Genomic DNA, 72,089 nt, shown 5'->3' with positions numbered 1-72,089 from the left:
ATTTGGAGCATAGTATAAGGTAACCAGTCCATCCAGCATGCATAAGAATACATTCCACGCACAAAGGTGATTACTAGAATGTTGGAGTACAGGCTAGCTAGACCGCTAATTTACCAAATACATCTTACATCAGTTTTTAAAATGTTTTTCTGCCATGTCTAATATGGTTTCATTTTTTTCCGGCTTGGGCTCATATATAGGCTCATATATACGTAGGCTTGGGGAGTGAACGTTAAAGGAGTGTCACGCCCTGATCTGTTTCACCTGTCCTTGTGCTCGTCTCCACCCCCGCCCAGGTGTCACTATTTATCCGTGTGTTTCCTGTGCCTTTGTGCCAGATCGTCTTGTTTTGCCAAGTCAACCAGCATTTTTCCTAGCTCCTTTGTCCCAGTCTCTGTTTTTTCCTTACCCACATGGTTTTGGCCCTTGCCTGTCCTGATGCCGAACCCACCTGCCTGACCACTCTGTGGTTTTGGCCCTTGCCTGTTCTGACCTCGTGCCTGCCTATCCCCTTGTACAGTTTAGACTCGGACCTGATCACTGAACCCCTGCCTGTCCTGACCTCGAGCCTGCCTATCGCCTGGTACTGTTTGGACTCTGACCTGGTTTATGAACTCTCGCCTGTCTCCGACCTGTCTTTTGCCTACCCCCTTTGTTATAATAAATATTGGAGCTCAATCATCTGCCTCCTGTGTCTGCATTTGGGTCTCGCCTTCTGCCCTTATAGGGAGGGCTACATGGAGAAAGTTGGGCCTTTCTGAAATGAAAATGGAGGACCCTCACTTAATCTAAATCTATATTTTACCTAAACCCTTTCTGAATGTAAAAATATATATATATAAAAGTGACCCTCTCCTATACCCAAAATAATAATTAAACCAAAGTGGATAACAGACAACAAGTCTACCGTTTACCCTCACTTCTTGTTCTTCGTCCTATTAGCATTACATGGCAGTGCAGAAACTTTTATAGCGCACAGGGCTGTGGGCCAGAAGGTTGTGGGTTCGCAGACCACCGTGGACAAGAGTAGCAGTGGAAAGATCTAATTTCTAGTGAAAGCATTGTATGAATCTATTGTCGTATTTGCTGTTCAGATTTTAAAAAATGTATTTTATAAACATTTCATGCAATTCCCCATGTAATTTTACATATTAGCAGATTATTTTTTTAATATCACACACATTACTGAAATCGCAGCCTAAGAACGGACAGAAAGATAGGCCTATTATCTTATCATATTTCTCCAATGACAAATCAGTGTGTCTTGTTTGCAATGAAACTGTCCCTGTTTGCAAATAATTAAATCTGGGGACATTATTAGGAATCTGAGCAGGGAACTTTTAAAAGTTTGTTCTGCGTAGGTAGGCCTATTCTGTCTGAGGTGGAATAGGACTACCTACGCAGAACAATGTAAACTTTAACTGCTGGCTACTTTTCTTGTGTGGCATAACCCAACGGGAGAAGGTCACAAGTGTTTACCTAAAAGCTGTCTGGGTTTAAACATCTTCTATTGTACAGAAAGTGAATATAGCATTTTTACCTCCAATAGAATTATACTGAACAAAAATATAAATGCAACATGAAACAATTTCAAAGATTTTACTGAGTTACAGTTCATATAAGGAAATCCGCTAATTGAAATGAATTCATTAGGCCCTAATCTATGGCTTTCACATGACTGGGAATGGGCGCAGCCCACCAACTTGAGAGCCAGGCCCACCCACTGGGGAACCAGGCCCAACCAATCAGATTGTGTTTTTCCCCACGAAAGGGCTTTATTACTTTAGATTAACTGTCTTCAAAGTAATGACTCGGGACGTCAGGTTTGATGTGAAAGCTTCTTTTAGTAATAATACTTGTTCACGTTACATTTAACAACTTTAGATTCTACAGAGCAATGCAGGTAAGATGCTAAAAATCAGCTTAATTACTTTGCACCTGCACATAACTGGCTCGTTATCTCTCTCATTCCTGTCGCAAGGCATTCTGGAACTTGCAGTCAAAAGCGTAATTCAATACCTACCAATACAATTACATATGTAAATAACTGTAAAGAAATTATTTTAGATAATCCTCAATGAATTAACTTAAACATTAACTCTGTAACACATTAAAGTTACAACAATTACAGACATAAATACTCCTCAGATTCATCAGCTGTCTGGGTGGCTGGTCTCAGACGATCCCACAGGTGAAGAAGATGGATGTGGAGGTCCTGGGCTGGCATGGTTATACGTGGTTGGCGGTTGTGTGGCCCGGTTGGACATACTGCCAAATTTTCTAAAACAATGGAGGTTGGCTTATGGTAGAGAAATTACATTCAATTCTCTGGCAACAGCTCTGGTGGACATTCCTGCAGTCAGCAGGCCAATTGCATGCTCCCTCAAAACTAGACACATCTGTGGCATTCTGTTTTGTGACAATGCTGCACATTTTAGAGTGGATTTGTATTGTCCCCCGCACAAGGGGCACCTGTATAATGATCATGCTGTTTAATCAGCTTGATATGCCACACCTGTAAAGTGGATGGATTATCTTGGCAAAGGAGAAATGCTCACTAACATAGATGTAAACAAATTTGTGCACAAAATTTGAGATAAATAAGCTTTTTGTGCTTATGGAAACTTTCTGTGATCTTTTATTTCAGCTAAAGAAACACTTTACAGGTTGCGTTTATATTTTGTAGATTACTTCCCAAGCAAAGTCAGCTTCTGAATGTTAAAGAAACGAAACAATGATATCCCCATATGCATCGGAGTCACGTCTTTCCCGGGTATTTAAAACATAATGCATCACAGACCAAAGTGCTGTTATAAATCACTTTAGATAATCGGATCTGTTTTGCCTGAAATTGTACAATTTCTTTTCCTCATCACCCATGCATGCTATTTCAATATTTCATAATAAATGATTTGATTTTTTCATTGTGTCAGTGATGGCGGATTGACTGACTTACACATTTTTAGTATACGATTTTTCTAAATGAGTAATGAGAAAAGAATCATCCAGCCCACTGGGTATCTCACTACACCTCCCCATATGCCATGTGTGGAAATATTCAGACAGATGGATTAAAAGTATGTTTACATTGTAATACTTCTGACAGCAAACTTTCTAGCTCCACCCACAACTTCCGGACTTTAAAGCATACACAGAAAGCATGGATTATTGAGTCATTATTGGTTTTACACTTGAGACATGAATCTGCCGTTGTGCTGTAGAATTTGTGTACTTTGTCTCTCGTATAATATATTCTGTATATTAGTTTATACTGGATTAAGCATGCATTTTTTTAACTTTAACATTAATTATGCTCCAACTTTCCCTCCATTTTGTTCCAACATCTGTTCTTTTAAAATCTTGGTTCCAATAGTTTATATTTTTTTCTAAGAGATTGTCAGTTGGATGTGCTCTCTGAAAGGTTTTGTATATCTTCCCTATCTTCCCATCATATGAACATCATTTTCTGACTCAAATAAGATTCCCTCGTGGTTCTGATTTCAAATGTTGTGATCTAACTTTTAAGTTGCATGTATTTGAAACTATCTATATTGGTCAGTCCAAAATGACTTCAAGTTCAAAATGACTCCAAATTATGTCACTAAATGCATTTTTTTTATGTAATTAAGCATGATGCAGGAAAATTATCCAATATCACAATATCATTTTTTTTATCTAGTAAATCATTGAGTGCATTTTTGCAAATAAAAATGTAGTCAATTATTCAATAACTTTTCTTACTTTGAATTTTTTTTTTTAGTTTGGAATAGTAATCTCCAGGTGTCCTTTAAATTATTTGCAGAGAGGAAAATGTTCATCGTCTTTGGAGGCTCCCTGAATGTTCCTTTTTTATTACTATGTCTGTCAATCTTATCAAATGTATTTTTTATTTTATTTTTTATTTATTTCACCTTTATTTAACCAGGTAGGCAAGTTGAGAACAAGTTCTCATTTACAATTGCGACCTGGCCAAGATAAAGCAAAGCAGTTCGACACATACAACGACACAGAGTTACACATGGAGTAAAACAAACATACAGTCAATAATACAGTATAAACAAGTCTATATACGATGTGAGCAAATGAGGTGAGATAAGGGAGATAAAGGCAAAAAAAGGCTATGGTGGCAAAGTAAATACAATATAGCAAGTAAAACACTGGAATGGTAGATGCAGTGGAAGAATGTGCAAAGTAGAAATAAAAATAATGGGGTGCAAAGGAGCAAAATAAATAAATAAATAAAATAAATACAGTCGGGAAAGAGGTAGTTGTTTGGGCTAAATTATAGGTGGGCTATGTACAGGTGCAGTAATCTGTGAGCTGCTCTGACAGTTGGTGCTTAAAGCTAGTGAGGGATATAAGTGTTTCCAGTTTCAGAGATTTCAGTCATTGGCAGCAGCCAAAGAAAGAATTGGTTTTGGGGGTGACCAGAGAGATATACCTGCTGGAGCGCGTGCTACAGGTGGGTGATGCTATGGTGACCAGCGAGCTGAGATAAGGGAGGACTTTACCTAGCAGGGTCTTGTAGATGACATGGAGCCAGTGGGTTTGGCGACGAGTATGAAGCGAGGGCCAGCCAAAAAGAGCCTACAGGTCGCAATGGTGGGTAGTATATGGGGTGACAAAATGGATTGCACTGTGATAGACTGCATCCAATTTGTTGAGTAGGGTATTGGAGGCTATTTTGTAAATGACATCGCCAAAGTCGAGGATTGGTAGGATGGTCAGTTTTACAAGGGTATGTTTGGCAGCATGAGTGAAGGATGCTTTGTTGCAAAATAGGAAGCCAATTCTAGATTTAACTTTGGATTGGAGATTTATTTAAGAGCAATTGATGTATGAATTAGGTCACCTGCTAAAATAATTGTTCCTGTCTGGATTGATCTAGTATAGATATAATTCAATCTAGAAACATTCAGATTTGGCCCTGGTGGGATATCCAATCAAATCAGTGTGTATTTTTCACAATGTAAGACACAATTCAATATTTGAAAATGGCCTTCTTGGTCCATATGCTGGGATATTAGGGACATTTTTTTTATTGTTACTTTTACCCCTTTTTCTCCCCAATTTCATGGTATCCAATTGGTAGTTACAGTCTTGTCTCATCGCTGCAACTCCCGTACGGACTCGGGAGAGGCAAATGTCGAGAGCCATGCCACAGAGCTGCCACAGAGCCTGGACGAACCCAGAATCTCTAGCGGCACATATAACACGACTATAACACGATCAAACAATCTCTGGGGAGACCTGAAAATAGCTATGCAGCGACGCGCTCCATCCTACCTGACAGAGCTTGAGAGGTTCTGCAGAGAAGAATTGGAGAAACTCCCCAAATACAGGTGTGCCCAGCTTGTAGTGTCACACCAAGAAGACCAGAGTATTTAATTGCTGCCAAAGGTGCTTCAAGAAAGTACTGAGTAAAAGGTCTGAATACTTTTAATAATATTTATTTTTCAATCCGCAAAGATTTCTAAAAACCTGTTTTTGCTTTGTCATTATGGGGTATAATGTGTAGATTGATGAAGGAAATAAACAACTTCATCAATATTAGAACAAGGCTATACCGTAACAAAATATGGAAAAAGTGAAGGGGTCTGACTACTTTCCCAATGTTCTCTATATAGAGCATGTAGGCATGTGGGCTGAGCAGACACTTAATAAAAAGCACAAACTGAACAGAGCATTGCGTATAGACTAGTCCCGCGTAATCCAAAATTATTTTCGGAAGAAACCTTTGACTCTCCTCCTGAACTTTCACCTTAGCCCTACACAAGACCGGCATTGATTAAGTAGCACACAAAACGTTTCTTTGATCAGCAAGAGCAGAGCAGGCCAGGGCTCATGGTTGGAATATCCATTACATTGTGTATTGAAGCTTAGTTTTATTTACCCCATCCTAGCAGCTACCTTAGAAATATAACTTTGCTCTGTGCTTCTCTGAGCATGCACTTCATAGCCTAAAGGCAATGGATCATGTGATTGAGACCACAATAAATAGCCTAAAGGCAATGGATCATGTGATTGAGACCACAATAAATAGCCTATAGGTGCACTTGATATTGCAGGCCCAGAGGAGAATCAGAGACGAGGGTCAGCATTGGGCACTCATACTAACCCCTCCCATTGTCTGAAATTGAAAAAGCATGACCATCCCCCATTTTCCTCCAGGTAAACATTCTGTACATTTCAATCCGTCCCTTATGCGTTTGCATAAGCTCTAATATACGTATGAGTGTTTTGAATTAACCTTAGAAAGCGCTGTCCATTTCGTTGTGTCAGGCCTTTGAAACAACATCCACAATGACAATGTTTTCCACTGCGTTTCAACCTGTTGTTGAACTTCTTTCTTTAAATTGATCAATCACAGTGAGGAGAGTTTTAAAAGCACTGTCTTAATGCTAAGTGTTTTATGTGAATTTTGATTGCGTTGATGTCAGAGTGGTTAGAGGGACAATAGAACCCTGAGTACCAGGCCATTAGTGACCTGATGGTTGTTAGTGAGTTGTATACTACCAACACATCTCCAGAGTGCATAAAAGGAGATTACCATGACTCAACGGTCAAATGGAATTTTACTGTGTTCATGACTCATGATTATCCGTAACAGCCCTAATCCAAGGTCTGAATCAGTCCCTGAATATAACTGTTGTCTAGACACTAGAGTGACGTAAACCGTGACCAACGTTATTCTAGACAGATACACTGTACTGTGGATGGTTTACCCTGTTGAAACTGATGTGTGTCTTGTTTTTCTATGATCGATTTTCTTGCTCAGTATAGGTCCTGGTTATTCTCAACTAATTCCAGCAAGATCACACCAGATAGAGTTCAGTATTGAACGTTTGTCCAGGTCCCCAGGATGTCGGGAGATGCCTTCAATACTGTCCACTAGTGTGCGCACGCATTACCATTTAGTAGGCTCACAGCTTGCTAGGGCGTTGTGGATGGGGATAGAGGATGCCTTTAAACCGCACGCCTCAGTCCCAGTGCAAGGCACTCATTTGATTTTTTTTCTGTTTTAACCATTATCACAAACCTTAACCCTTACCGTAACCAGTCGAAGTGAATGCACAAACCTTCAAGTATTTTCTGTTTTATATTTTGGGGATATACAGTACCAGTCAAAAGTTCAGACAAACCTACTCATTAAGACACATCTACTCATTCAAGGGTTTTTCTTTATTTTTACTAGTTTCTACATTGTATAATAATGGTGAACACATGAAAACTATGAAATAACACATATGGAATCATGTAGTAACCAAAAAAGTGTTAAACAAGTTAATATTCTTCAAAGTAGCCACCCTTTGCCTTGAAGACAGCTTTGCACACTCTTGGAATTATCTCAACAAGCTTCATGAGGTAGTCACCTGGAATGCATTTCAATTAACAGATGAGTCTTGTTAAAAGTTCATTTGTGGAATTTCTTTCCTTCTCAATGTCTTTGAGCCAATCAGTTGTGTTGTGACAAGGTAGGGGGGTATACAAAATATATATCAAGTCTGTATTATGGCAGGAACATCTCAAATAAGCAAAGAAAAACAACAGTTTATCATTTCTTTAAGACATGAAGGTCAGTCAATGCGGAACATTTCAAGAACTTTGAAAGTTTCTTCAAGTGAAGTCGCAAAAACCATCAAGCGTTGTGATGAAACTGACTCTCATGAGGACCGCCACAGGAATGGAAAACCAATAGCTTCCTCTGCTGCAGGGGATAAGTTCATTAGAGTTACCTGCACCTCAGATTACAGCTCAAATAAATGCTTCACAGAGTTCAAGTAACAGACTTCTCAACATCAACTGTTCAGAGGAGATTGAACGAATCAGGCCTTCATTGTCGAATTGCTGCAAAGAAACCACTACTAAAGGACACCAATAAGAATAATAGATTTGCTTGGGTCAAGAAACACGAGCAATGGACATTAGACCAGTGGAAATCTGTCCTTTGGTCTGATGAGTCCAAATTTGAGATGTTTGGTTCCAACCACTGTGTCTTTAAGAGACGCAGAGTAGCTGAATGGATGATCTCTGCATGTGTGGTTACCACCATGAAGCATGAAGGAGGAGGTGTGATGGTGTGGGTGACGTGGTAAGGTTGGACACAGGTGCAGAGAAGAGACCAGACAATGAATCAGTTGTTAAGGATAAACATAATACTTTACTGAGAAACGGTAGCTGCAGGTTCGCAGTACACTTGAAAAACACTAAGTCTCAAAAACTCACTCTGGAAATGACCGAAAACTGTAAACAATTCAATCTTCTGCAAAGGACAACAGAAAACACACCTCTTTCAACAGGGAAATCATAATGAGTAAATTGAACACACCTGAGTGTCGTTAATAATGTCTTTAGGACGGTCTCTGCCACCACCATGGCAGTGTGGGTGATTAGCTGATGACACTGTCTGTGATTTATTTAGATTGCAAGGCACACTTAACCAGCACGGCTACCACAGAATTCTACAGCGATAAACTATACCATCTAGTTTGCGCGTAATGGGACTATCATTTGTTTTTCAACAGGACAATGACCCAAAACACACCTCCAGGCTGTGTACGGGCTATTTGACCAATAAGGAGAGTGATGGAGTGCTGCATCAGATGACCTGGCTTCCACAATCATCTGAACTGAGTCAAATTGAGATGGTTTGGGATGAATTGGACTGCAACGTGATGAAAAAGTAGCCAACAAGTGCTCAGCATATGTGGGAACTCCTTCAAGACTGTTGGAAAAGCATTCCAGGTGAAGCTGGTTGAGAGAATTCCAAGAGTGTGCAAAGCTGTCATCAGGGCAATGAGTGGCTACTTTGAAGAATCTCAAATATAAAACATGTTTTGATGTGTTTAACACTTTTTTGGTTACTACATGAGGTGTTATTATTCTACAATGTAGAAAATAGTAAACAATAAAGAAAAACCCTTGAATGAGTAGATGTGTCTTAACTTGTGACTGGTACTGTATATATATTTTTTATGTGTTTATGTGTCAGGCAATTAGGACAACAATCGGTTGGTTGTACCTGACAGATAAAGCTGTCCTTAGAACAGAAAACACAAACCACAATTTCCATCTCCCTGGTGTTTTTCTCTGATTTCTCTAACTCATTATCCATAGCCAAAGGATACTTCAACCCTGCAATTATTTCCGCATAAGTTTAACGGAGGGATTGGAGACGAGAAGCATTTACGAACATTTACTTAAATAAATAATTCACAACAATTCAATCACATTAATCCTTTGGATCTCTGTAGCCGGTTTTCCATGCTGTGTTCATGACAGCTCTGTAATACTTTATCAGGTTGAAAAGTGACCCATGAAAGGTAGAAAGACTATTATTGTACTGTACATGTGTCCGGGTGCATGTGTGTGAGGGAGATTAAGGTATGAAACCATGCAGGATCCTATTACTTCTCCCCGGGTATGGATCTGTATTTTCTTCTTATCTCTTTTTTGGCTATATAACGTACACCAGTGTGTATGGTGGTGGTGTGTGTGCACTCATAAGTCTGGTGTGTGTGTGTGTTGGGGGGGGAGAGAGAAAGGGAGAAAGGTAGAGAAAGAGAGAGCGAAAGCGATAGTCTAGAGACTATTTCTGTGGTGGAGCAGTGTGTTATTATGGTTGTCACATGTACTGTAAAATTAACCCTGAGAACGGTGCTTGCTTTCCTGTGGCCATAAGGGCTCTGCTTCTATTGAACTGGGGTTGAGACAGGCTTCACTTGGGTTAAGTAGAAAGGCTGAGGAGGGTTAAAGAAATCCGGAGCCCAAAATACTTGCCTCACGGCTCCTTCCTCTGGCTAGCTTCATGCCGATGAGCAGCCTAAATGTCCAACAGAACTGGGCATCATCATTACATTTATCTCTTCTGTGACAGCACTGAATGTGGTCTGCATGTTATTTGGGGAATGAGTAGCTGCATAAACCATTATAAAAATAAACTGCATCTCCATATGTGCTGCTGTAAAAGTTAGACCATTCATTAGTCTGTTTATTTTTCATTGATATATCACTAACAGCCACAAACCATTGCACAGCTCTAAATAGTGCTGCCAAAGGTCATCAAATCAATCGTCCGTGCCCTCCTAGGGGTTCCATATTTACTGGGATGTTTATGGGTGGATGGAATGAGGCAGAGAACACCAGGACGGGAGGGGGAATGAAGACTTATGGAGCTGCCTGGGCCTGGTGCTCTGCCTGATGCTCTGCTAGTTGGGCCTAGCCCTAGTGCTGGGCTGGCTACCACCCAGCTACAGGAGCCAGACCATGGATATGTTTGGACTACTGGGTTGGATTACTAATGACATTAAATGTTTGGGCTATATATGGATGCTTTCTCAATTGATCCGCTCTTGGTTCGTGTGGGCCTTGTTCTCGGCTGGCTGTGTGAGAAATACAGTGCATTCAGAAAGTATTTAGACCCCTTCCCTTTTTCCACATTTTGTTACGTTACAACCTTATTCTAAAATGGATTACATTCTGTAATATATATATTTTTTTATCTTACCAAAACATTACATTTACATAAGTACTCAGAACCTATGCTCAGTACTTTTTTTAAGCAACTTTGACAGTGATTACAGCCTTGACTCTTTTTGGATATAACGCTACAAGCTTGGCACATGTACATTTGTGGAGTTTCTCCCATTCTTCTCTCAAGCTCTGTTAGGTTGGATGGGGAGCGTCGCTGCACAGCTATTTTCAGGTCTCTGCAGAGATGTTCGATTGGGTTAAAGTACGGGCTCTGGCTGGGCCACTCAAGGTGGTGCCAGGTTTTGATGAAATTTCATCAATTACAAATTACATGACCCTCCCCTGGACTAGATACAAAAAATACTAACCCCTCCCCTTGTCTGAAATGTAAAAAGCATGACCATCCCCCATTTTCCTCCAGGTAACCATTCTGTACATTTCAATCCGTCCCGTATGCGTTTGCATAAGCTCTAATATACGTATGAGTGTTTTGAATTAACCTTAGAAAGCGCTGTCCATTTCGTTGTGTCAGGCCTTTGAAACAACATCCACAATGACCATGTTTTCCACTGCGTTTCAACCTGTTGTTGAACTTCTTTCTTTAAATTGATCCATCACAGTGAGGAGAGTTTTAAAAGCACTGTCTTAATGCTAAGTGTTTTATGTGAATTTTGATTGCGTTGATGTCAGAGTGGTTAGACGGACAATAGAACCCTGAGTTCCAGGCCATTAGTGAGTTGTATACTACCAACGCATCTCCAGAGTGCATAAGAGGAGATTACCATGACTCAACGGTCAAATGGAATTTTACTGTGTTCATGACTCATGATTATCCGTAACAGCCCTAATCCAAGGTCTGAATCAGCCCCTGAACATAACTGTTGTCTAGACACTAGAGTGACGTAAACCGTAACCAACGTTATTCTAGACAGATACACTGTACTGTGGATGGTTTACCCTGTTGAAACTGATGTGTGTCTTGTTTTTCTATGATCGATTTTCTTGCTCAGTATAGGTCCTGGTTATTCTCAACTAATTCCAGAAAGATCACACCAGATAGAGTCCAGTATTGAACGTTTGTCCAGGTCCCCAGGATGTCGGGAGATGCCTTCAATACCGTCCACTAGTGTGCACACGCATTACCATTTAGTAGGCTCACAGCTTGCTAGGGCGTTGTGGATGGGGATAGAGGATGCCTTTAAACCGCACGCTTCAGTCCCGGTGCTAGGCACTCGTTTGATTTTTTTATGTTTTAACCATTATCACAAACCTTAACCCTTACCGTAACCAGTCGAAGTGAATGCATAAACCTTCAAGTTTTTTCTGTTTTAAGAATCTCACCAGAGAGATTATATTTGGGGGATATACAGTGCCTTGCGAAAGTATTCGGCCCCCTTGAACTTTGCGACCTTTTGCCACATTTCAGGCTTCAAACATAAAGATATAAAACTGTATTTTTTTGTGAAGAATCAACAACAAGTGGGACACAATCATGAAGTGGAACGACATTTATTGGATATTTCAAACTTTTTTAACAAATCAAAAACTGAAAAAATGGGCGTGCAAAATTATTCAGCCCCCTTAAGTTAATACTTTGTAGCGCCACCTTTTGCTGCGATTACAGCTGTAAGTCGCTTGGGGTATGTCTCTGTCAGTTTTGCACATCAAGAGACAGACATTTTTTCCCATTCCTCTTTGCAAAACAGCTCGAGCTCAGTGAGGTTGGATGGAGAGCATTTGTGAACAGCAGTTTTCAGTTCTTTCCACAGATTCTCGATTGGATTCAGGTCTGGACTTTGACTTGGCCATTCTAACACCTGGATATGTTTATTTTTGAACCATTCTATTGTAGATTTTGCTTTATGTTTTGGTTCATTGTCTTGTTGGAAGACAAATCTCCGTCCCAGTCTCAGGTCTTTTGCAGACTCCATCAGGTTTTCTTCCAGAATGGTCCTATATTTGGCTCCATCCATCTTCCCATCAATTTTAACCATCTTCCCTGTCCCTGCTGAAGAAAAGCAGGCCCAAACCATGATGCTGCCACCACCATGTTTGACAGTGGGGATGGTGTGTTCAGCTGTGTTGCTTTTACGCCAAACATAACGTTTTGCATTGTTGCCAAAAAGTTAAATTTTGGTTTCATCTGACCAGAGCACCTTCTTCCACATGTTTGGTGTGTCTCCCAGGTGGCTTGTGGCAAACTTTAAACAACACTTTTTATGGATATCTTTAAGAAATGGCTTTCTTCTTGCCACTCTTCCATAAATGCCAGATTTGTGCAATATACGACTGATTGTTGTCCTATGGACAAAGTCTCCCACCTCAGCTGTAGATCTCTGCAGTTCATCCAGAGTGATCATGGGCCTCTTGGCTGCATCTCTGATCAGTCTTCTCCTTGTATGAGCTGAAAGTTTAGAGGGACGGCCAGGTCTTGGTAGATTTGCAGTGGTCTGATACTCCTTCCATTTCAATATTATGCACAGTGTTCCTTGGGATGTTTAAAGCTTGGGAAATCTTTTTGTATGCAAATCCGGCTTTAAACTTCTTTACAATAGTATCTCGGACCTGCCTGGTGTGTTCCTTGTTCTTCATGATGCTCTCTGCGCTTTTGACGGACCTCTGAGACTATCACAGTGCAGGTGCATTTATACGGAGACTTGATTACACACAGGTGGATTGTATTTATCATCATTAGTCATTTAGGTCAACATTGGATCATTCAGAGATCCTCACTGAACTTCTGGAGAGAGTTTGCTGCACTGAAAGTAAAGGGGCTGAATAATTTTGCACGCCCAATTTTTCAGTTTTTGATTTGTTAAAAAAGTTTGAAATATCCAATAAATGTCGTTCCACTTCATGATTGTGTCCCACTTGTTGTTGATTCTTCACAAAAAAATACAGTTTTATATCTTTATGTTTGAAGCCTGAAATGTGGCAAAAGGTCGCAAAGTTCAAGGGGGCCGGATACTTTCGCAAGGCACTGTATATACATACACATTCGCAAACACTTCTAAAAACCTGTTTTTGTTTCGTCATTATGGGGTGTTGTGTGAAGATTGATGAGGGAATAATTTAATACATTTTAGAAAAAGACTGTAACGTAACAATGTGCAAAAAGTCAAGGGGTCTCAAATCAAATGACACCATATCTTTTAGAAGGCTCTCTCCAGAGGAGGGAGGGAGGGAGGGAGGGAGGGAGAGAGGGAGGGAGGCTGTCTGTCTGTCTGTCTGTCTGTCTGTCTGTCTGTCTGTCTGTCTGTCTGTGCTCACGGAAGGGGTAAGAACACATCAAAGCTTGTTCAGGAGAAAGTAGGCTGAGTTATGGTGTGTTTGATGTTCACTAATGGCTGATGCTAATCACTGAGAGAGGGAAAAAATGAATGAATGAATGAAATGTATGATTTAGCTCAAATAATTTTCCAGCTTCTGAAATGATTTGAATTGAATTTCAGAAATAAACCAGGCATTAACCTCACATCAATGTGGCGTGATACGACACATAATACGGCAGGTAGCCTAGTGGTTAGAGTGTTGGGCCAGTAACTGGAAGGTTGCTGGATTGAATCCCCGAGCTGACAAGGTAAATATCTCTTGTTCTCCCACTGAGCAAGGCAGTTAACCCACTGTTCCCTGGGTGCTGAAAATGTGGATGTTGATTAAGGCAGCCCCCTGCACCTCTCTGATTCGGAGGTTTGGGTTAAATGTGGAAGACACATTTCAGTTGAATACATTCAGTTGGTATCCCCCTTTCCCTAAGTATGACTTCAATACATTGTTGACAGAAACTCCAATACATCAACAGATACAATGGCACTGGAGATTATTTTCTGTACACTGTAGTCAGTTACACTGTACCTACTTGGGTGTGACACACATGGAGACTACCAATGTTATTCCTGCAGTATAAGGTAAAATATATCCACCTAACATTCAACTCTGGACCTGAAGCCAGTTCCACTGCTTTTTTTTCATTATTCCCCTCTAATCAGGGTCTGATTTAGACCTGGGACACCAGGTGGGTGCAATTAATTATCAGGTAGAACAGAAACCATCAGGCTCCGGACCTCATAGGGTAAGAGTTGAATAACCCTGGAATATGCATTGTTACCAATGATTTGCACTTTAACACTGATGATGTGAGACAGCCAAAATAGACACTTCCCAGGCCATAACTGGTGTAACTGTTTTTGGTATGGTTGCAGAGGTAAGAGAAACACAAACATGGGCGATTCCATGCCAAGGACAGACCAAAAATGTAATCTCAGATTGTTCTGGCAATTCTCACATAGAAACTTTATTCAAAGGAAGATTATTGACATGTTTTTTACATTTGTATCACCATATATAGTGTATGTTATATGTTTTAGGCCCTTTTTACACTTACACTTATACGTGCCTCCTATAAGACCCCTATGATCCGTGAACCTTAATGGGGTCATTTTACTTATAGTGTGCTGCAACATGTGGAGTATGTCCAGATTTTGAAATGAAATGTTTCACATTAATTGATTCAACATAAAAAAGATGACTGTTAATATATCAAAAGTTATGTTTTTTTATTTAGTTTATTTTGATACATATAATTTGAAACAATATAATCTAAAAGTACGTCAAATTTTCCGAGTGGGTTCTCTGCAAGTTCTGAAGTTATGATCAATTTAATGAGTACCACCACTCTGCTGGTGATTTTCTGAATGTTCAACTCTAAAGGAGGGCTGTGGTTGGTTGATGACCTATAATGTACATTTCTATGTATAAAATGTCTCACATCTTCAAAGGTACCAGAGATCCCACTGGAAATGTGATATGTTGAAAGAGTATGTTTGCCACTTTCATTATGATTTTCTCACACAATTGTCAAAAATCATTCATTCCTCCCAATGAAATTTCTATGTCAGAATTGCCAGAACAATCGGAGATACCAAAAATATTTTTGGGCTATCCTGGCGTGGAATCGCCCACAGAAACCGGAGAAGAGGGATGCTGATCTGACAGGTCAATCAAACTGCTGGTAATAGTTCATGAGAATCCACTTTATCTGTGTTTCTGTTCTTGAGGCTGTATCGTTGGCAGACACCTGCAACCCCAGAGAAAATGAGAGCGGAGCGAGAGGGCATGCAACTTCAAATAGGCGCTGGGATTTATGTCAAGGATTCCAATCGGTAGTGGCATTATCAAAGCCCCCAGGCCACCATCTTTGGAACTGCTTATCAAGTGGACAGGCTACGGGCTCAGCACTACATGGGATATTTCCCTTTGAGGATATGGCTATGGAGTCAGAAATATTCCGAAAATTCAGGCAAAAGTACCATTGTAAAAAAAATAATAATAATTGTTAAGGTGAATGTGAAATCATACAAAAATACACTTGTCTAGAATACTGGTTTTGGAATAGAGATGATTTAACTAGAGATGATACTGGCTCTTTCACAACTTCACAGAAAGATAGATATTCAAATGATCAGTCCTTACATTTTTCATTCTCAAAGGAGTCACTGTAATAATGAATGAGGATCCAGAATTAATCATTATATCATGGCAAATGAGAAATAGTGTGATGCCATGGTCAGAATAATTATGAATCTGAAACTCCTCAGGGCATTGAATCAATGGCAGACAGAGTATAGAAGTAGGGGGTGATGAGTCACTGAACCTTAACTCTGAATTCATATCAGAACTGCTCCCAAATTACAATGGCCTCATTTGTACTGTAATTTATCTCATATCATACCTACTTACTGTAATATGGTCAAATTGTCACTACCCAAACTACAATGACGTGTAGTCAGGGTGGGAGGTGCAGGTAATGCTTCCCCTGTGATAATATCATAAAAATATTTAATGAAAAGCCTATTTGTATTTATTTTTTGTTATCGAATGTTTTTTTCTCAATGATTCTGGTGTTTTCATGCTCGAAAATGTTTGTTGTTGTTGCTAAAACTGCATCAAAACCTCAGGAAAGGTGCCAGGGTATCCATGCCTTTCTTTCCATCCATTCGAATCCATTAAAATCCTTGACGTGCACAGCCTTTCCTGACTCCAGTCATTGTAATGGACAGGGTCAGCATTCTCTCCTTTGCCTAACTTGAAGTAGCTTAAGCCGACTTAATATTTTGAGAATCCGTATTGCCTAAATGTGTTGTGTGGTAATGCCTGGAGTAAGCTGTGCACATTTGAGCATTACTACATCATTTGGTGCTCGCAGCTCTGAACTGAAGAAAGCTAGCTAGCAAAATTAACCTGACATATTGATACTACTACTACAATGTAAACCCCAAAGCCCACAGGTGGGTCTATTGGGTTGGGTCAATCTAAGTAACATAATAAAAAAAATCTCCATCAAAATCTGTCCATTTAAAGCTAGCGATATCAGTTTGTTTTTTTATCCACCACATCTGTCTATGTCGGCCTTCCACATATGGAAGATGGCCAAACTATAGCAGTTTTTGTCAGACCATGAGACATCCTGAAAACGGGTCTTTCCACAAAAACGCCTATTATAACCACTCCCACAAGTGTCACAGGACTGACCTGAAGTCGGTAACACTGATATGCCAACCTCTGTCTGAAAAATACAGTGTTCACTGTTCTTTTCCCTGAGGGATCGAGATGCACCGATGGGAGTGGACACATTGGCGCACGAGTGGCCACGCATCGTCCTGTATGCATTCCCCCCACTGACATTGATTTCCCCCACCCTAGCCAGGGTACAGGATAAGGGTATATCTCTCATACCAATAACATCACATTGAGAAACACTGGCTAGTGGAGATCACACAACTACTATGCGGTCAACCGTGGCCCCTCCCTCCGATTCAGGACCTACTGTGCCAGGCGGGAGGTGAGATTTTCCATCCTCACCCAGAACGGCTGGCACTCTGGCTCTGGCCCGGTAACGGTTCAATCTGAACACTGCTGGGCTTCCCCAAAATGTAATTATGACTACCCAGAGTGCTAGAGACTCGTCTACCATGTCCCTTTGTGATTGTAAATTGTGCGTGTTTGAGGAATGGTGCTATAAACCACAGAGTGCCTTTCCAGTGCTCTGTCACAGTAATCCTGTCATTTCTACATTTCTATTATTAGACAAAGGAAAGGCTTTTTCTACTATTAAGGTATATCTGGCATATATTTCAGCTTGTCATGTGGGTTTTGGGAGCACGACAGTGGGGCAGCAGCCCCTTGTCGCCCGTTTCATGAAGCGTGCACATCGTTTGCGTCCGGTGTCCTAACAGCCCCGTCATGAGACGCCAACAACCTTTTGAACCCCTGGATTAGGTGGATCTGAAGATGCTTTCATTTAAGATAGCGCTATTACCAGCACTGGCCTCCTCCAAGCGTGTAAGTGACATTCACGCACTCTCAATGAACCCGTCATGTGCTCAATTTGCACCCGGTGACAATAAAGTATCATTGTAGCCTAACCGGGCCTTTATCCCTAAGATTATTAACCATCTTTGATGTGTCTTCCCCTTGAGCTGGTAGCTTTTTATCCCCCACCGTTTTCCTCTCCGGAACATCAACGGTTTACATATGTTGTGCCCAGTACGCGCTCTGCACATCTACATGGACGGGACTAAGGGATTTAGAAAATGTGATCAGCTGTTTGTTTCCTAGGCGAAACCTTACACAGGTATAGCGCTCACTAAACAGTGCCTCTCCCACTGGATAGTGGGGGCTATTGCTTTGGTATACACAAGTAAGGCACTTCAGTCTCCTGCTGGCCTACTAGCTCGTTCTACTAGAGCACATATGTCAGAGTCAAGGCCCGCGGGCCACATCCGGCCCGCAAGAAGGTTTTTTACGGCCCCTGGGATGATCTTGATTTATTATTAGAACCGGCCCGCAGCAAGCCGGCAGCCCGCAGATCTTTTACACGCACCAATACTACATTTCCCACAATGCAAAGGTGACGCACCGAGCAGTAGGCTGCTTCATTTCAATATTTATTGGCACAGCAGTCGTCAGCATCACAGTAAAATTAACTTTCAGATACCCATCAAAAATGGCAAAACGGAAGGTGGATACTGAGAACCTGGGGTTTCAAACAAGGTGGGAGTCGGAGTATATGTTCACGAAGGTAGCTGGAAAACCTGTGTGTCTTCTGTGTGGAGAAAGTGTGGCGGTACTGAAAGAGTATAATCTGAGACGGACATTATGAAACGAAACACGCGGACAAAAACAAGAATATGGACATGGAACAAAGGCTACAAAAGGCAGAGGAATTAAAACGAGGCCTCAAATCTCGACAGGCTCTGTTCAAAAAAGCCAAATCACAAGGCCAGGCTGCTGTCAAGGCCAGTTTTATTTTGGCAGAAGAGATCGCTAAATCAGCCCGGCCATTTACGGAGGGGGATTTCATCAAAAACTGCATGATTAAAGTTTGTGACGAAGTTTGCCCAGAAAAAAGGCAACTCTTTTTAAATGTGAGTCTGAGCAGAAACACCATTGCCGAGAGAGTAGACCAGTTGTCCATCAATCTAAAAGAGCAGCTTGTGAAAAAGGGAAAAGATTTTATTGCATATTCCTTGGCTGTGGATGAGAGCACCGACATTTCTGACATTGCCCAGTTGTCAATTTTCATCCGCGGAGTGGACTCCAACCTAAGCGTGACAGAGGAGTTTTTGGCTTTACGTCCTATGCATGGCACAACTACGGGGCATGATTTGTATGAAGAGGTGTCAAGATGTGTAAATGAGATGGAGCTGCCTTGGGAAAAACTCGTGGGTTTGACAACCGACGGAGCACCTGCGATGTGTGGACACAGGAGCGGACTGGTGGCGAAGATACGGGAAAAGATGCAAGAGGAAAACGCGACAGGTGAGCTGACAGCTTATCATTGTATCATACACCAGGAAGCGTTGTGCGGTAAAGCCTTGAAAATGGAGCATGTAATGAGCATCATCACGCGCACAGTTAACTTTATCAGAGCCAAAGGTTTGAATCACCGCCAGTTCAAGGCATTTCTGACGGAGTTAGAAACGGAGCATGGTGATTTGCCTTATCACACAGAGGTGCGATGGCTAAGCCAGGGAAAGGTGCTTCAAAGATGTTTCGAGCTTCGTGAGGAGATTTGTCTGTTCTTGGACAGCAAAGGGAAAGACACAACACAACTCCGAGACGAAATGTTTCTGTGTGAAATGGCTTTTCTGTGTGACATTACGAGTCATCTGAATGCAATAAACTTGCAGCTGCAGGGTCGGGATTGTGTCATCTCTGATATGTACAGTACAGTGAAGGCATTTAAAACCAAACTGACTCTGTGGGAGACGCAGATGCGGAAAGAAAATTTGAGCCACTTTCCCAGCTGCCAGACCATGAAAGAGAAGCTCTCTACCAGTGCGTTCCCGAGCACACAGTTGGCTGATAAAATAGGTATGCTTGCCGCTGACTTTCGACGCCGATTTGCTGACTTTGAAGCACAAAAAAGCAGGTTGGAACTGCTCGGTAACCCATTTGCTGTTGACGTGGAAAGCTCACCACCAAACCTCCAAATGGAGTTGATTGACCTCCAATGCAATGATGCACTGAGGGCAAAATATGCGGCAGTGGGTGCTGCGGAGTTCGCCCGTTTCCTCCCCGGCACAATGCCCCAGCTGCGCATCCAGGCTGCTCAAACGTTGTCTATGTTTGGCAGCACATACCTGTGTGAACAACTGTTTTCTTTGATGAACCTGAACAAAACATCACACAGAAGTCGACTTACTGCTGAACACCTCCACTCAATTCTGAGGATTTCTTCAGCTCAGAGCCTTACCCCGAACATTGATGAACTTGTGGAAAAGATGGGACACCACCAAGTATCACCCTCAACCTCAAACAAGTGAACATTACTGTGCAATCACATATTTAGAGTTTTTACTCAGTTCAAGTTTAAAAGTTAAAATTTAATATTTGTTTTCACTGCATGTTACTTCTCCTTAAACAAAGTGTTGTTTTTGATTAATAGATTTTTGCACTTTATTTTTTTGTATTTCAATCCAATTATATTTTAAAAATATTTCAGTTGAGTGGATGATAGAAAATTGCTATTATTGTTTTTTCTTTGAAGTAAATTTAGCCCACTTTTGCTAAAATAGAAAATATAGTCTACTGATGGTGCCTTGAATACCGGTTTCTTTCATTTAATGTTCATGTTATGGGGATATTTATATAAAGGAAATTTGTCTTTTGTGTCTGTTGAAAATTAAAGATTACTGACAGAGCCATAAGAAAATATTGCTTTATTTATCTGATCATATTGTAATATATTTGTTAGGTTTTCAGTAGGTTCAATTAGGTTCACTAGACTATATGCGTCATTTAAAAATTTTTCAATGAACATTCGAACAGTCCGGCCCTCGTCTTGTAGCTGATTTTTTTATTTGGCCCTCCGTCCATTTGACTTTGACACCCCTGTACTAGAGGAATGGCTACATCCTGGGCCTTATTTAATGGCATATCTATCCAAGATATTTGCTCAGCAGCAATTTGGGCTTCGCCTCATACATTTGCAAAGTTTTACAGGCTCGATATCACTGCACCAATGTTGGTGCATACCGTTTTACATGTAGGATCTTTTGAGGGGCATGGGCAATTTGTGTGATATACACAGGTGCAGTCGGTCGTCATGATACGCTTGTCTGGCAATGCGGGAGTCAGTATATCCCAAAGTGAAATACCAAAACTAATACTTGAAAGACAACTTTAGGTTACGACCATAACCCCGGTTCTCTGATAGTATGAGTGAGGTATTTCATCAGACCACCCTCCTTGCATGAGCGAGGAAGAGGTGTTGCTTATTTTTGAAGGACTCTGATGCTGCGTCTGACCTTTTATAGTGTAGGAGTGACACGCTTCCCCAACCAACACGTCTCGATATCCAGCCAATCACGGCTGGCGTAGTGTAATAAAGGCTTCTGACGAATACGCTGGGGACGTATCCCATAAGTGAAATACCTCACTCATACTATCAGAGAACCGGGGTTACGGTCGTAACCTAAAGTTTTGTGCCTACCCAAAAACGGGTTAAAAACCTTGTTTCTTATTATTTTTTTTTAATTGGACTGTCCATTTTGCCATTCATTAATGTGTTAAATGCATTTCTATGGGCTTTAGTGGTAAAGGAGAAAATATATATTTAACAAATAATTGCAAAAAAATACATATACCTAAAGGGGTCCAAAAATTCTAAATCAAATAGCTAAATGATATATAGTGTTACCATCCTAAAACAATTATATATGTCAGTTTAGTTCGACCCAACGTCTTGGGTCGAACTATTGTTACCATTTTCTTTGATGTTTTCTTTTGTTATCTTATCACTCCCTGGGCCAATCTCTTTCACTCCAAATGACCATTTCACTAATTTTTGGTTCAAGTGCCTGAAAGACTCATGGTATCATGTGACATAACCGATAATTTGACCTCCACTCTCCCAGTTCATTCAGCCTCATTTACTGCCTTAAAAAAAACATTGCTGATATGGCTGATTTGCTTAAACAAACTATGGCATAAGGGGGCAATCTGTCATTTCGATTAAGACATTAATGAGCGAGCTAGGATGGACGTTGTCAATATATCTATTTGTTTAGCACTTTTGAAAAGTACATCGACAGAATTCAGAATATGGGCCATTTTTACAGTATTCTCCCTGTACACAAAGTCAGAACTGTAGGATAAATAAAGAGGGCATATAAGCAGACAATGAAAGCTCTTACAACATTTGATGATGATATCTCTCAAACAGGCTATAGGAAACATGTGCACCAAGTCAGAACAGTAGCTAAGTTATTAGAGGAAAGGGTACTAAATTAGGATGTGGCATATGGGCTACTAACAACTTACTGCACAACATACACCTAGTAGTACTTTCTTAGCTACAGTGTACATATCTCCCTGACACATTACATAATTTATGCACCATTTTTTGACTCACCTTGTTGTGCTGTGCTCACTTGAACAGGAAGGTGAAGTGACTGTCCTTCGTGGGCAAATTTTGTAATCAAACTTTATCAAAATCTGGAATTCTCTGGATTTATGGTGCTTTAAAGACAACTGGGATCAAAAAAAAAACAAGGTTGAATCAGGATGTCAGTGATCTTCAGGTCAGAGCTCTAGAAAGAGGCTGGAGTTCCCGGCTTGGAAATCCGAGTTGGATGATCATTCAAAATGTATTTTCCCAGTGAGAGCTTGTTTATTTCCCCCAGAGTTCCCAGCTGTCTTGAATTCGCTGAAGTCTGAGATTTCCCATTCTGAGTTTCCAGTTATTTTGAACGTGACAGAAGTCATGCTGGATTGACAGCATGGCCAATGTTTAATGTTTATCCTTTTAAACTTGGAAAAGATACCCTTAATCCCAGACTTGGACCACACACACCCCAACTCCACTTCAAGAGGGCCACCATTGTTCCTGTTCCCAAGAAAGCTAAGGTAACTGAGCTAAACGACTACCGCCCCGTAGCACTCACTTCCGTCATCATGAAGTGCTTTGAGAGACTAATCAAGGACCATATCACCGACACCCTACCCGACACCCTAGACCCACTCCAATTTGCTTACCGCCCAAATAGGTCCACAGACAATGCAATCTCAACCACACTGCACACTGCCCTAACCCATCTGGACAAGAGGAATACCTATGTGAGAATGCTGTTCATCGACTACAGCTCGGCATTCAACACCATAGTACCCTCCAAGCTCGTCATCAAGCTCGAGACCCTGGGTCTCGACCCCGCCCTGTGCAACTGGGTACTGGACTTCCTGACGGGCCGCCCCCAGGTGGTGAGGGTAGGCAACAACATCTCCACCCCGCTGATCCTCAACACTGGGGCCCCACAAGGGTGCGTTCTGAGCCCTCTCCTGTACTCCCTGTTCACCCACGACTGCGTGGCCATGCACGCCTCCAACTCAATCATCAAGTTTGCGGGCGACACAAAAGTAGTAGGCTTGATTACCAACAGCGACGAGACGGCCTACAGGGAGGAGGTGAGGGCCCTAGGAATGTGTGGTGTCAGGAAAATAACCTCACACTCAACGTCAACAAAACTAAGGAGATGATTGTGGACTTCAGGAAACAGCAGAGGGAACACCCCCCTATCCACATCGATGGAACAGTAATGGAGAGGGTAGCAAGTTTTAAGTTCCTCGGCATACACAGCACAGACAAACTGAATTGGTCCACTCACACAGACAGCATCGTGAAGAAGGCGCAGCAGCGCCTCTTCAACCTCAGGAGGCTGAAGAAATTTGGTTTGTCACCAAAAGCACTCACAAACTTCTACAGATGCACAATCGAGAGCATCCTGGCGGGCTGTATCACCGCCTGGTACGGCAACTGCTCCGCCCACAATCGTAAGGCTCTCCAGAAGGTAGTGAGGTCTGCACAACGCATCACCGTGGGCAAACTACCTGCCGTCCAGGACACCTACACCACCCGATGTTACAGGAAGGCCATAAAGATCATCAAGGACATCAACCACCCGAGCCACTGCCTGTTCACCCCGCTATCATCCAGAAGGCGAGGTCAGTACAGGTGCATCAAAGCTGGGACCGAGAGACTGAAAAACAGCTTCTTTCTCAAGGCCATCAGACTGTTAAACATCCACCACTAACATTGAGTGGCTGCTGCCAACACACTGACACTGACTCAACTCCAGCCACTTTAATAATGGGAATTGATGGGAAATGATGTAAATATATCACTAGCCACTTTAAACAATGCTACCTTATATAATGTTACTTACCCTACATTATTCATCTCATATGCATACGTATATACTGTACTCTATATCATCGACTGCATCCTTATGTAATACATGTATCACTAGCCACTTTAACTATGCCACTTTGTTTACATACTCACCTCATGTATATGCTGTACTCGATACCATCTACTGTATCCTGCCTATGCTGCTCTGTACCATCACTCATTCATATATCCTTATGTGCATATTCTTTATCCCCTTACACTGTGTATAAGACAGTAGTTTTGGAATTGTTAGTTAGATTACTTGTTGGTTATTACTGCATTGTCGGAACTAGAAGCACAAGCATTTCGCTACACTTGCATTAACATCTGCTAACCATGTGTATGTGACAAATAAAATTTGATTTGATTTGATTTGAATAGCAGGCTAGTGATTGCTTTGTAATGCTTGCAGTTAGCCACTGATTCTTTCCAAACCACCAATTGTTAAATTTGCAATTTCCAACTTGTTGTTTATGTCCAATGGCCAATGAGCACGGACACATTTTATCTATAATTTATCTTTTTATAACAAGGATTGAAAAGGATTTGCGAGTAGATTGTCGACTTGATTCTTGATGATGACAGCTACTAGCTTGCTGGCTAAGAATGAGAAAATATGATGTTGACATGATCAGTTCAATCAAAGCTACGGTAGATATAACGTGATTTGTCGTCATTTTATCTGTGGCGAATGACCTTGAGTCTTGTTAGATGGGCACTTCTAATTATCAACCCCTACGCTCCGTATTTTCCCCACCACCACAGAAAGCACTGAGCTAGGCTGAAACACCTGCATGTTGGAGATGCCTTCCTCAAGAAAGCAAAAAAGAGACCATGTTTGTATGCGGCTTAATTAGCTCAATGATAAAACATTTTTTTACATAGTTTGCAAACTGATATGTGACACGTATTAATGCCAAAATAACATGCAAAACAGGCACACAAAAAAATATTATATATACAGTGCCTAGTTAAATAAAAGGTTAAATAAATAAACAAATATATAAATAAAACCAGTCAAAAGTTTGGACACACCTAGTCATTCAAGGGTTTTTCTTTATTTTTACTATTTTCTATCATATTGTATAAATGATTGGAGACAAGCGCAGGAATACGTAATAGGGGTTTTTAATACTGCACCCAAAATACACAACATGCCATGAAAGGCACAGGGACAAACCCCGAAACAAACACGTACACAAAACACACAGGGATATAACCCAAACCAAAGAGCGAGTTTAAACCTCTAATAAATGCACGGGACGAGACCCGTAATAACAATGCATGGGACGAGACCCGTAATAACAATGCACGGGACGAGACCCGTAATAACAATGCACGGGACGAGGCGCGTAATAACAGTGCATGGGACGTGACACGTAATAACAATGCACGGGATGAGACCTGTAATAACAATGCACGAGACGAGACCCGTAATAACAATGCACGAGATGAGACGCGTAATAACAATGCATGAGACGAGACTCGTAATAACAATGCACGAGACGAGACCCGTAATAACAATGCACGAGACGAGACCCATAATAACAATGCACGAGACGAGACCCGTAATAACAATGCACGAGACGAGACCCTTAATAACAATGCACGGGACGAGACCCGTAATAACAATGCACGGGACGAGGCGCGTAATAACAGTGCATGGGACGTGACACGTAATAACAATGCACGGGATGAGACCTGTAATAACAATGCACGAGACGAGACCCGTAATAACAATGCACGGGACCCATAATAACAATGCACGGGACGAGACCCGTAATAACAATGCACGAGACAAGACCCGTAATAACAATGCACGGGACGAGACCCGTAATAACAATTGCACAAAACATACAGCACAAAAAACGAAAAAACAACAACAGGTACTCACAGGACCAACGGACATGGCAACAATAACCGACAACACAGTGGTGAACAGAGGGCACATACTGTACATACAATTACTAATCAGGGGAAAATAGGAACCAGGTGTGAGTATTAGACAAGACAGTCCGGGGTTGGTGGTACTGAACCAGTTCAGTGACACCTAGAAGCCGGTGACGTAGAACTCGGGAACTGGTGCACGGAATGAGCAGCAGTACCGGAGAGATCCGTGACAATTTTCTACATTGTAGAATAATAGTGAAGACATCAAAACTATGAAATAACACATATGGAATCCTGTAGTAACCAAAAAAAAGTGTTCAACAAATCAAAATATATTTTATATTTGAGATTCATCAAAGTAGCCACCCTTTGCCTTGATGACAGCTTTGCGTACGGTAAATATTTTATTAGCCAAACAGACGGGGCTCAAAACAATTGGGGCTCTGAATGACGGGCCACCACTGCTTAAGATAGGGGGGATTTTCAAACTCTCTTTCTTTTAATTGTCATTTTTCTCCTCCTCCTCTACCTCCTCCCTTATTCACTCTCATGATAATGGTTCATCATTAATTACTCTCCCCATTAACGCAGTGCTAAGTTGTGTTCAGGCATGCTGCTTCACAGTCTGGACTCTATTTCAATACTCATGAAGAGTTTTTGAGAATGGTTCTTTCACCACAGCTGGCACCTTGCTCATTCACCTGGGTGACTACAGTACTACTAATGTTGTTCTTCATTGGTGCTTATAGGGACAGCCAACACAGGTGATGCACAGCCCTAGCTACAATTTAGCACCCTGACAGTGTTGTTTGTTTCAGTGTGAGTCCCCCTCTACTTTAGGCCAATAAACACCCAGTGATACAGATGATGATACCCTTCTGTCAGGACAAGCTGCTGTGAGTGGGTCATTTAGGAGATGGTAAAGAGGAAATGATGAACAGGCAGGTCTGTAAATTCACTCTCAATGTGTGCTCACACAACCACGACAACCCTCCACCCTGTCATTGCATTCAAATCAACATACAATTACTGGATGAATAGAATATTCAGTTTTACTTTCCGGGTTTGGTCTATATCATTTTCCATTCCCCACAAAGAAATAATAAAAGCTAGCTATGGATATTTCATTCTGTTTTGCTAGAATGGCCACAGTCCATTGAGCTGTAACTTTTTCTCAATTTCCCTCTGCATCTCTGCCAACATCACAGCTCTTTACTAATGGAAAGATTTGTATTCTCTATCATAACCTGTCAAATTGAATGTTTTTCCAAAACAAAAGGAAATCTAAAATGTCAAGTCAAGGTCCAATAGAGATCACAAGACATGAACATTTACTCTTTACCCATAAAACCTTAACAGTTTTACTGTGATGTAAGAGAGGAAAGCTAATGATTAGAGATAGATATATGGCTCATCAAGTCTGTGAGACTTTTCGACTCCTGTTCGGGCCTACCCTGTCCAAAATAGGAGCTGTGGGAAGTCTCCTGCTAGATAAAGCTCCTGGCTCTAGTCCCTGTGTTTTCGCATGGCCTATAAACCCAATTGAGGCCATATGCCCATCAGCGATAGCCATTCTATCCAGTCTATGAGTACAAATTGAAATGGGCTTCCTCTGTCAATCATTGAACTAATGAAACCCCCAAACATTCTTTATTTTGTCTATTCATGAAACTTGCATTGTTCATTTATGAAAGGACAATTATATTTGACAGCTGCAACATGTATTATTTAGTGAAATATGGCACAATTGCATCCGAGGAGAAAGATGGCTGTAACCAAATGAATACCTAGAGGGAAATGTGCTATAATTCAGCAAACATCCACTGCATTTTTTAAACTTTTGAATGCATGTTTCCATCTACATTTTTTTTTACATAATTGGGATAATTATATTAAACCATTTTATGGTCAGTGCTTTCTTGTATTGCACAATTATAATGCTGTTCCATTTCTATTGGTTGCACAGGTGTTGACCCGGAAAAGAGTAGATTGGTTTCCACATACAATACTCTTTGTCAATTGAACTAGTAATGGATGCCAAATGCAGCACCACAACTATGTTTAGCATGGAATCGCACGACTACATGCTGTTTGTTTGAAATCTGGATGTTGTCTTTCACACTATGTCTGTAGGGAACTCTGCAGGACAGTATACCCCTGTCTTTGAACCAGCAGCCCTGTGTGTATTGGTGCATACCAGGGACATGCAGGATGAGAGAACTTTGCCTGCCTTGCCTGTGAAATCCGTTTTTACACTTGTGTTGAATGTCATGCTGCCATAATTAATTATGGTCACCAGCAAGACTGACATGACATGCCTTTAACCGTTCCCTCCCATTCCATCGCAATCTCTCCCCACCCTCAGCAGGGGCAGCCAACTGGATGCACTCCATCTTAACTCCTCCTCCACATTTACTTGATTGCTTGAAAGGTGCATAAGAGAACCTTCGCCAACATTTTTTCGCTCTCATCATTACCAGAAAGAAAGAAACACCGCTCAGGTGTTAGGCTAGTGTAACGGTTTTCTTCCTGGGAAGGAGAGGAGGACCAAAATGCAGCGTGGTTATTTATAAACATCTTTAATGAAAGATGAAAACGTGAACACTATACAAAATAAGAAACCGTAGAAAAACCGAAACAGTCCTAACTGGTGCAAAACACAGAGACAGGAAGAATCACCCACAAAATACCTAAAGAATATGGCTGCCTAAATATGGTTCCCAATCAGAGAACGATAACCACCTGCCTCTGATTGAGAACCACTCCAGGCAACCATAGACTTACCTAGAACACTCAACTGAACACAACCCCATAGACTACAAAACCCCTAGACAAAACAAGACACATAAATCACCCATGTCACACCCTGGCCTAGCCAATATAATAAAGAAAACACAGAATACTAAGGCCAGGGCGTGACAGTTAGTCTCTCTCAATCACTCCCATAGAGTTATATAGGGGACTATATGGGCCGTTTTAGCATGGGCAACACCATTGAGGACTTTCACAATTTTTAAGTAGTCAACTGGACGGGACTTCCTATGGGTTAAGGAAGGATCACATAATTCCATCCAGGTCATCAGGAGGGATCAGCCAATGAATTATACTTGTGAGCATCCATTCCATAACGGCAGGTGGCAGTAAATCGCCAACATTGCCTTCATACCTGTTCAAACAACACACTCCAGGTGGGAGTATGCACCCTTTCAGTTTGTTTACCAACTCATGGAAGTAGAAAAATAAGAAAATGGAGATGGCCTCAATGGTGCTGCCCATGCTCTCACAGATGCTGTAATGGGAAAGATACAACAATGTGATCTCTATGCAACTATATGGTCCTCCCTGAGCTCCACAGAGCTCCATCTCCACCCAGAGGAGGAGTGACGAGGGGGTCGGACTCCATCTCTTAATGATTTGTTACCTGTGGATTGGCTCTCTTGTCTATTTACATCAACTCTCCCCTAATTTACACAACCTGTCTCCTCCCCCTTGACATCAGACCCCTGCAGTGAGACACTTGTTCAGTAAGCTTCACATGCTAAGATCAGACAGGCTGAGTATCCTGGGGAGAATACCCTCTGAAGCCTCCACCTCATCCAGCATCCTGCAGCCTGTTCACCCTGTGACGTCTCTGAACTTTCCCATCGCATGCCTGCCAGTGATGCTCCATAGAGGGGATTAATGAATAAGACCCCCTCCTTCCCTCCACCACTCCATTGGAGCCCCCCTCAGGAGGCTGTGTAGCCCAAAAAACTGCTCAGCAGGTGAAGCCCAGCAGGGGCACGGCTCTGTTCATACCCTTCAAACCCCTCAGGTGCATCGGCTAGGAGACAAAGCTGTAATCAATAGAATAAAAGCTGATCAAATGCCACACACCACAAGGAACCAAGTAAATTACCTTCCAGAAGATGTTCATTTTCCCCCCCTAATAGTCCAAAATGTAATTGATATGCACTATTTGTTGTAGTAAAATAATACAATTTGTGAGCAAAAAATATAGACTTTTCTTATTGCCATTTGAATCTGTAACGTTTGTTGTTTCCTGGTATGGTCACTCACAGTGTAGGCTACACTCCAAACTGCAGTCTTCCTTTTTAATGACTGGTTCTTATTCTGGAAGATTCAATCAATCAATCAAATGTATTTATAAAGACCTGTTTACATCAGCAGATGTCACAAAGTGCTTGTACAGAAACCCAGCCTAAAACCCCAAAGAGCAAGCAATGCATATGTAGCAGCACGGTGGCTAGGAAAAACTCCCTAGAAAGCCAGGAACCGAGGAAGAAACCTAGACAGGAAGCAGGCTTAACACTAACTCTATGTCCCTATTTCAGGTATTTCTCAGCTGTATTCTTCAAAAACCATTAGGAACTGTACAAATATTATGGGTTTATTGAGGTTATTGCTTTGAAACTTTGATGAATACCCAGCAACAAGTTTCAAACGTGTTTTGGTCTTGCAATGTTCCACTGTCTCGTAAATATGAGTAGACTCTGTTATTGTGCATATTGAACTATATAAACAATACTGAATTTTCTTCGACAAAACTATGGCCCTGGCATTTATTGCTGAATAGCTCCAGACTGTTGCACTGCTGTGTACTTGAGAAGATATAAGTACTTAACCAAGCTATTTTGCATTTTGTTTTCAAAAGCCTTTTAAAACAGAGAAATGCCATTTGGCCTATTTATTTTCATCCCCCTTTTTGTGTATACGAGTCTATAGCGCTTTACAACAGCAAGCTTAATAAATTAAGAAAAAGATTGGCATATTGTTTGAACTCCTGTATTCTCCAAGCCACATGAATTGATTGCCCCCCATCTATCTTCAGAGTTCTTTCTGATAGGTGACCTTAACTGGGATATGCTTAACACTGAGGCAGTCCTACAATTTAAACTAGATGCCCTCAATCTCAGACAAATTATCAAGGAACCCACCAGGTACAACCCTAAATCAGTAAACATAGGCACCCTCATAGATATTATCCTGACCAACTTGCCCTCCAAATACACCTCTGCTGTTTTCAATCACGACCACCCCTCATCACTGTCAAACGCTTCCTAAAACACTTCTGCGAGCAGGCCTTTCTAATCGACCTGGCCCGGGTATCCTGGAAGGATATTGCTCTCAACCCGTCAGTTGAGGATGCCTGGTCGTTCTTTAAAAATAATTTCTTCACCATCTTAAATAAGCATGCCCCTTTAAAAAAAATTAGAACTAAGAACAGATGTAGCCCATGGTTCACTTCAGACCTGACTGCCCTCGACCAGCACAAAAACATTCTGTGGCAGACTGCACTAGCATCTAATAGTCCCCGTGATATGTAACTTTTCAGGGAAGTCAGGAACCAATACACACAGTCAGGAAAGAAAAAGCTAGCTTTTTCAAACAGAAATTCGCATCCTGCAGCTCTAACTCCAAAAAGTTTTGGGACACTGTAAAGTCCATGGAGAATAAGAGCACCCCCTCCCAGCTGCCCACTGCACTGAGGCTCGGTAACACTGTCACCACCGATAAATCCACGATAATCTAGAATTTCAAGAAGCATTTCTCTGCGGCTGGCCATACTTTCCTCCTGGCTACCCCAACCCCGGCCAACAGCTCCGCACCCCCCGCAGCTACTTGCCCAAGCTTCCCCAGCTTCTCCTTCACACAAATCCAGATTGCAGATGTTCTGAAAGAGCTGCAAAACCTGGACCCGTAAAAATCAGCTGGGCTAGACAATCTGGACCCTCTCTTTCATTGTTGCAACCCCTATTACCAGTCTGTTCAACCTCTCTTTCGTATCGTCCGAGATCCCTAAAGTTTGGAAAGCTGCCGCGGTCATCCCCGTCTTCAAAGGGGGTGAAACTCTAGACACAAACTGTTACAGACCCATATCCATCCTGCCCTGCCTTTCTAAAGTCTTCGAAAGCTGAGTTGATACACAGATCACTGACCATTTCGAATCCCACCGTACCTTCTCCGCTGTGCAATCTGGTTTCTGAGCTGATCACGGGTGCACCTCAGCCACGCTCAAGGTACTAAACGATATCATATCCATCATCAATAAAAGACAGTACTGTGCAGCAGTCTTCATCGACCGGGCCAAGGCTTTCGACTCTGTCAATCATCGTATTCTTATCGGCAGACTCAACAGCCTCGGATTCTCAAATGACTGCCTCGCCTGGTTCACCAACTACTTCTCTGTTAAGAGTTCAGTGTGTCAAATCGGAGGGCCTTTTGTCCAGACCTCTGGAGGTAACTATGGGGGTACCACAGGGTTAATTTCTCCGGCCGACTCTTTTCTCTGTATATATCAACGATGTCACTCTTGCTGCCGGTGATTCCCTGATCCACCTCTACGCAGACGATACCATTCTGTATACATTTGGCCTTTCTTTGTACAGTGTGTTAACAAACCTCCAAACGAGCTTCAATGCCATACAACACTCCTTCCATGGACTCCAACTGCTCTTAAACGCTAGAAAAACTAAATGCATGCTTTTCAACTGTTCGCTGCCCTCACCCGCCCACCCGAATAGCATCACTACTCTGGACAGTTCCGACTTAGAATATGTGGACAACTACAAATACCTAAGTGTCTGGCTAGACTGTAAACTCTCCTTCCAGACTCATATTAAAACTTACATTTTGACTCTTTTTCCTATTTTGCAACACAGCCTCCTTAACTCACGCCACCAAACATATCCTTATAAAATTGACTATCCTACCGATTCTCAACTTCGGCAATGTCATTTACAAAATAGCCTCCAACACTATACTCAGCAAACTGGATGCAGTCTATCACAGTGCCATCCGTTTTGTCACCAAAGACGCTGCGACCTGTATGCTCTCGTCGGCTGGCCCTCTCTACATATTCGTCGCCAGACCCACTGGCTCCAGGTCATCTAAGTCTTTGCTAGGTAAAGCTCCGCCTTATCTCAGCTCATTGGTCACGATAACAACACCCACCTGTAGCACATGCTCCAGCAGGTATATCTCACTGGTCATCCCAAAGCCAATTCCTCCTTTGGCCGCCTTTCCTTCCAGTTTTCTGCTGCCAATGACTGGAACGAATTGCAAAAATCAATGAAGCTGGAGACCCATATCTCCCTCACTAACTTTAAGCACCAGCTGTCAGAGCAGCTCACAGATCACTGTACCTGTACATAGCCCATCAGTAAATAGCCCATCCAACTACCTCATCCCCATACTGTTATTTTTTTTTAAATGTTTTGCTCCTTTGCACCCCAGTATCTCTATTTGCACTTTCATCTTTTGCACATCTATCACTCCAGTGTTTAATTGCTAAATTGTAATTACTTCGCTACTATGGCCTATTTATTGCCTACCTCCATTATCTTACCTCATTTGCACACACCGTATATAGACTTTGTCTCTATTGTATTATTGAATGCATGTTTGTTTATTCTATGTGTAACTCTGTGTTGTTGTTTGTGTCGCACTGCTTTGCTTTATCTTGGCCATGTCGCAATTGTAAATAAGAACTTGTTCTCAACTAGCCTACCTGGTTAAATAAAGGTGAAATAAAATAATAAACAAAAAATGTATAATTACACAATGCATTCTGAAGCCACTTTATTTTATTTATTTTATTTTATTTATTTTATTTCATTACATTGCCAGTAAATTATCAAATATGGCTCACCAGGTAAAATGTAAGATTTCATCATAACGATTTTTAAGGGCTTGCTTAGTCGAGAGGGATTGTATGTTGAGAAACATTATGCATGCATTTTCTCAGTGAAGTGTCCCTTTTTAAACTTAAATACTTCATGAAACATCATGAGCCTGAGAGAATTTAATGCTAAAAGTATAGGAAATAATTGGGCATCCACAGAGGCTTTACCGTATGAGTGGATTGACTGATGTTAGCATGATTCAACTCTCCTCTGCATGTGTCCTGTTTCTGAGGAGAGGATGTGTGAGGGGGCAGCAGCACTCTGGTGAGGTCATTTGTTCTTGTTGAGAACTCTGACGTTCTGCTATCAGCCTGCTGGGTCCTCATTATTTACCTCAGTAGAGCGGAGATGTCCACAATTAGAGCAGGACAAGACAAGGGGTCTGAGGAGTACTGGATACGATGCTACTGCAGCATTGTGGGACGTTTATGGTGGTCTCGGTCTCGATCTCAATCTCTTCCTCTCTCGCTCTCTTTCTCCCCCCTCTCTCTGTGTGGTGTGCTGTTTTCTTGGCTGGTGGAAAAGGCCAGTGCTAATGCTTAATTAATCAAGGCAAGTTGTGTCATGGAAGAGATTTGGGGAGTGGAAAGTAGAGTGTCCAAGCGACTAATGAGGTCCCTGGAGGGGAGACCACCCAGACAGACAGACAGACAGGGCCCGAAATCTACAGTCCCACACTGCATGTTCTCCTGTCTTCCCCTTGGAGAGGGCCAAGAACATAGGTTTTTTTGGTAAGGAACATGTTGTAAATAGGTTCTGGGAATGTCTTGTGCCTACAACCAAATATTTGGTGTTTGGACCCATACTAAAAAAGATATGAAGATGTGTCAGGTAATGTCAAATGCTAAAGTCTACATCTTGGTTAAGCACGTATTATCAGGAATCAAGGTAAGACCCAAGTGCAGACTGTGTGAAGTAACAATGTTAATTGTAACCACAGGGGCAGGCAAACGACAGGTCAAGGCAGGCAGGGGTTGATAATCCAGAGCTGAGGCCAAAATTCAGGACGGCAGGCAGGCTCAGGGTCAGGCAGTGGTCAGGCTGGCGGGTACAGGATCAGGACAGGCAAAGGTCAAAAACCAGGATGAGAAAAAGAGAGACTAGGGGAAAAACAGGAGCGGGGACAAAACGCTGGTAGGCTTGTACAAACAAGACGAACTGGCAACAGACAGACAGAAAACACATGTATAAATGCACAGGGGATAAAGGGGGAAGATGGGCGACACCTGAAGGGGGGACAGGTGAAACAGATCAGGGCGTGACACGTACAGACCTTGTAAAGTAGGAAATAGTTTGGGAATGTGATGTGAAAAAATGTGAAAATATATAGATCTGTTAATCTTATACTGTATATATACACACACACACACACACACACACACACATTACTATTCAAAAGTTTGTGGTCACTTAGGAATGTCCTTGTTTTTGAAAGAAAAGCAAATTTTTTGTCATTTAAAATAACATCAAATTGATCAGAAATACAGTCTAGACATTGTTAATGTTCTAAATGACTATTGTAGCTGGAAACGGCTGATTTCTTATGGAATATCTAGACGTCGAGGCCTATTATCAGCAATCATCACTCCTGTGTTCCAATGGAACGTTGTGTTAGCTAATCCAAGTTTATCATTTTGAAAGGCTAATTGAACATTAGATAACCCTTTTGCAATTATGTTAGCACAGCTGAAAACTTTTGTCTCTGATTAAAGAAGCAATAAAACTGGCCTTCTTTAGACTAGTTTAGAATCTGGAGCATCAGCATTTGTGGGTTTGATTACAAGGCTCAAAATGGCCAGACACAAAGAACTTTCAGTCTATTCTTGTTCTGAGATATTAAGGCTATTCCATTGCGAGAAATTGCCAAGAAACTGAAGATATAATTTAACGCTGTGTACTACTCCCTTCACAGAACAGCACAAACTGGCCCTAACCAGAATAGAAAGAGGAGTGGGAGGCCCCGGTGAACAACTTAGCAAGAGGACAAGTACATAAGAGTGTCTAGTTTGAGAAACGCCTCACAAGTCTTCAACCGCCTTTGCTGTCTCTGCCTGGCCGGTTCCCCTCTCTCCACTGGGATTATATACCTCTAACCCTATTACAGGGGCTGAGTCACTGGCTTACTGGTGCTCTTCCATGCCGTCCCTAGGAGGGGTGCGTCACTTGAATGGGTTGAGTCACTGACGTGATCTTCCTGTCTGGGTTGGCGCCCCCACTTGGGTTGTCCCGTGGCGGAGATCTTTGTGGGCTATACTCGGCCTTGTCTCAGGATGGTAAGTTGATGGTTGAAGATATCCCTCTAGTGGTGTGGGGTCTGTGCTTGGCAAAGTGGGTGGGGTTGTATCCTGCCTGTTTGGCCCTGTCCGGGGGTATCGTCGGATGGGGCCACAGTGTCTCTCAACCCCTCCTGTCTCAACCTCCAGTATTTATGCCGCAGTAGTTTGTGTCGGGGGGCTAGGGTCAGTCTGTTATATCTGGAATATTTATCCTGTCTTATCCGGTGTCCTGTGTGAATTTAAGTATGCTCTCTCTAATTTCCTCTCTCTCTCTTCAAGCTCTGTCAAGTTGGTTGTTGATCATTACTAGACAGTCATTTTCAAGTCTTGCCATAAAGCTGATTTGAGCCACTCAGGAGCCACTCACTCGTCTTGGTAAGCAACTCCAAAGTATATTTGGCTTTGTGTTTTAGATAATTATCCTGCTGAAAGGTCTATTGGTCTCCCAGTGTCTGTTGGAAAGCAGACTGAACCAGGTTCTCTCGGATTTTGCCTGTGCTTACCTCTATTCCATTTATTTTTATCCTACAAATCTCCCTAGTCGTTGCTGATGACAAGCATACCCATAAAATAACGTAGCCACTATCATGCTTGAAAATATGAAGTCGTCCTCTGTATTCTGGGCAACAAAAAAATATATTTTTGCAGTATTACTTTATTACCTTATTGCAAACAGGATGCAGTTTTTGGAGAGAAAAAAATATTCTGTACAGGCTTTATTCTTTTCACTTTGTCATGTGTGACTCGTTCACAGGAGAACCATTTGAACGTAAACTTGTTTTTTTACCAAAATGCATTTTTTGGCAGAAATGCCTTCTGGAACATGTGAACTTTCATGTGCCTTAATAACAAACTTGTATGCCACCTGTAAATATGAATGATATTACAAGCCTAGTTGGTTTGCCAACTGAAAAAGTCAGCAACCTTCCCGCTAGCCATGATTGCTTGAGATGAGGGGGCTGGACATGCCGAGAGATCAATCAATCAAATGTACTTATAAAGCCCTTCTTACATCAGCTGATGTCAAACAAAAAGTGCTGTACAGAAACCCAGCCTAAAACCCCAAACAGCAATCAATGCAGGTGTAGAAGCACGGTTGCTAGGAAAAACTCCCTAGAAAGGCCGGAACCTAGGAAAAAACCTAGAGAGGAACCAGGCTGAGGGGTGGCCAGTCCTCTTTTGGCTGGGCCAGGTGGAGATTTTAACAGAACATGGATAAGATGTTCAAATGTTCATAGATGACCAGTATGGTCAGGTAATAATAATCACAGTGATTGTAGAGGGTGCAACAGGTCTGCACCTCAGGAGTAAATGTCAGTTGGCTTTTCATAGCTGATCATTCAGAGTATCTCTACCACACCTGCTATCTCTAGAGAGTTGTAAACAGCAGGTCTGGGACAAGGTAGAACGTCTGGTGAACAGGTCAGGTTTCCATAGCCGCAGGCAGAACAGTTGAAACTGGAGCTGCAGCACAACCAGGTGGACTGGGGAAGGTAAGGAGTCATCAGGGCAGGTAGTCCTGAAGTATGGTCCTAGGGCTCAGATCCTCCTCCTCCGAAAGCGAGAGGGAGAGAGAATACTTAAATTCACACAGGACACCGGATAAGACAGGAGAAATACTTCAGATATAACAGACTGACCCTAGCCCCCCCGACACAAACTATTGCAGCATAAATACTGGAGACTGAGACAGGAGGGGTGAGTTGGGATTGGTCTGCCTTGTAGCACTCTTATGTCTATAACATGAGCTGGTCAGTATGTGTTGGTAATCCTTTCTAACACAGCTTTTTTTGAACAATATCATGTAGTATAACTGCAAAAAGCTATTGTGTTGTGTTGGAGTATGATAGCTAAGGAGATGGAGAAGATTCTGGCTTTTGATTGCAAATATGCAGAGGGAGTCAAAGAGAACACACAGAAGTCTGTTGTAATCTGGAGACAGGTGTTTTATACATCTTCAAACTAAGGGCAACCATGGCATCTGTGACAGAGAGGGAGAAGCATCCATCCATGTAAGATAGTCTAGCTAGCTACATTTTCAGATATTACACATTTCTAATTTAGTCAGAAAGTTGTTTATTTCAAGTTAAAGCATACTGTTAGCTAGCTAGCTAATGTTACGTGTAGTAATATTATTTGTATATCAGAGCCATTTGCTTTGCTAGTTATTGCCTAATGTTAGCTAGCTAGCTAACATTGAACCTGGGTGATAGCTACCTGCAGTTTCATGCAGGGTAGTAACATTATGAATTGGGATTTTGGCCCATTGTTTAGCTAGCTACATGTCTAAGCAAAATACTCCACTATGCAAGTAACAATTTCAATAGAATGTTCATGTCACTGCAACAACTGTCGATAGACATTGCTGGTAAACTTGCCCTGGCTATCTACTCTGATTTCAGAGCATCCTCGTCTGAGTGCAACCCAGCTCTGCTGGGGTGAGTAAAATGGTCAGAGTGAGCTGTTCTCTCATTTGTGTTTGGAAGTAGCTAGCAATCTTGCCAATGTTAGCCAGTTAGCTTGACTGCTGTTAGGTCAGAATGCTCGGATCAACACTCGGCCAATCTGACAACGTTCTGAGTTTACAAATGCCTGGCACTCCAGATTGAATTTACGAACACACCCGTAGTGTAAACCAGCCTTTAGTCTTGAAATCTTTGGATGTTTAGTACATGGCCTCACATCTGAAACCTTAACTTCTTGACGCTACCCATCCCTTAAGCGGGATAATTGTCATCAGCAACCGCTGAATAGCATAGCGCAACAGTCAAATAATATTCATATTCATGAAATCACAAGTGCAATATTGCAAAACACACCTTAGCCTTTTGTTAATCCACCTGTCGTCTCAGATTTTGAAATTATGCTTTACAGCGAAAGCAATCCAAGCGTTTGTGTAAGTTTATCGATCGCATGACAAAACATTAAGTACACTTAGCATCAGGTAGCTTGGTCACGAAAATCAGAAAAGCAATCAAATTAATCATTTACCTTTGATGATCTTCGGATGTTTTCACTCACAAGACTCCCAGTTACACAACAAATGTTCCTTTTGTTCTATAAAGATTATTTTTATATCCAAAATACCTCCGTTTGTTTGGCGCATTATGTTCACAAATCCACAGGAAAGAGCGGTCACGACAACGCAGACAAATTCCAAATATCCATAATGTCCACAGAAACATGTCAAACGTTTTTTATAATCAATCCTCAGGTTGTTTTTAAAATATATAATCGATAATATATCAACCGCAAATGTCTTTCACAGTAGGAGAGGTAAAAACAATAGCTGTCCAAGATCAAAACTCATGTGACCACTTGACGCAATGTTATCGTTCTGGCTCATTTTTCAAAATAAAAGCCTGAAACTATGTCTGAAGACTGTTGACACCTTGAGGAAGCGATAGGAAAAGGAATCTGGTGGATATCCCTTTAAATGGAGCAATGGGAGGCTATGGAACATGAAGTTTTCAAAATAGAAGCCACTTCCTGGTTTGATTTTTCTCAGGGTTTCGCCTGCAATATCAGTTCTGTTATACTCAGACAATATTTTGACAGTTTTGGAAACTTTAGTGTTTTCTGTCAAAATCAACCAATTATATGCTTCTGGGCCTGAGTAGCAGGCAGTTTACTTTGGACATGCTTTTCATCCAAAATGCTATCCCAAAAAAGTTTTTAAAAATCATGTTAAACACAATTAATGCATGCAGAGTGAGTCTGCAACTTGTTATTCGACTTGTTAAGCACATTTTTTGCCCTGAACTTATTTATGCTTGCCAAAACAAAAGAGTTGAATATTTATTAACACAAGACATTTCAGCTTTTCATTTTTAATTCATTTGTAAACATTTCTAAAAATATGATTCCACTTTGACATTATGGGGTATTGTTTGTAGGCCAGTGAAAAAAAAAAATTCTAATTGTAAATTCAGGCTGTAACAGAACAAAATGTGGAAAAGTCAAGGGGTGTGATTACTTTCTGAAGGCACTTTCTGATTACTTTCTTTAAGTCGGCTTCAAAGTGTTCTGGCTTCTAAAGGCCATGTCAGCCATCACATCAATTGTTGGATCATTCAGAATGAAATAATTGAATGTACTGAAATGTGTATTTTCCAAGTCAAACACATGCACTTTGAAAATTCCATCATACCAATTACTTTTTCATCAATATGTCAAACCATTCAGACAAAAATAACTATCTGCTTCCCAGATCATTAACACGTGTTCTGTGTATAATTCACTTTCAACAGGGAATTTGTTCTAAACTTAATAAAATGGCTTTTCTCTGAAAAGAACAGTATCTCTATCAGCAATATAATTCTATGAGACAGGAACTCTGTTTCATATCTTTGATACTTTCATGTTCACAAGAGAAAGTCATCTCAGTCAGGTCTGCTTTGGAGCCGAGGGATGAATTACTATTTCTTCATACACAAAGATCGGAGACTTCACTGTTGCAGCTTCTTGATGCTGTTGCGTCATTAAACAAAGTACCAGAGAACTCAAACTTGCTAATTTTTCACAGTGACACTTGTGGTTGTCTCTGTAGAATAGTAAGACCTATTTACACCGTAACATCCAATGAGACCAACTCAACCACAACTGATAGCCTGGTGCCGAGTCAATGTTTTCCCACAACAGCTGCATCCACCTCTGTTTGCTTATGCATCACATCATTCCGTTCTAGTGTTATTCATGAATGATTGTGAGTCTGTGATTTATCTTTGTTGACAGCGTTGTTGTGTCAACAACACAACCCAACCATGTCAAAGATAGCATAGTACAAAACATCCCACACAGGAGCGGAATGTATGACACACAATACCTAAGACGCATAACAGAACAGAGCCCAATGAGACAACAATGCTGTATCACTCAAGCTCAGTAAGACACACCGAAGAGCGGCCCGCTCCTGACGTCAGGCCCATAAATCACAGTCCTCCAGGTCGGGATTTAAGAGTCAAGACGTTTCAGAAATCCATTTTGATTTCCACTGTGGCAGCAAAGGATAAATCATTAAGCACACTCCTTCTCTACGCATCCTGTTAACGACTGGTGAAACGCTCCCTCATAAATCCCACGGGACCTGGCATTCTTTCTTCTTCCAATGCAAGGTGAATTTAGGATAGAACACCGGGGCCTAGCACTACCCTACTGAAACATGCTTTACCCCAGTACTGCTGCCAGCCTTTTGAAGTGTGAGGAGCAGCTGCTTACCAAGACAATCGTACAAGAAAAGAAACCCCAGAACACCATCCACTGACATGACACTCTTTGATTGTTTAGACACAGCCAGCTTCAGAGCTTGGTAAAGAAAAAGCTTTTGAAGGTGTAACACCCATTTAATAACAGTCATGTCAGCCTGGTTTGGATAGGTAGATGGAGAGAGATTAAATGAGCGGGTAGATATTGCCACACTGTGACAGTGGATTCATTAAAAAGTGCATTTTTGAATGTGGGTAAGTGAACAAACTCATCCACCTTTCACCCAGGAAATATCAGGATGAAAAGTTGGCAAAGCAGCTACTGTAATAACCTATCTGACCTTTGAGATTTCATGACTTCTGAGGCTTCATGACTTCTGAGGCTTCACTTTCTTACAGAATTCTTTCCCTTAGATTTTCTTTCATAATCAAGTTGTGGGCTGCTGTCAATGTTGGCTGCTCTCACTGGCTTCTTCTGGGACAGGTTGGTGGCTCTGCAGCCAAGTTGTCATGGAGATGTCACATTTCTTGGCTTAAGTGTTCTTGGCCATGATCACCGGTTTTTTTCCCCATCCAGGGACTTCTCTGGTGATCTCAAAAAGATTGTGTAAATGTTCCCTCATCGAGCCTCACACATCTGCTTATCAACCACCTCAAGGTGACTGACTTGCACAGACTCACCCTTTGAGAGCACTATTGTACTTGACTGTAGAGCATTGTGAACTGAGTGATGGCTCTATGAGCACAATGTGAGATGCCCGTGATAAGGAACTGCTTGAGATCTCAACAATGCTCTGCTCAGATCCCATCCATAGGGAGGAACTTAAATAAAGTCCTATCACAGAGCGCTGACAGTGAAGGCTGAGGACAAACAGACTAGAGAGCCCCTGGCCAGGTGTTATTTGGTGAGCACAGGGAAGAAGCAGCAGTCTCTCTTTATCCCAGGAGAACATCTAATCAAGCCCAAGTCATCTTGGTTAAATCATCTGTACGTGAAAGTGTTATGCATATATGGTTCCAGGTGATACGAGTTGATTGTGTACCTTTTGGATTTGTTTTTCTTCTCCCAAACTCAGTGTAGCAGAACAGTTATGTTTCTCACTGACACCCACATGCCACTGAACTCCCAATATACTGGATAGATTGAATGTGTCAACATGGTAGGCCTTTTCCATTGTGCCATTTGTAAACACTTACCCAACCAACCTCTGCTGCAATGCGACGAATCACAAACATGGGTTCATCTTCACATGTACTTTATTTTATTAAACCACGGAACTTTTTCCCTTCAACACACAGCTATGAATGCAGGTGAATTTCTAAGTGTGAGAAAATGGTTCTGTGACAAGATAATAGATGATACAGATGACAGGTCCTCTTTGATATGCAGATGGGGAAACCTCATCTGTCTTTCTCTGCTCATATCAAACTACTGATTAAAACCTGCCACCCACACCTCTCCCAGTGGTGACAGAACCTCAGTACATTGGAGCCCAGACAGTCAGTCAAGGGCACCTTCAGACCTCACAGGATGGGCTGTCTGAACACCCTGGAACTGGAAACTTGAAGGGACACCGGCTTTACTCTTCTGTACTGCATAGAGGGGTTTCCACTTACAATACCTGAATGGTCATTTGTAGTCATGACCTGATTTTCCCATTTAAACGTTGTATGAACAAATATGTCCTAGGGTGTTATCCGTTATCACCTAGATTTGTTTATCATAAAGATTCAAGGTTTGGGTTTCCATGGATTTAAGTCCCACATCCCAGGTTAGTCTCTCGATAGTCCCTGGTGTTTAACCATCGTGTTGTCTTAGGGGTAAAAAATTGACCCACCACTATGTTAAACAGCAGAGAAAAACCCCTAAATTATATTTTCTCAACTTGAAATTCTTTTCCTAGAGTGACCAACATTAGGAAAAAGTGAAACATCACCTTTGTTCATATTTCTATGAAAGCTGTACACCAGGGTACAAAGATTGTCTTAGGGTCATTTTTGACCTGGCAGTTATGAAATCATTTACACACCACAAAAACACATGAGAAATTGACATTGTGTGCTACAGATTGAACTCAGCCAGAAGCTCCTGAAGAGGAAGATCACTATGGTTGACACAGTTAGAAAGAACAAGCCTGAGCACTTGTAACCCCACACATTCAATGGAAGGAGCACCTCCCCTGCACAGCAGCCTCTGCAGCGCTTGTGAAAGCTCTTCAGGGGGCTGAATCTTGTCCTGATCCACCTGAGGCTGGGGCAGGCAAGAGGAGGAGATGCCAATTCTGCCCCCCAAAGAAGGACTGTAAAACAAATACTAGGTGCTGCACATGTGAGAAATACATCTGCAAAGTCCATGCACACACACTTGCATACTGTCCTATATGTGGTAATTAGTTGATTGATTTATGCTCACGTTTTTGTATCTATTATCTTGTGATGTTCATACACCTTGTGGGTGGGGGCAATGGTTCAAAACAAGGGAGAAGACTAGTACTTTGTAGTTGAATTCCTCATTATATAAGAATAACACTATGCTGCCAAAAAGGTTTGACTGTTATTGTTTCCCTTCAATAAAAAAAAAAACATTCAAACTACTTTCTGCACATTTCTGCTAATTTCATAGGCTATACAAGTGCCATCTTGCAAAACAATATTTACACCCATGCAGTACTTTTAGCAATAATAAACCTCTACTTTACTAAAGACAACAATGACAGGTGTTGTAATAAAAACGAGTGGTGTCCACTGATTAAATGCAGTCTATCTGCATTGTTAAGAGGGAAAACCCAGATATTCAAAGTTTGTGATGAATTACAGGTGGTTTCTTCATGCAAAATAGAGCCAGGGTTTAGAATTCAATTAAGCTGCTTTATTTTAGGGGTGTAGTGAAGCTGGGTCATTTTTTACCTGGATGAAAGGGGAGCATACAGAATGTTAAGACTACACGAGGTGTAGCAGGTGCACTTGCACCCCACCGCACCAAGTTCAATAACAAAAACAGGCACTAGTAGCACAAATTGAATGCAAATGGGAAGTTTATTAGGGGTTTTGGTAAAGAAGAGGGGGAAATGCACCATTCACCTCAGAGTCCAGAAGCCATTCTCGTTGTCCGTTCCGTTTTCCAGGGGTAATCCTCACACTCAGGTCCTTAGCCAGTCCAGTACACAAGGGGGTAATCCGACAGTTCAGGTCACAACAGGTAATGACACAGCTATTATTCTCGCTTATCTCACTCTTCATACCACTCTTGGTTCTCTTCTACTCTGCCCCTTCATGCAGGCTGCTTCCTATTTTATCCCCAAGCCCTCCCTGGCTTAACGAAGCACAGCCTTGCCTCGTTGGGGCAGGAAGTCCATAATAAGGCCCGGGGGTGGAGCCAGCGACCTGCAAGATATCTACCCTCAATTACCACTCCCCTTACCTCTCCCTGCCGTCTGCCACAAAGGGTTAAATAAACTGATAGGTTCAGCATTAACACAGATTGTGAACACAAAGAGCACAGAATCCTACATGATTTTCCTCTCACAGAGCGGGGACATGGCACAGTAATCACAGGCAAATCTACCTACACCCCACAACACACACTCACATGCACAAACACAAACTGATTTGTAGAATGTTAGACTATCCGATTCTAACTGGAGGATGATTGTTTTAATTATATTATAGCACAATCTCAAACAGAGTTAATAGTTCAAATAGGAAAGAAGGCTTTAAATGTCTGCGTGCTTTTTGTTTGAAAATGCACCGTGGTTCTTTTTTTAGGCCCATTAAAAATGACAAATGACTCTTGGTGGCAGTGTCTAATTCAGTGTAAAACTACCTCTGCAGGCCATTGTATCTGAACGTATATATATATATACAATTTAAAATGACTTATGGTATTGACCTTCATGTCTGTGCATTGTAACTGAAGATTAACTAATGACTACTTGTTAAATATCCCCAATTTTCCGTGATGGGATAATTAATTATGTAATTAAGCACAGAGGGTGAGTGCAGAATCATCAGAAAATCCCACAGCGAATTTAAAAAAAATCTTACCTGACTATCTGTTGCCTGCTCTATCTCCATTTGTGTTTTACTTTCTGCAATAAACCTGTCTACTCTGTTGGCACCGTGGTCATGATAATGCTGATGATTAAATACTACAATTAAATATTTCATGTAAATTGTCAGCAAATTCACAGGGGCAAAGCTTACCCCTTGCAATGATTTGTTAGATGCAGACATCATTTTCCCGCAGTACACGTTCAAAAATTGCTTCCGAATGGCAAAGCATCTCCTTCTGCACAGAAAAGCAGAAAAAGGACAATTAGAAAAGCTTAATGTACCATACTATGCACCTAGGTACATACAATGCCTTCGGAAGGTGTTCAGACCCATTGACTTTTCCACATTTTGTTACGTTGCAACCTTTTTCTAAAATGGATTAAAGAAAAACAAATCCTCAGCAATCTACACACATACATTTTGTAAATGTATAAAAACGAAAATACAGAAATAGCTTATTTACATAAGTATTCAGATCCTTTGCTACAAGACTCGAAATTGAGCTCAAGTGCATCCTGCTTCCATTGATCATCCTTCAGATGTGTCTACATCTTGATTGGAGTCCAACTGTGATCAATTTAATTGATTGGACATGATTTTGAAAGGCACACACCTGTCTATATAAGGTCCAATAGTTGACCGTGCATGTCAGAGCAAAAACCAAGCCATGAGGTCGAAGGAATTGTCCGTTGAGCTCCGAGACAGGATTGTGTCGAGGCACAGATCTGGGGAAGGGTATCAAAACATTTCTGCAAGATTAAATATCCCCAAGAACACAGTGACCTCAATCAATATTAAATGGAAGAAGTTTAGAACTACTGCCCGGCATAACTGAGCAATCGGGGGAGAAGGGCCTTGGTCAGGGTGGTGACCACGAAGCCGATGGTCAGTCTGACAGAGCTCAAGAGTTCCTCTGAGGAGAACCTTCCAGACGGCCATCTCTGCAGCACTCCACCAATCAGGCCTTTATGGTAGTGGCCAGACAGAAGCCACTCCTCAGTAAAAAGGCACATGACAGTCCGCTTGGAGTTTGCCCAAAAGACACCTAAAGACTCTCAGATCATGAGAAACAAGATTTTCTGATGTGATGAAATGAAGATTGAACTATTTGGCCTAAATGCCAAGCGTCACGTCTGGAGGAAACCTTTCACCATCCCTACGGTGAAGCATGGTGGTGGCAACATCATGCTGTGGGATGGTTTTCAGCTGCAGGGACTGGGAGACTGTTCAGGATTGAGGGAAAGATTAACAGAGCAAAGTACAGAGAGATCCTCGATGAAAACCTGCTCCAGAGCGCTCAGGACCTCAAACTGGTGCGAAGGTTCATCTTCCAACAGGACAACAACCCTATGTACACAGCCAAGACAACACAGGAGTGGCTTCGGGACAAGTCTCTGAATGTCCTTGAGTGGCCCAGCCAGAGCCCAGACGTGAATCCAATCGAACATCTCTGGAGAGACCTGAAAATTGCTGTGCAGCGACACTCCCCATCCAATCTGACAGAGCTTGAGAGGATCTGCAGAGAATAATGGGAGAAACTCCCCAAATACAGGTGTGCCAAGCTTGTAGTGTCAGACCCAAGAAGACTAAAGGTTGTAATCGCTGCCAAAGGTGCTTTAACAAAGTGCTGAGTAGATGTGATATTTCAGGTTTGTATTTTTTCATAAATATAAAAAATAGTTTTTTGCTTTGTCATTATGGGATAATGTGTGTAGATTGATGAGGGGAAAAATAACTTAATACATTTTAGAAGGCTGTCATCTATCAAAAAAAAATTAAAGTCAAAGGGTCTGAATACTTTTCGAAGGCGCTGTACATTGTATACTGCTTATTGTGTGAGCAGTCTCACATAGATGCATGCATTTCCCAGCCCATATTCCCTAAAGCACAGTGTATTATACAGGTACACTGACAACTTTATGTAAAGTGATGAGGAATTAACTTCTGATGAAGACCTTGCCTGGGGCGTCTCTGTGGATTTATGTCCTGCTTTATGGAATCACTCTCACCCAAGCCACTGAGAGGGAGGGAGGGAGGGATTTGAATGTGTTCTCAGCTGTGCCAGGGCTCTCCAACCCTGTTCCTGGAGAGCTACCCTCCTGTAGGTTTTAAAGCCAACCCCAGTTGTAACTAACTTGATTCAGCTCATCAACCAACTAAAAACCTACAGGACAGTAGCTCTTCAGGAATAGGGTTGGAGAACCCTGAGCTATACAGAGACTTTGGAAGCTGTGCCAGCCTGGCTGAATACAACTGTTCTGCTGGAGCTCCTGTGTGTTGCATTGCCCCCCCAAAAAGACAGACTTAACTCAATAAAGCCACGTCAGTATGAAGACACATAGAACCTCAAGTCAAAATATCTGGCTTATTGATGTAATATATTTATTGTCAAAATACTAACCCTAGCCCTAACCCTAACCCTTATTCTAAATGTATCAACATGTACTTTGTTGAAATGATCTACAGACGGACTTTCCAGACTATCCTCATTCAATGTGACCCGTATTTTAGATTAAAAAAAAGAATAAGACATATTTTTACTGGACATATTGGTGAAGACAGGAGTTGTCTGCAGGCATGTTCAATACCTGGCTCAATCTTAACCTTAGCCATAACCCTAACCCTAGCTTCATCTCCACATCCTGGATGAACCTTAGCCCTAACCCTAGCTTCATGTCCATACTCTGGATCAACTCCAACCCTAACTTCATGTTCAACCTCTGGATCAACCCTTGCCATAACCCTAGCTTCATGTTCAACCCATGGATCAACCCTAACCCTAGCTTTATGTTCAACCCTATCACTAGTTCTAGCCATACTTTACCTCTCACTTCCATCCCTACTACCCGACCTCTTACCTCCTCCCCAATCCCTACTATCCCACCTCTTACCTCCACCCCAATCCCTACTACCCCACCTCTTACCTCCACCCCAATCCCTACTACCCCATCTCTTACCTCCACCCCAATCCTTACTACCCCACCTCTTACCTCCTCCCCAATCCCTACTACCCCATCTCTTACCTCCTCCCCAATCCCTACTACCCCACCTCTTACATCCTCCCCAATCCTTACTACCCCACCTCTTACCTACACCCCAATCCCTACTACCCCACCTCTTACCTACACCCCAATTCCTACTACCCCACCTCTTACCTCCACCCAAATCCCTACTCCCCCACCTCTCACAATCACACTGCCTGGAGCTCCATGGTTAACTAGGTCTGTATATCAGTCCCATAACACCAAGTAGCAGATGGGTCCTTGCTTCTACAAAGCCTGTTTGAGTCAGCACTTTAATTCTGTCTTCAAAGAACAAGACAAATAGGGTGAGAATGAGAGGTCAGAAGGCAGATTTAAAAGATGATCATCAAACTATCAATGTTACCTATTAAAGTGAGAAGCGGCTTTGTCTTCACACATAGCTGTAGTATGACTGTAAAGGTCAGAGTCAGAGGACTTTGAGAGAACAGCATCACTCTGCCACTGGGGAATAGAAAAATAATAAGTTGACCCTGATTTCCATAATATGTCCTCTACACTCTTTCTGATCAGAATACCACTTTATACTGGGTCTCTCAACTTTACATGACAATACTACATGCTAGCAATACTAGTTGGGTGGCAGGTAACCTAGCGGTTAGAGCATTGGCACCGACAGAGAGAGCTGCCTCGCTAAAGGTTCTTAGGAAACTTTGCATTATTTCGTTTTTTTATGTAGTCCAGAAAATGTTGTGTTATTACATACAGCCAGAAACAACTATTGGATGTCAGAGCAGCGGTAACTCTCCAGAACTACCAGCATTACAACCAGGAATACAACTTTCCCAAAGCGGATCCTTTGTTCGCACCACCCAGGGCTATTTAACTGATTCCAGAGGCCGACTGAAAACCGCTGTGAAGGAGAGGTACTCGGAGCGGTCTTCTAACCTGACTTAGGAGGCACGCACACCACCCACCGCTTCCGAGTATATTACTCGCTAATGTTCAATCCCTGGATAATAAAGTTGACAAGCTCAGGGTAAGGGTTTCTTTCCAGAGAAACATCATGGGGTGTAACATACTCTGGTTCACGGAAACATGCCTCTCTCGGGATACACTGTCGGATTCGGTCCAGCCATCTGGATTCTCAGTTCATCGCGCCGGCAGGAATAAACATCTCTCTGGGAAGAATAAGGGCCGGGATTTATATTTCATGATTAACAACTCATGGTGTAATTGTGATTACATACAGGAACTGAAGTCCTTTTGTTCACCCAACCTAGAATACCTCACAATCAAATGCCAACCGTATTATCTACCGAGATAATTTTCTTCGACTATAGTCACGGCAGTGTATATCCCCCCTCAAGCCAATACCACGACAGCCCTCAAGGAACTTCACTGGACTTTATGCAAACTGGAAACCATATATCCTGAGGCTGCATTTATTGTAGCTGGGGATTTTAACAAAGCAAATTTGAGGAAAAGGCTGCCTATATTCTATCAGCATATCGACTGTAGTACTCGCGCTGCTAAAACACTCACTCACTGTTACTCCAACTTCTGGGATGCATACAAGGCCCTCCCCACCCTTCTTTTGGCAAATCTGACCAAAACTCAATTTTGCAGAAACTCAAACAGGAAGTACTCGTGCTAAGGACTATTCAACGCTGGTCTGGCCAAACGGAATCCACCCTTCAAGATTGTTTTGATCACATGGACTGGGATGTGTTCAGTGCCACCGACGCGGCCCACTACCAAGGACTGTGGGCTCTCATTCTCCATGGCCGACGTGAGTAAGACATTTAAATGTGTTAACCCTCGCAAGGCTGCCGGCCCAGACGGCATCCCTAGCCGCATCTTCAGAACATGCGCAGACCAGAGACCAGCTGGCTGGCATATTCGGGCATATTCAATCTCTCCCTATCACCGTCTGCTGTCCCCACATGCTTCAAGATGGCCACCATTGTTCCTGTACCAAAGAATGCAAAGGTAACTGAACTAAATGACTATCGCACCGTAGAACTCACTTCTGTCACCATGAAGTGCTTTGAGAGACTATTCAAGGATCATATCACCTCCTTACCTGTCACCCCAGACCCACCTCAATTGCTTAGTGCCCTAATAGGTCCACATATGATACAATCGCTATCACACACACTGCACACTGCACACTGCACACTGCCCTATTCCATCTGGGCAAGAGGAATACCTATGTAAGAATGCTGTTCATTAACTGTAGCTCAGCATTCAACACCATAGTACCCTCCAATCTCATCATTAAGCTCGAGGCCCTGGGTCTGAACCCCGCCCTGTGCAATTGGGTCCTGGACTTCCTGACGGGCCACCAACAGGTGGTGAAGGTAGGAAACAACATCTCCACTTCAATGATCCTCAACACTGGGGCCCCACAAGGGTTTCTGCAAGACTTTCTGCTCAGCCCCCTCCTGTACTCCCTGTTCACCCATAACTGCGTGGCCAGACGACACAACAGTAGCAGGCTTGATTACCAACAATGACGAGACAGCCTACAGGGAGGAGGTGAGGGCTCTGGGAGTGTGGTGCCAGAAAAATAACTTCTCACTCAACGTCAACAAAACAAAGGAGATGATCATGGACTTCAGGAAACAGCAGAGGGAGCACCCCCCTATCCACTGCAGAAGAAAATGTATTTATTTCATTTTTTTCTTCCCCTTTTTCATGGTATTCAATTGGTAGTTACAGTCTTGTGTCATTACTGCAACTCACATACTGACAAATTTGATTTTAACCAAAAGGTAGCTAGTTCGAATCCCGGGCAGACAAAGTGAAACATCTGTTTACGTGCCCTTAAACAAAGCACTTCACCTTAATTGCTCCAGGTGACCCTGGCCGTGACCCTACTCTCTGAGGCTGCCTATGGGGGAGTTGGGATATGCAAAAAAACACATTTCCAATTCACACATGAAATTAATACCCACTTGTACATGTGTGAAATGGGAAAAATATGACCACCCACCAAATTATTATTGTTGGAGTAGTCATTATGGTCTCTTACTACTCAGTAAACACCAGCCCTTCCTCAAAGAGTAAATCAGTCTCTGCTATGTTAAAATCAAACATTATTTCTCCCCTGCACAGCAGCTAGAAACTGTTCAGTGTCAATTTATGTGATCACACGGCCTATTTGCTTGAATACTAAAATGTTGTTGCGATTTGACTAATCAAAGAACTTGTGATATTCGTCATTACTTCAGGAAAATGGATTGCTCTCCTAGTAATGTGTAAGTTAAGAGAACATTTCAATCTCATTGATTTTACCGAGCTGTAGACTGTAGTAGGTGGGGGAGGTCATACCAAGGATAATTTTTAGAATTTTAAGACCCCATTGAAAAACATATACAGTGTATAGAACAATTATTTGATGAACATTTGTTTTGGTCTTATTGCTATTAGCCAATACAAACACATTGAATAACAGATTCACTACATGGAACAACAGAATGGCCCCAAATAAAAATTTAAAGGAGGTTTGTTCTGAAGTGTCTGACCTATATCTGAGAAATATAAGAACATGTGTCCATATACAGTGCATTCAGAAAGTATTCAGACCCCTTGACTTATTCCACATTTTGTTACGTTACAGCCTTATTCTAAAACGGATTAAATCGTTTTCCCCCCCTCATTAATATACACACAATACCCAATAATGACAAAGCAAAAAAAAGGTTTTTAGAGATTTAATCAAATGTACAAAAAAAAACATGAAATATCACATTTACATAAGTATTCAGAAACTTTACTCAGTACTTTGTTGAAGCACCTTTGGCAGCAATTACAGCCTCGAGTCTTCTTGGGTATGATGCTACAAGTTTGGCAGACCTGTATTTGGGGAGTTTCTCCAATTCTTCTTTGCAGATCCTCTCAAGCTCTGTCAGGTTGGATGGAGCACTGCACAGCTATTTTCAGGTCTCTCCAGAGAAGTTTGATCGGGTTCAAGTGAGGGCTCTGGCTGGGACACTCAAGGACATTCAGAGACTCACGAAGCCACTCCTGTATTGTCTTGACCTTGGGCTTAGAGTCATTATCCTGTTGGACGGTGAACCTTCACCCCAGTCTGAGGCCCTGACTGCTCTGGAGCAGGTTTTCATCAAGGGTCTCTATGTACTTTGCTCCGTTCATCTTTCCTTCGATCCTGACTAGTCTCCCAATCCCTGTTGTTGAAAAACACCCCCACAGCATGATGCTTCCACCACCATGCTTCACCATTGGGATGTTGCCAGGTTTCCTCCAGGTCTGATGCTTGGCATTCAGGCCAAAGAGTTCAATCTTGGCTTCATCAGACCAGAAAATATTGTTTCTCATGGTCTGAGAGTCTTTTCGGGGCCTTCTGGCAAACTCCAAGTGGGCTGCCATGTGCCTTTTACTCAGGAGTGGCTTCCGTCTGGCCACTATCATAAAGGCCTGATTGGTGGAGTGCTGCAGAGATGGTTGTCCTTCTGGAAGTTTCATCCATCTCCACAGAGGAACCCCGGAGCTCTGTAAGAGTGACTATTGGGATCTTGGTCACCTCCCTAATCTCTTGGTCAACAAGGACGTTTTTTGGTGCCCTTCCCCAGATATGAGTCTCAAATCAAAGGGTCTGAATACTTATGTAAATAAGTTATTTAAAAAATATATATATATATATAAATTTGCAACTATTTCTAAAAACCTGTTTTTGCTTTGTCATGATTGGGTATTGTGTGTAGATTGATGAGGAAAATATTTACTTAATCTATTGTAGAATAAGGATGTAATTTAACAAAATGTGCAAAAAGTCAAGGGGTCCGAATACTTTCCGAAAGCACTGTATTCAATGTGTTTGAGAGTCTAACCTTTCTGCAGAGGGGTCATAATAGTTTGTAGACCAAACTGTTCAGACGCTACAGAAGATTTTTTGAGAAGACCGATTTTTGGGATGTCTCATGGTCTGACAAACACCACTCTTGCTCTGTCACCTTTCACCGCAGATGCGGAAGTATGACAGGTGGATGCAGTGCATTGAGATGCAACTAAAAAAATGTTTAACTCTATCTTAAACTAACAGATTTTTATGATAATTTTTTTATTCACGCAGGGGCTCGGAAATCGACCTTAGGGGGTCAAAGTTATCAATACAATCATCACTCATGATTTTACACTGTTTTATGACCAGATACAGAGGAATTACATAAGACATTCAGCAAACTGGTATTTATCAGTTCAAAGTGGAAAACCAACATTCCTCTTCATCACCTTTAAGATGCAGAGCATGTCTGAGAGAGCACTATTTAAATAAACAAACCAAGTAAAAACCTTTAAGCTAACACTGATTTGAGGCTGCTTAGACCTCTACAGAAGATCCTCCATCTCATTCTCATAACTAATAGAGTTTGATATCTCTGTGTGTGTCATCTCCCCCTCACTTTCCTAACAGCACCCTCACCAACCACAGGAGTGGGCTGCAGCGTTAATTAAACACGGTTAATGATGAGAGTGTGCGAGAGGAGCGAGGCACACGCATTACACTTGAAACAAATGCTCTTACCAAGCCCCGCCAGCTATGCCTACAGTAGTACCACACACAACATACACTCACTCACTCAAACCTACTCACACACTCTGAGAATACTCAGCCACCCATAGTATAGCAACACATTCTGAGAATACTAACCCACCCATAGTATAACAACACATTCTGAGAATACTAACCCACCCATAGCATAGCAACACATTCTGAGAATACTCAGCCACCCATAGTATAACAACACATTCTGAGAATACTAACCCACCCATAGTATAACAACACATCCTGAGAATACTCAGCCACCCATAGTATAATAACACATTCTGAGAATACTCAGCCACCCATAGTATAACAATACATTCTGAGAATACTCAGCCACCCATAGTATAACAGCACATTCTGAGAATACTCAACCACCCATAGTATAACAATACATTCTGAGAATACTCAGCCACCCATAGTATAACAGCACATTCTGAGAATAGACTCTGTTACAGTAGCTCTGATACCAAACACAAGACACACTCTGAGAAAGTGAGAATCCACTCAGCCACCACTAGTACACTGACTATCTCACATGCAAATTGTTGGTTACATATTTATACAACAACACATGTTCTTATTCTTAACCTAACTTTTATTATCAGGGGCAGCAGCTTTAGTACTCTTAGTAAGCCTTGTATTTCTCACATCATACATTCTCTGTGTTGGTGTCTGAGCATTCATTTACGGCTAATTTTGTCAACAGGGCCCAAGGCCTCGTACTTGCCCCTGACATCAATCTAATTGACCAAAGGGGAAGGGCCAAGTTGCATATAGTCACAATTTCGATACATTATTTATTTTGAGGCAATATAAAGTGATGCATATAAATAAACAGTGCTGAGGTCAGAGGGCGTAATCATGTCAACCCTAGACAGAGACGGAGAGAACAGGGTAGAATGGTCATACTTATAAGAACACCCATATGCATGCACATTCTATCATAGCTATAGCTACAACGTAGGACTGTGTTATGTGTGTCAGAATGGCTGAACATATTGTAAGCACGTAGAAACGTGTATGACCCGAGTTAAACATTCAGTGTACGCAGAGCAAAGAGCGAGCATAATCACAGATGCTTTTTTCTGTTCTAAAAGATAACATTGCTATGTCCTTCGATACAGTAGACTGTGTCATCATTTTTGGCTCAGTAAGTATTGCAAGTACTCCCACATCTAGTTAATGTAAGTGCAGACACAGTATCCACTGAGAGAGCCGGTGGCTGTGTTTACTCCCCTCTGTCTTTCCTCCATTGATTCCTGCTCATCAAAGAAAGATACAAATTGGGATTTGTGCACCTCTAAGCAGACTTCATGGATCTGTATGAATGCCAACAGTCTTAGGTCAAGACTTGTCCGTCCTGGAGCTTGTCTCTCTGATTTAAAGCCCAAGGTGTCAGTGAGAAAAGATGGGGTCATTGCAGTTGTACAGGTGTGCATGCACACATGTGTTTGCACGGCAATGTGCATGTGCCTCGGTGGATGCGCTGCCTCCTATGAGTCAATGTTGCACTCTATGGTATGTGAGGCAAGTGCAGTGCAGTGTCACCCAGGCTGGGATATTTTTGTGATCTTGTGGCAGGCCTGAGGCCTTCTCTAGCACGGAATCATGAATCATTTACTCTTTAAAGACTTACAGTTATTATTCAGGCAGTTCTACATACACACACACACACACACACACACACACACACACACACACACACACACACACATAGAAATGTGCACTCACAAACAAACATAAATAAGTTTTTATTCACAAACTTTCACTGATATAAACATTGGCCCGACTCAACCTTCTTGTCTAGTCTACCACTGCATCACTTCCTGTTTCTCTGTTGGTGCAGACAGAGAGAGCTCCCCTACACACAGCAGAGTTCACTGTGAGAGAAAGACTTCCTGGTGACAGTTACAGTCAGGGTGAAATCTCCAGTGACCTCCTGTCCACTAATGTGTTCTCAAAGAGCATCGTGAGTAACAACGCTCAATTTCCATGTTTTGACATCAGTGGGGACATTTGATAAATAGTGGAGGACCTGAGCACAGTAGGAAAGCATAAAAGATACATAAATGAAGTTCCATTTTATGCAGATGTTAGTGTGTTTCTCCAGTAAGCGGAAGACTAATTACCCGACTGCGGAGGATGATACTGAATTTTAGAGTAGGAAAAAGATCTAGGGATGGCTTCAGTCAATATGTCTCCATATTTACCATATGTGGATGGATTGCATAGTAAAAGCAGTCATCTCTCTTTAGCCCTGCTTTCTAAAGTGAGACGGTCTAACATAATATCTACATCTAATGCTATTTAGTCCTACACAGAAGCAACGTGTCACCTTTGAGATGCAAACATATTCACAGAGTTTCTATCCCATCGCTGTCTATCCCATTTCTTCTAAAGTGCCAGCTGTTATATGTCTCAAGTTCAGACATGGAGATGGGTGTCTGTGGCTGTGAAGGTGCAGAAAGAGTGTCACTCAGGCTAATGCCAGTAGACAGACCTATGTGTGTCTCTTTGCCACTTCTTGTGTACCAGAGCGTCCAGACATCGGCAGCTGTCCGCTTTGGTTTCAATCACTGGAGCTTGGACGGGACCTGACACTTCCCATCCCTGACACAGAATGAACCAGTTAGTACCTCGGACTGCTCACCATCACAACAGAAAGGATGTATTTTTAATGCCAGCATTACCGGATGGTCCTGAGGTGTTTACATCCAGCCATGACTCCGTTCACTGTAGTAGAACTAATGAGTGATGTAGCGTACACTCAATGACTAATCGAACACATCCCATAGAGGCCACTGAGGCCGTACTCAATGTTCTCACAGTTTTGGCCAAAGACTTTGGAAAGAAAATAAGCTAAAGGAAAAGGTGACCCAAGGCTCATCTAATCTAAATGAGGGACCATGTCTATGGCACTTAATATTCTGCAGTCAAAACCACTCAAAGTCCTTCCAATCCTCAGAGGGGAAAAGGATAGCAAATTGAAAATAATTGTAGTGATTATGAAAACAGCTGTAATGTTTAATAAATGTAGGTCATGGGCATATATCATCACTCTCCACACTGTCCTTATTAACTCTACATGTTTAATTAAGATAATATTATATCTATATCATATGTTGTTTTGCCATGGACTCTCTGAACATAAACACTCTCTGAGGAAATATTCTGTAGAGGATCTGGAATGAACTGTTGTCTCTTCTAAAAACCAAACGGTTAAAACTATTTTCACTGAGTCCTTTACTTGCTTTACAAAGGGCACACATTTCTCATCTCTCATTTGGATGATCAATAGGTCTATTTGACCAGCTAAATGATCTGCCAAGGACAAATGAAATATAAAAACAAGTATGTGTTTATAAACTGCCTGGTAGAAGCAGCTAGGATATAGTGTATACAGTGCCTTCAGAAAGTATTCATACCCCTTGACTTATTCCACATTTTGTTGTGTTATAGACTGAATTCAAAATTCATTAATTATACATGTTTTCATCCATCTACACACAATACCCCATAATGACAAAGTGAAAAAGTTGTTTTTATTTATTTAAAACATTTATTGAAAATGAAATACAGAAATATCTCATTTACATGAGTATTTACACACCTGAGTCAATACTTTATATAAGGCCCTTTGCACACCTGGATTGTGCAACATTTGCCCATTATTATTTTCAAAATTCTTCAAGCTCTATCAAATTGGCTGTTGATCATTGCTAGACAACCATTGTCCGGTCTTCCCATAGATTTTCAAGTGGATTTAAGTAGATTCAAGTAGACTTAAAACTGTAACTCGGCTCCTCAGGAACATTCACTGTCTTCTTGGTAAGCAACTTGGCCTTTTATTTTAGGTTATTGTCCTGCTGAAACATGAATTTATCTCCCAGTGTCAGGAGGAAAGCATTTCCTCTGGGATTTTGCCTGTGCTTAGCTCTATTCCAATTGTTGTTTATCCTAAAAAGCTCCCCAACCTTTACCAATTACAAGCATACCGATGGCAGCTTCATTAAATGGTACCCGCAAAAAAACAGTCTCAACGTCAACAGTGAAGAGGCGACTCCGGGATGCTGGCCTTCTAGGCAGAGTTCCTTTGTCCAGTGTCTGTGTTCTTTGCCTACCTTAATCTTTTCTTTTTATTTATGATCAATTTGATGTTATTTTAATGGAGGAAAAAAATAGCTTTTCTTTCAAAAACAAGGACATTTCTAAGTGACCCCAAACTTTTGAACAGTAAATATATATATATTTAATCAATTTTAAATTCAGGCTGTAAGACAAAAAAAATGGAAAAAGTCAAGAGGTGTGACTACTTTTTGGAAGCCCTGTATATAAACTAGCCTTTACAGATAATTGATCTATGGCTGTATTCACCTCAGCAATATCTGAATATTACGAATGCAGTATATGTATAGCATTTAGTATACTTCTGTGTGCGAACTAAACTGCTAGGAGAAGGCCATTAAGATTCCTAGTGCTCCTATGATCAGAAATAGGGGTTAAATCAAGGTTCACAACATTTTCCAGACAAAGGCCTTGGGAACCCAGTGTGGGAATGGTGCAGCTAGCCCTGCTCTCCCCAAGGATAAAGTGTTTCATGTCCATCCCCAGGCCAGTCCAGTTCGCTGCTGTATTTGGCACCTGGGAGACCTGTCTGTCTCTCTGTAGTACTTGGCTGGCAGCCTGCAGGTGCTCTCGGAGCCAGGTGTTGTTTTAATTATCTCAGAGCAGAAGTGACCTTTACATCAGAGCTCTGGCTGCCGAGAGCCCAGCCTCCTAGGAGCTGTCTGTCTGGTCCCTCTCTTCTCTCACATTCCCCCAGTGAAGGGCAAAACTGAGACACATCAACAGCAACCATTTCACAACTGCCAGAAAAACCTTCTGTTTTCTAGAACTTTCTGTCTCCCTGGTTTTAGGAGTGTTTGCTGAGTTTCTTAGTCCGTCTCCCCAAATAGTGACCTATGTGCTTTCATAGAACCTTATGTATTCTACTTCATCAGGTGGACACATCCATCAATTTAGTCTAAAACGCTTTTCTGAGTGGTTTCTCTCAGCCACCAGAATCAGGCCAATTGTCTGTATGGAAATATACTCAAACAACTCAAGGCTGCATTCGTTATTTATGTATAATGAGCACTTGAAGCACACATCCCCTTCTCAGTAGATGTTGTATGGTTAAGTAGAGCGAGCGGGAGAGGGCACCCATAGTATAGGGGTGGGGTACACAGCATATAAAGACATGCCTGCCTCATGTCACTAGTTGTAGACCTTTTCCTTAGTATGAGTGCACTCCATTGTAAAGCGAACTTGAATGTATCACCGCCTGGAACGGCAACTGCTCCGCCCACAACCGTAAGGCTCTCCAGAGGGTAGTGAGGTCTGCACAACGCAACACCGGGGGCAAACTAGCTGCCCTCCAGGACACCTACACCACCCGATATCACAGGAAGGCCATAAAGATCATCAAGGACAACAACCACCCGAGCCACTGCCTGTTCACCCCGCTATCATCCAGGTGGCAAGGTCAGTACAGGTGCATCAAAGCAGTGACCGAGAGACTGAAAACAGCTTCTATCTCAAGGCCGTCAGACTGTTAAACAGCCACCACTAACATTGAAGGGCTGCTGCCATACATGAAAAAAAAGTATCACTAGCCACTTTAAACAATGCCACTTAATATAATGTTTACATACCCTACATTACTCATCTCATATGTATATACTGTTCTCTATACCATCTACTGCATCTTGCCTATGCCGTTCTGTACCATCACTCATTCATATATCTTTATGTACATATTCTTCATCCCTTTACACTTGTGTGCATAAGGTAGCTGTTGTGAAATTGTTAGGTTAAATTACTCGCTGGTTATTACTGCATTATCGGAACTAGAAGCACAAGCATTTTGCTTGACTCGCATTAACATCTGCTAACCATGTGTATGTGACAAATAACATTTTATTTGATTTGACACCCACACACACATACACACAGTTTGTTGTTTTGAAATGTTGTCCTCCAGAGTTTTCTATTCATCCAACTCCTCTGCCCTGCAATGACATGGTCACATTGCCCATTTGTTCTATGAGTCTATGACAACATCAGAGATGCATCTATGGCAACCTTATTCTATCCGGAGAGGAAGAAAATCCATACCTAGACAAAATCAGATGTCCTCCTATCAGTCATCTAAGGACACCCCAACAAATAAGCTACAATGGAAGGTGAGGCTGAGGTGAGTGTGTTGGGGGGGGACAGTTCCACTTGGAAGGAAGGAGAGAGAGAAAGAAAGAGATATCATAAATAAATCCAAAGTGAAATGTGCTTCGATGTTTTGTAATACAAATATATACTTTTGGAACTTTTTCTCCTCGGTGAGGTTTTATTTTAAGCTGCCAAGTTGCCCTGTTCTTTGTGTATTTTCCAACACATCGGCACTGACACTATTAGGAGACAATCAGAGCTTCAATTCAGTTAATGCATTATTGCTCTTAAAATGAGTTGACATTTTAACACAAGATTTCAACTCCAACCTCCACAGACAAATCCTAAAGACTGTGTTCTGTACTTATGATTCACACTGTTGCCACGAGGCCATAACATGCCAATGTATTAGAGCCCCATAGGCATTGAGCACAGTTAACTAAGAGCTGAAATGCTTAAAAAAAGAAAACAAGTGTCCTCTATTATTATGTGCGTACATTACTAACGACAAGCCTTCTGTTCAAACCGTACAACACTAAAATGATACAGTATATCAAGTGTAAGGGGAGGATGGCTTTGTTCAACTATGTATGGTAATGCCTCCTTTTTTCCCTTTTTCCCCAATGTTCTCTCACATACACACACAGCTTCTGAACTGAAGTGCTGAGGTCAGGAATTTACTCAATTCAGACTGGCTCTCTAAATATAGCCAGGCCCAAGACTAGCTGTGATAACAAGACAAAGTAAATAGGCTGGAAATATGGTAAGAGTTAGGTCTGCAGAACAGAGTACAGCATGTGCTACAGTCCTGTTAACTACAGCCTCATTAATTTAGGAACTGTGATCTGTAGGCATGGGCTGAATACAGACAATGCTCTGGTAAGTTTCTAACTTTCAGGGCTTTATCTTCAGCTTTCATAATTTATATCAGTTATAACTACTTTCCTGTTTTAGTCCAAGGATGTAAAATAGAAGGAGATCTTCTGAGCCACCTCTACTATCCTGAATATATTTGCTTGGATGCCTGGATGACAGTTGTTTGACTGGCAGTCCCTGAGAGAAATTGTTTACAGAAATGTTATCTTCTTTCATAAGAGGTTCTTTTGCAGTCATACTTGACTTTGAAATTCATTTAAACCGTCAATTTGAATGTCAGGCCAATAGGAGCTTGCGCCATTGCCAAAGTCGTTCACCTCCTAAGTTGGACAGTTTACTGACTGTTTGTGAACATGGTGTTTACAGCACTTTGCACCTTATGAAGTGTAAATTGAAGCAGCTGTTGTGATCCCAGAGGTAATAAAGAACTCTTGATTTGACGCCTTTTGACTCCGCTGTGAGTGCTTTCACACTTCAAGCATTAGGATGGGTGTTTTGCAAAGAGCTCATGTTTTTGCTTTTTTATCAGAAATGGCATGCGTGTGTGATGCAAAAAATAACAACTACTGAGCCGATGAATAGCACAAATTAATTGACATAGCGGGTCTTTTAGAGGCTCCACTTCCACAGCAATGGGTTCTGGGAAAGGAAAAAATGATTAAGCCCAGGGCTTCTTATTAGCCGAACCAATCATGTTCGATGGGTAATTCCTGTCCTGAAGTACTCTCACTAGAAACTCTGACTTCTCAGACATATAATCACTGAGTGTTCCTGGAACTGAAAGTTCCATTGTGGAATTGCTTACGTCTCATTAAACCATTGATTTACTGAGTAAACTGATATATTCACTATTCTGGAAGTTGATTTCCCCTTGGGTCAATAGTGTGAAAGAATGAGCTGGGGCTTCTAACACACACCTCCTCCTCTCACACCATCTCTTCCACAGTCACCATAGTGTGTGAAATGTTTTATATTATTTTTTTATTTAACGAGGCAAGTCAGTTAAGAACAAATTCTTATTTACAATGGCGGCCTACCCTGGACAAACCCGGACGGACGACGCTGGGTCAATTGTGCACCGCCCCATGAGACTCCCAATCACAGCCGGGTGTGATGCAGTCTGGATTCGAACACGGGACTGCAGTGATGCCTCTTGCACTGAGATGCAGTGCCTTAGACCGCTGTGCCACTCGGGAGCACAAAATGTAACACCAAATGAGACCAAAACACGAAACCTGTCCCATTTACAGGCGAACATCCACCAAGTTCTCCCATATTTGTGATTTAGGCGCCCTGCCCATGGGGATCGTCTGCACAGGAGGCCTCCGCGTAGGTTCTTCCGAACTTCCAGAGTATGTTCTTCCTTTCAGGAAATGCCTAACATCACAAGGCATGACTGTCATGAATAGGCCAAATAAACTACATGCTCGTCAAACATCTCATTCCAAAATCCTGGGCATTAATATGGAGTTGGTGCTATTTTTATTTAACTAGGCAAGTCAGTTAAGAACAAATTCTGATTTTCAATGACAGCCTAGGAACAGTGGGTTAACTGCCTTGTTCAGGGGCAGAACGACAGATTTTTACCTTGTCAGCTCGGGTATTTGACCTTGCAACCTTTCAGGTACTAGTCCAACGCGCTAACCACTAGGCTACCTTCCGCCACTAGGCTACCTATAACCTAGCCTCCACTCTAATGGGTGGTCGGGCACTGATGTTGGGCGATTAGGCCTGGCTTGCAGTCAGCGTTCCAATTTACCCCAAAGGTGTTCTACCATGTTTCAGCACTTGCCAGTCCCATTCTGTGAGCTTGTCCGGCCTACCACTTTGCGGCCAAGCCGTTGTTGGTCCTAGATGATTCCACTTCACAATAACAGCACTTACAGTTGACCGGGTCAGCACTAGCAGGGCAGAAATATTTGTTGGAAAGGTGGCATCCTTCAACGGTGTCACTTTGACAGTCACTGAGCTCTTCAGTACAGGCAATTCTACAGCCAATGTTTGTCTATGGAATTTTCATGGCTGTGTGCTAAAAGTTTATACACCTGGCATTAACTGGTGTGGCTGAAATAGCCGAATCCAATCCTTTGAAAGGGTGTCTACATACTTTAGTAGTGTATGTTACGCAGGGAACCACTTCCAGGAACTCTCAGTGATTCTAGGTCTGAAAGGTCATAGATATTTGTCTAATGCATTGCGCAATATACATAAAGATTGTAAAAAACTGAGATAACATTAATGAGGTGGGTCAATTCCAGTAAACATTAGGGTCGATTTCCCAGTCACAGATGAAGCCTAGTCTTGGATTGTGAGGCTATTTCAATGGAGAATCTCCCTTGATAAGGCTTTCTAGTCCTGGACTAGGCTTCATCTGTGTCTGGGAAACCACCCCTACATGTTTGTATTGTCTTTGTACAAGAGTTGAATATTGCTGCTAATTATATAACCAGAGGTATAAAATCAATAACAACTTTAAATGGAAGGGATAAAGATGCTAAAACATAGTGGAATGAAAAATGATATTATAGTGGAATAACATGGAAGCTAACAACTGTCCCTGAGACCATCTGTGTGATTAATTATCCCATCGTGATAGATCTCAGAGGGCTGTCAAAGTTAAAAGGGATCTTTGGGGGAGTGCAAAGTTATTTTTATCAGTGCTGCTGACACCTTGTGGGTTTAATAAAGATTTCCTTCCCATTTTAAATCTCTCTTTCAGGGGTTCATTCTCCCCTCTGTCTCATAATTAAGTCAGTATATGAGCCGTAAAGACTGAACTCTCCGGAAATAAACCCTGGAATTCAACACCATCTGCTCCTCCAGTCTTCTTCTTCACTGCATCCTCCCAACTCTTTCTCTCCACTGCTTACTGCTATCATACTGCCTCTTCCTCACACAAACATGCATACGGTACACACACATGTTCACCACACTCATAAGCATGGATGACTCATGGATGCACACACCCCTGCAGCCTTGAACAATGAGGGATGCTCAGCCAATCGACTGCCCTCATTAGTATTATGAGCCACTAGCACTCACCCATCACTCTCACTGTCTCTCTCGCTATTCCCATCTTTCTCTTTATTCCCTCTCTTTCTCTCTGCAGACAGCTACAATGGACCAGAAAGGAAAAGCAAGGTGTGAATGAATGGGCTGTCTCATGCGTAATTGGGAGCATTAATTGATTAATGACTTTGTGCATGCAAGTGGTAGAATTAGTGGTTCCCACTGAAGGGGAGGACTCAGTGTAATCATCTGAATTTGCTCCCATTCTTGTCTCTTTAAAAGGGCCACTGTTGTCAGGGCAGTATGAACACACATTGTTAAATGTGATGCTCATTCCAATCAGAGTTCTCATCAAAAACAAATGTACCCACTTGTTTCATAAAAACCCAATTCAACTTAATGTAAGATTAATATGCACTTTTCTGTAGTTGTATGTGTTAGTTTGAAACTCAGACCCCTTGAGGAGTTTAATGGATGATGAAATGGGTTGAGTAGTAGTTCCTGTAGTAGATTGTAATAGCCTAGACTCAGTTGTGACAAGAGGGATCCAGTGGATGAAACACAACAGAATAACCCTGGGCAGTTCAGTGTGATGGCAATGACACAGAGTAGTTCCTCCCCAGGCTACCTGCTTTCAGTGAAACAGCTCACGTCGACCATGCCCAAGTGAACTATATCAATATCTGTGTGCTGACGGACGTGTAACCCTGTTCGATCTCTCAGCGTCTCCAATTCAATCCCTCACCTTTATTCCTCTCCCCGTTCTTCATCTGCTCCTGTCTGAGCAGTGCCATTAATTACCCTGCAGCTGGGCCCAAACAACAGCAACAACAAGCGGCTCCCTCCTCAGATTAAAGACTAACGGAAATGGATGACCACGGGCTGGCGCCTCCTGCTTTACTGGGACTTGGCTGCAAGGCTTGACAGAAGTTTGGTGTTTTCTCATACATCCACCGCAAAATACTGTTCTTACATCGCAAGTGTGACTGGCTAGTTACACTCCTGGGTTGAGAGGCAAAGTGCATCGCTTGTGTGTAGTTTTATCCAAGACTGCACCAGGGGACAGAGTAGGGAGAAAAATAATCAAAATGAAGTTACAGAACAAAACAATGACTGCAGTGCCACTGAGTGCACTCTCTATCTTGCCACTTCAGGCCAAGGAGAACTCGCAGTCTGACGCTTTGCACTCTGTGAACAATGTTACTATAAGTTGAGAAATGTTCAGAGAATTGTGACACTGACTCATTCTACACAATACGCTCACATTTTTTTTTTACCAGTCCCTTTGTAATCTATGTGCTATCAGTTGAGAAATGGACAATAAAACACACAGTCAGTTTGTAGGTGCAGGGTTGCGTGAGACAGCTTCTATGAGTGATGCTAGCTCCTGTAGGTCCTCCTCCTACTCCTGGGGCTGCTGAGTACTGTTACAGTAAACACTTCCTTTGGAACAGTTTGTTTGTTTCATCAGATGAGATGAAAATGGCCTGCGGACCTATCTTTACCTTTAAGTCCTTCTGAGAAGGAAAGAGGAGGAATAGGTGTTTGTAGAGTGAGTCAGTCACATTCTCCAACATAAGTGGGCAACACATTTTATTTGTACACTGAGTGTACAAAACATTTATCTACACTGATTGAGTGGCATCAATAAGGGATCATAGCTTTCACCTGGATTCACCTGGTCAGTCTATGCCATGGTTCCTAATATCTTGTACACTCAGTATTCTTAGTCAAACCACCCACAGCAGAACAGAGTAGCGCATTTAAATGGCACTCAAAAAGCATGTGAGCACTGATTAGATTGACCTAATGTACTGAATGGTAATTAGGTAAATGTATAGGCTATGTTACTGTTACTCCTCCCACATACAGCATTCTTAATGTAATAATGTAGTCGTTTTTTTTCCCTCACTCCCTCTCGGCTGTGAATATATCAGCATATGATAAGCATGGTAGTGAATGGTAATGAGACATAAATATTGTGTAGTACTGTGGTCTCTACAGACATGCCCCTCTCAGATACTTGCTGTTCCAGCTCTGCATTCCACAAGACAAGCACTCTGACCTGGGCTGAAGTCCACACATATCAATTCTAGGTGATCAGACTCCCCTACTTGATAGGCATGAACCACATCGTATGTAATCCTCAGATTACAAACAGCATGTTCCCTCTGCAGGACATTGGTAATTTATGTGTAATTGAGGGCCCTTGATATGTATTCTATATTTTATCATTCCTAGTTCTTTCTAATTGTGCTATATGAATCCTACATCGTTTGATTGTGTGGCTGTGTTTCTGTCTGTCCTCTACACTGGGGGGAGAAGAGTGGTTCACTGTAGTGAAGATTAGGGCCAGGAGGTTCTCTAGTCAGGTCACGTGGTCAGGAAAAACTCTTGGCCCTAGTTATGGTATCCTTTTGTTACTGATGTTGAGGACATTTCCTATCATTCATTTTATCCCAAGGACATTTTGATTTGCAACTGACAGTGATCCATGCTCAGGTGATGATTTTGTGTTGAGCTATGATAAACCGACCACACTTTCACATGTAAGCTCTGTCAAGTGTGGCATAGCCCTATCACCGCCCAGATTACTCCACAGCCCTGCATCTGTCAATTAACTTCTTATGGCTGGGGGCAGTATTGAGTAGCTTGGATGAATAAGGTGCCCAGAGTAAACTGCCTGCTACTCAGGCCCAGTTGCTAATATATGGATATTTGGATAGAAAACACTCTGTAGTTTCTAAAACCGTTTGAATGATGTCTGTGAGTATAACAGAACTCATATGGCAGGCAAAAACCTGAGAAAAAATCCAACCAGGAAGTGGGAAATCTGAGTTTTGTAGTTTTTCAACTCTTTGCCTGTCGAATATACAGTGTATATGGGGTCAAATTGCACTTCCTAAGGCTTCCACTAGATGTCAACAGTCTTTAGAACCTGGTGTGATGCTTCTACTGTGAAGGAGGGGGGAATGGGAGCTGGATGAGTCAGTGGTCTGGCAGAATGGCATGAGCTGACCACGCGCGTTCACGTGAGAGTTAGCTTGAGTTCCATTGCATTTCTGAAGACAAAGGAATTCTCCAGTTGAAACATTATTGAAGATTTATGATAAAAACATCCTAAAGATTGATTCTATACTTTGTTTGACATGTTTCTACGGACTGTAACGGAACTTTTGGACTTTGTCTGCTCGCGCGTCATGAATTTGGATTACTGGGCTAAACGCGCAAACAAAAAGGAGGTATTTGGACATAAATTATGGACTTTATCGAACAAATCAAACATTTATTGTGGAACTGGGATTCCTGGGAGTGCATTCTGATGAAGATCATCAAAGGTAAGTGAATATTTATAATGTTATTTCTGACTTCTGTTGACTCCACAACATGGCGGATATCTGTATGGCTTGATTTGTTGTCTGAGCGCTATAATCAGATTATTGCATGGTGTGCTTTTTCGGTAAAGCTTTTTTGAAATCTGACACACTTCTCCTTAATGCAACCGCTGTATCTATAATTCCATGAGTAATAGTTGTGTCTTTTATCAATGTTTAATAAGAGTATTTCAGTAAATTGATGTGGCTCTCTGCAATATCACCAGATGTTTTGGAACTACTAAACATAACGCCCCAATGTAAACTCAGATTTTTGTATATGAAATTTATCGAACAAAACATACATGTATATTGTAACATGAGGTCCTATGAGTGTCATCTGATGAAGATCATCAAAGGTTAGTGATTCATTTTAACTCTATTTCTGCTTTTTGTGACTCCTCTCTTTGGCTGGAAAATGGCTGTGTGTGTTTTTGTGACTAGGCTCTGACCTAACATAATCATATGTTGTGCTTTCGCTGTAAAGCCTTTTTGAAATCGGACACTGTGTTGGGATTAACAACAAGTGTATCTTTAAAATGGTGTAAAATACTTCTATATTTGAGGAATTTTTATTATATGAGATTTCTGTTGTTTTGAATTTGGCGCCCTGCACTTTCACTGGCTGTTGTCATATTGATCCCGTTAGAGGGATTCAAGCCATAAGAAGTTTAACAGACATTCATTATAAACTGATTAAAGAAAATGTGCCCTTTCCCAACTTTTAAATGCACCCAATTCCTTTGAGATACTGTTGTAGCACCAGTCTATATCATGTTGACAATATCTCTGCCAATCAATTTTGCCTTACCAAGATTGTATTTACAAAAAGCAGTGTGTGAAGTGACGTTCTTATATTTACAAAGACTTTTTGTGATATTAAAACAAAACTCGAGGATACAGAGCCTCATCTCCAAGACTTGACAGATCAATAGATTCACAGTGGCAGAACACTGCAGACTGTCTCTGTGTCTCTGAGAAGATTCACTCTGAGGTGGCTCAGGGGGAATAGAGAAATATAGCTTTTATCAAAACGCGTAATTAACTATACAGATTTTTTGCCTTTTTTTACAAATATTATTTCTTGTTCTTATTTCCAATGGAATAAGTCTAAATTAATTTGGTTATTATTATTATTTTGCAGCGAGTCTTCTGTCTGTCAAGTGCCAAGGGTGTTTTGGCCCTAACATACTGTATCATTTTTATTCTGAAGTACATTATATGCAGACCATGCCATTCATGCGTTTCTCCAAAATACAAATCCTTTCAGTTATTCAGCATTCTGTCAGGGAGAAATGCTTACCAGAATTCAATTTAGTGCACTGCACAGGCTGCTGAAGGCAAAGAATGCCGCCTGTCGTCTATAAATATGGATTTGATCCGCAAACTGCCATGAGAGCATTTGAAAATCCTACATTTTTCCCCTATCCTGGACACATATAAATCCTCATGTGTGTTTACTCATTGGATTTTGGCATATGAGAACACATAAGAGGCAGGTGTGAGCGATTAGCAAACCCCAAATTGTTGTCCCACAGTGGATCACACACGCCCACATGATGCAAGACATTACATTTCACTCTTTGCTCTTGCCAAAAATCCCCGCCGTATAACGGATAGGCCAATAGCCAAAACCCCATCGTCTCACTCACAGCTCACGCCCCCTCTCCAGTGTTGAGGTCCCAGCCAGCTTGGCAGACCACAGCAGATGGAACTGGAAGATTCCATGGACATGTTCCTGCTGAGCTCCTGAAAGCACCATGCATCACAAACAACAGGTCAGAGCACAATGAAGCAGTCTCAGAAAAAGGTTTCCACATACTACAACTATGGTGTATTGAAGGTCAAAGGGTCACTGTAGTTGATAGTGCTGGAGGGGTTGGATGGCCTAGTGAAGACGAAGAGGGTGTCAGTCTGATGCAGACAGGTCATTTCCCATCCATGCAGGGGGCCTGGGCTGCAGACTCAGCAGTCCTGTATTGAGTTGATGATGACAGCTATGGATGCACATCGCCAGCTCCTCCACGAGGCCATTCCTCCTCATCAGCCTCTCAGAGGGAGAGTTCAGCTGAGTCAGCACAACACTGATAAGACTGTGTGGCCTCCCTACACTCTGCTTTACTCCTCTATACTCTACTGTGGAGACAGAGAGAGGGTCTATCCTACAGAGACCACCCCAATCCCTTCTCTCTCCTCTGTCCCGGTTTTATCTCCTCTCTCTCCTCTGTTTTATCTCCCCTCCCTCAAGAAAATGTCTGTGGGACTGAAATTTTTTTCTTAATCTCTGCAGGTAATGTATGTGTATGGTGAAGGAAGACACTACACACGTATACAATATTGTCATTTTGGTGCTTACACTGTTATTTACTTCGCTTTCTAAAAGAGGAATGTGACATATTGTAAACGACTGTTGTCTGTTTCAGTGAGATATACAGTATGTATTGTCAGCCAGGACAGCCATTGTAGAGTATGATTGCACTGGATTACATACAGAGAGAGGGGAACAAAAAATGTGATTTCATTATCATCACAGTGGGCTTTGGTGTGTCCAAACCATTTGTTTCCCCTATGTAGACACACAAACAATACAAGTCTAAACTGGCTTAGCCACCGTAGAAAACCACAGAAGAAACAAGCATAAGAAAAGCCTCAAGCTGTTATTCAAAATACGTACTACAGTACAGAGCCTTGATACATGATCTGTACACAGACACATGTTCAGGAGCCTTGTGTTTTTGGTTCCTCTATACACACCCTAGGGATTTCAAATATATTCCCCCAAAACAGTCAACTCTGGAACTTCTCATTAGCTTTCTCCTTGGACCACTCAAATAGGACAGATGTAATACATTTAATTAGATTACTTGTTTGCATTTAATTTTGGGATATTGCCCCATTTTATGAATGACCAGAAATGATAGAGATCTAACATGGCGGAGATTCAATTGTCGGGGAAGAAGACAAATCAGTCCATAACACAATATTAAATGGCTAAGGAGTCAAGAGAACTCTGGCTTGATGTGACATGTGATATGAATGAGAAGTTGATTAGCTGTCAGCGGCAGTGCATTGGGCTGCAGCTCCACGGCCCTAGATCCTGGATCAGATTAATGAGAGGAAATGGGCCAATCAGAGAGGATGCACACCCTTTCATCTTTCAGAGCAGCTAGAGATAATTTCACTTGAACAGGACTGAGGTCTTTACTGAGCCAGGTGACTCCAGGAGAGGGATAGAAAGCATAAAACCTCCATATTTGATCCAGTCTTATTGGAGGACTGGAGTCCTAGAGCAGACTTTCACCCTTTTAAACTGAGCGATGTTGGGCCAATATCGACTGGCCAGTCACGCACTCTGGGGAATCATGTTAAAGAGCTTTTTGACTAACCGGATCTATCAAAACCGTGTCACTCTAAGAGAGCTTTTCCTCCCCTCTATTCCCAGCAGTGGGTCTCTGTGGATGAGAACAGTCAAACAATTATCTCTCCACACTTGACTTATTGACAGGGTCCTGAAATCACAGGCCCTTTTCAAAGTCCTGCTAAACGATTCTGGATGAGGGGGAACCTGAGGTTAGTGAATTCAAAGCTATTCAAGTCACAGTCAGAGAAAAGAGTAAAAGGTAGGCATGGATAGAAACAGTGTGGAAGTGGAACATTTGAGCGAAGTAAGTAGAGACACGGGATGTGGAAAATAAGAGGACGGATAGAATCGTAGACAGATATATATTGACATAGAGTACAGGCCTTATTCTGCCCCAATGTCCCTTTATAGAAGCTTAACAGAATATGGCTAAACAGCTTCAATAAATATCTGAGGTCTAAGCATATAGAAGAAGCTGAAACTGCAGCAAATAAAGAAACATTTCTTGGACATCAAATAAATGGATACCAGGAGGTATTAGTGCTGACTTTACACCAAGATCACATATCATATTAATGGAATATGTAAACAGATGGCATATTTCCAACAAATGTTACACTATACCCCTAAACAGATAATGCCAACAGATGTTTTGTTATAGTAACACTCCTGTGCTCCTCACACACATTATCACACAATGCCCTCTGACTCCAGCTGCTATCTTGAATTAGTGACGGGCTAATGTGCAGCAGGCCTTCTTGTCTCCCTGTCATCTCCAATGGAGACAGAGGAAGCAGATACCGCCCACAGCTTGTGCCCACATTTCACATCCACTCTGCCTCATGCCACTCATCACTGTAGTAAACCATGTGGGAGTCAGACTACATTAGGAAGTGGGGCAGACTTAATAAACTTGTTAACTTTCCCAGTTTTCCCCATGAAGCTTTTAAAGCACTTCCAACTTCTGGCCGTATTCGGGTCGTTGGAGGTTTGCTGACGCAAACCCATAAATTGCTATTTAATTGCAAGTAAGCACATTTACAGTCTGATTTTACAGTAGTGCTCTAAATATCTCTTAAGCCGCTATCTGAAAGTACTGCGAATTTAGATTAGTTAACGGAGATAATAAATGTGATTTGTTTGTCCTTTTCACTGTCCACACTGAAGCTCTTTGAGTAGGGGAACAAGAAGAATGGCCTCTCATAAAATCCAAATTAAGGTAATGTGTGAATGAGCAACGCTGCTCCGTGGACAGTCTAGTGATGAATATCCATTGCTTTAGAACCACAATGCAGGTTAAAGCTGTGCCTTGACTAAGACACCCTCTGGGATATCAGCAGTATTTAAGTTTATTTTAGTTATTGCCTTAAATGGCCAGTGTTTGATATGGAGAGTTTGCCAAGTT

This window comes from Oncorhynchus clarkii, chromosome 5 (assembly GCF_045791955.1).
Source record: "Oncorhynchus clarkii lewisi isolate Uvic-CL-2024 chromosome 5, UVic_Ocla_1.0, whole genome shotgun sequence".
Classification (NCBI taxonomy): Eukaryota; Metazoa; Chordata; class Actinopteri; order Salmoniformes; family Salmonidae; genus Oncorhynchus; species Oncorhynchus clarkii.
Note: the sequence above shows the minus strand (reverse complement) of the source record.